Raw genomic sequence first — 72,089 nt, 5'->3', positions numbered from 1 at the left:
TTATATCATATTTCAAGGCTAATTTTTGGCTAATTTATTACCCTAGTGAAAAATTTTTTGCTCTCCAATTATTGGAGAAATTGGGGGTTTCGTTAACCCAACCCGTCGCAAGCCGGACAAAACCGTTAATACATTGTTTATCCAGAATCTGATTATATTATATTTCAAATCTAATTTTAGGCTAATTTATCACCCTAGTGAGAAATTTTTTGCTCTCCAATTATTGGAGAAATTGGGGGTTTCGTTAACCTAACCCGTCGCAAGCCGGACAAAACCGTTAATATATTGTTTATCCAGAATCTGATTATATCATATTTCAAGGCTAATTTTAGGCTAATTTATAACCCTAGAGAGAAATTTTTTGCTCTCCAATAATTGGAGAAATTGGGGGTTTCGTTAACCCAACCCGTCGCTAGCCGTACAAAACCGTTAATACATTGTTTATCCAGAATCTGATTATATCATATTTCAAGGCTAATTTTAGGCTAATTTATTACCTCAGTGAGAAATTTTTGCTCTCCAATTATTGGAGAAATTGGGAGTTCCGTCTACCCAACCCGTCGCTAGCCGTACAAAACCGTTAATACATTGTTTATCAAGAATCTGATTATATTATATTTCAAGGCTAATTTTAGGCTAATTTATTACCCTAGTGAGAAATTTTTTGCTCACCAATTATTGGAGAAATTGGGGGTTTCGTTATCCCAACCCGACACTAGCCGGACAAAAACGTTAATACATTGTTTATCCAGAATCTGATTATATCATATTTCAAGGCTAATTTTAGGCTAATTTATTACCCTAGTGAGAAATTTTTTGCTCTCCAATTATTGGAGAAATTGAGGGTTTCGTTAACCCAACCCGTCACTAGCCGGACAAAAACGTTAATACATTGTTTATCCAGAATCTGAGTATATCATATTTCAAGGCTATTTTTAGGCTAATTTATTACCCTAGTGAGAAATTTTTTGCTCTCCAATTATTGGAGAAATTGGGAGTTTCGTTATCCCAACCCGTCGCTAGCCGGACAAAACCGTTAATACATTGTTTATCCAGAATCTGAGTATATCATATTTCAAGGCTATTTTTTGGCTAATTTATTACCTTAGTGAAAAATTTTTTGCTCACCAATTATTGGAGAAATTGGGAGTTTCGTTATCCCAACCCGTCGCTAGCCAGACAAAACCGTTAATACATTGTTTATCCAGAATCTGATTATATCATATTTTAAGGCTAATTTATTACCCTAGTGAGAAATTTTTTGCTCTTCAATAATTGGAGAAATTGGGGGTTTCGTTAACCCAACGCGTCGCTAGCCGTACAAAACCGTTAATACATTGTTTATCCAGAATCTGATTATATCATATTTCAAGGCTAATTTATTACCCTAGTGAGAAATTTTTTGCTCTCCAATTATTGGAGGAATTGGGGGTTTCGTTAACCCAACCCGTCGCAAGCCGGACAAAACCGTTAATACATCGTTTATCCAGAATCTGATTATATTATATTTCAAGGCTAATTTAAGGCTAATTTATTACCCTAGTGAGAACTTTTTTGCTCTCCAATTATTGGAGAAATTGGGGGTTTCGTTAACCCAACCCGTCGCCGTACAAAACCGTTAATACATTGTTTATCCAGAATCTGATCATATCATATTTTAAGGCTAATTTATTACCCTAGTGAGAAATTTTTTGCTCTCCAATTATTGGAGAAATTGGGGGTTTCGTTAACCCAACCCGTCGCCGTACAAAACCGTTAATACATTGTTTATCCAGAATCTGATTATATCATATTTCAAGGCTAATTTTAGGCTAATTTATTACCTCAGTGAGAAATTTTTTGCTCTCTAATTATTGGAGAAATTGGGAGTTCCGTCTACCCAACCCGTCCCTAGCCGTACAAAACCGTTAATACATTGTTTATCCAGAATCTGATTATATCATATTTCAAGGCTAATTTTTGGCTAATTTATTACCCTAGTGAGAAATTTTTTGCTCTCCAATTATTGGAGAAATTGGGGGTTTCGTTAACCCAACCCGTCGCAAGCCGGACAAAACCGTTAATACATCGTTTATCCAGAATCTGATTATATTATATTTCAAATCTAATTTTAGGCTAATTTATCACCCTAGTGAGAAATTTTTTGCTCTCCAATTATTGGAGAAATTGGGGGTTTCGTTAACCTAACCCGTCGCAAGCCGGACAAAACCGTTAATATATTGTTTATCCAGAATCTGATTATATCATATTTCAAGGCTAATTTATAACCCTAGAGAGAAATTTTTTGCTCTCCAATAATTGGAGAAATTGGGGGTTTCGTTAACCCAACCCGTCGCTAGCCGTACAAAACCGTTAATACATCGTTTATCAAGAATCTGATTATATTATATTTCAAGGCTAATTTTAGGCTAATTTATTACCCTAGTGAGAAATTTTTTGCTCACCAATTATTGGAGAAATTGGGGGTTTCGTTAACCTAACCCGTCGCAAGCCGGACAAAACCGTTAATATATTGTTTATCCAGAATCTGATTATATCATATTTCAAGGCTAATTTTAGGCTAATTTATTACCTCAGTGAGAAATTTTTGCTCTCCAATTATTGGAGAAATTGGGAGTTCCGTCTACCCAACCCGTCGCTAGCCGTACAAAACCGTTAATACATTGTTTATCAAGAATCTGATTATCTTATATTTCAAGGCTAATTTTAGGCTAATTTATTACCCTAGTGAGAAATTTTTTGCTCACCAATTATTGGAGAAATTGGGGGTTTCGTTATCCCAACCCGACACTAGCCGGACAAAAACGTTAATACATTGTTTATCCAGAATCTGATTATATCATATTTCAAGGCTAATTTTAGGCTAATTTATTACCCTAGTGAGAAATTTTTTGCTCTCCAATTATTGGAGAAATTGAGGGTTTCGTTAACCCAACCCGTCACTAGCCGGACAAAAACGTAAATACATTGTTTATCCAGAATCTGAGTATATCATATTTCAAGGCTATTTTTAGGCTAATTTATTACCCTAGTGAGAAATTTTTTGCTCTCCAATTATTGGAGAAATTGGGAGTTTCGTTATCCCAACCCGTCGCTAGCCAGACAAAACCGTTAATACATTGTTTATCCAGAATCTGAGTATATCATATTTCAAGGCTATTTTTTGGCTAATTTATTACTTTAGTGAAAAATTTTTTGCTCACCAATCATTGGAGAAATTGGGAGTTTCGTTATCCCAACCCGTCGCTACCCAGACAAAACCGTTAATACATTGTTTATCCAGAATCTGATTATATCATATTTTAAGGCTAATTTATTACCCTAGTGAGAAATTTTTTGCTCTTCAATAATTGGAGAAATTGGGGGTTTCGTTAACCCAACGCGTCGCTAGCCGTACAAAACCGTTAATACATTGTTTATCCAGAATCTGATTATATCATATTTCAAGGCTAATTTATTACCCTAGTGAGAAATTTTTTGCTCTCCAATTATTGGAGAAATTGGGGGTTTCGTTAACCCAACCCGTCGCAAGCCGGACAAAACCGTTAATACATCGTTTATCCAGAATCTGATTATATTATATTTCAAGGCTAATTTAAAGCTAACTTATTACCCTAGTGAGAACTTTTTTGCTCTCCAATTATTGGAGAAATTGGGGGTTTCGTTAACCCAACCCGTCGCCGTACAAAACCGTTAATACATTGTTTATCCAGAATCTGATCATATCATATTTTAAGGCTAATTTATTACCCTAGTGAGAAATTTTTTGCTCTCCAATTATTGGAGAAATTGGGGGTTTCGTTAACCCAACCCGTCGCCGTACAAAACCGTTAATACATTGTTTATCCAGAATCTGATTATATCATATTTCAAGGCTAATTTTAGGCTAATTTATTACCTCAGTGAGAAATTTTTTGCTCTCTAATTATTGAAGAAATTGGGAGTTCCGTCTACCCAACCCGTCCCTAGCCGTACAAAACCGTTAATACATTGTTTATCCAGAATCTGATTATATCATATTTCAAGGCTAATTTTTGGCTAATTTATTACCCTAGTGAGAAATTTTTTGCTCTCCAATTATTGGAGAAATTGGGGGTTTCGTTAACCCAACCCGTCGCAAGCCGGACAAAACCGTTAATACATCGTTTATCCAGAATCTGATTATATTATATTTCAAATCTAATTTTAGGCTAATTTATCACCCTAGTGAGAAATTTTTTGCTCTCCAATTATTGGAGAAATTGGGGGTTTCGTTAACCTAACCCGTCGCAAGCCGGACAAAACCGTTAATATATTGTTTATCCAGAATCTGATTATATCATATTTCAAGGCTAATTTTAGGCTAATTTATAACCCTAGAGAGAAATTTTTTGCTCTCCAATAATTGGAGAAATTGGGGGTTTCGTTAACCCAACCCGTCGCTAGCCGTACAAAACCGTTAATACATTGTTTATCCAGAATCTGATTATATCATATTTCAAGGCTAATTTTAGGCTAATTTATTACCTCAGTGAGAAATTTTTGCTCTCCAATTATTGGAGAAATTGGGAGTTCCGTCTACCCAACCCGTCGCTAGCCGTACAAAACCGTTAATACATTGTTTATCAAGAATCTGATTATATTATATTTCAAGGCTAATTTTAGGCTAATTTATTACCCTAGTGAGAACTTTTTTGCTCACCAATTATTGGAGAAATTGGGGGTTTCGTTATCCCAACCCGACACTAGCCGGACAAAAACGTTAATACATTGTTTATCCAGAATCTGATTATATCATATTTCAAGGCTAATTTTAGGCTAATTTATTACCCTAGTGAGAAATTTTTTGCTCACCAATTATTGGAGAAATTGAGGGTTTCGTTAACCCAACCCGTCACTAGCCGGACAAAAACGTTAATACATTGTTTATCCAGAATCTGAGTATATCATATTTCAAGGCTAATTTTAGGCTAATTTATTACCCTAGTGAGAAATTTTTTGCTCACCAATTATTGGAGAAATTGGGGGTTTCGTTATCCCAACCCGTCGCTAGCCGGACAAAACCGTTAATACATTGTTTATCCAGAATCTGATCACACCATACTTTCAGGCTAATTAATTACCCTAGTGAGAAATTTTTTGCTCTCCAATTATCGGAGAAATTGGGGGTTTCGTTAACCTAACCCTACGCAAGCCGGACAAAACCGTTAATACATCGTTTATCCAGAATCTGATTATATCATATTTCAAGGCTAATTTAAGGCTAATTTATCACCCTAGTGAGAAATTTTTTGCTCTCCAATAATAGGAGAAATTGGGGGTTTCGTTAACCCAACCCGTCGCTAGCCGTACAAAACCGTTAATATATTGTTTATCCAGAATCTGATTATATCATATTTCAAGGCTAATTTTAGGCTTATTTATTTCCCTAGTGAGAAATTTTTGCTCTCCAATTATTGGAGAAATTGGGGGTTTCGTTAACCCAACCCGTCGCAAGCCGGACAAAACCGTTAATACATCGTTTATCCAGAATCTGATTATATTATATTTCAAGGCTAATTTTAGGCTAATTTATTACCCTAGTGAGAAATTTTTTGCTCACCAATTATTGGAGAAATTGGGGGTTTCGTTATCCCAACCCGTCACTAGCCGGACAAAAACGTTAATACATTGTTTATCCAGAATCTGATTATATCATATTTCAAGGCTAATTTTAGGCTAATTTATTACCCTAGTGAGAAATTTTTTGCTCACCAATTATTGGAGAAATTGGGGGTTTCGTTATCCCAACCCGTCGCTAGCCGGACAAAACCGTTAATACATTGTTGATCCAGAATCTGATCACACCATACTTTCAGGCTAATTTATTACCCTCGTGAGAAATTTTCTGCTCTCCAATTATCGGAGAAATTGGGGGTTTCGTTAACCCAACCCGTCGCAAGCCGGACAAAACCGTTAATACATTGTTTATCCAGAATCTGATTATATCATATTTCAAGGCTAATTTTAGGCTAATTTATTACCCTAGTGAGAAATTTTTTGCTCTCCAATTATTGGAGAAATTGAGGGTTTCGTTAACCCAACCCGTCACTAGCCGGACAAAAGCGTTAATACATTGTTTATCCAGAATCTGAGTATATCATATTTCAAGGCTATTTTTAGGCTAATTTATTACCCTAGTGAGAAATTTTTTGCTCACCAATTATTGGAGAAATTGGGAGTTTCGTTATCCCAACCCGTCGCTAGCCAGACAAAACCGTTCTGTTTATCCAGAATCTGATCATATCATATTTTAAGGCTTATTTATTACCCTAACACAAAAACAACAAAATATGAAGAACTTTTTCGTTTAAAAAAAAAATCAGATATATCTCGTATCCTATCGAACCTCGTCGTATGAAAAGGGGTGGGGTGGCTTGAGAAAACGATCGAGATGTCACTATAACCGGAGAAATTTTCTACAAATAATGTTGTTGTATCTGAAATCATGTCATTGTAAGCGACATGTCATTATAAGCGAAGTCATTAAATCCGAATCCTGTTGAAAGGAGTTTTGAATGAAACCAAACTTAACAGTGCAATTGCGTCATCATAAGCGATTGGTCAATATAGCCGGCGTCATAATAATCGGATTCTACTGTATATAGTCTCTTGTGAAATCAGATAGTCCATGTTTTCTGATTAAATTGCAATATTCTCTGGAAAATTGAAGGTCCACTGAAAATGACCGTTTTGTGTGACGAAGCCTGCTTTTATCCTGTCTTCAATTCGAAGGGGTATTGACCAAAATGCAGAGTTAATATCCAATTTTTTGAAAAATTTACAATTTCGAGATTTTACTAGGATATCTTCTATTCTCGGAAAAGGCTGTGGTTCACGTACTACAATTTTGTTGAGCTCTCTGAAATCTATGCATAAACTGCTTTTTCTCTCTTCATCCTTTTTGTAAGTTAATGTGACCGGTGCTGCAAACGGGCTATAGGATTCCTCAATAATTTCTTTTTTTAAGAGTTCTGCAATTTGTGATTCGATTTATGTTTTATCTTTTATAGTACACCTATACGGTCTTTTGTTACAATATTTATCTATTTGTAAATCAATTCTGGCCTCATAATCTTTAACAAAGTCATATATCAGGTAATTGGACTTTAATAAATAAACGACTTTCAACAACGCCGATGTTTCGGAGCTCAAGTTTCACCTTTCTCGAGGCTGAAATATGCATGAATTTACAGGTGTTAATTTTTTAATCATACAATGGTTTCCACATTTACCTAGTTAAAAATAATTCAGGTGGAACTATCCATATATAGCTTACTACAATAAGTCGATTCATTAATATCTGCTCAAACATGCACGGCGATCAATTCAAATTTGCAGTTTAAATCAAAGAATATTATTCTTCATGTTACATAGAAGCCACAAATTTGTTGTTGTTCCTAATCTTATGTTCAATAGAATTAAATAAAATATAATCTAATTACGATAAATAAACGTCACAGAACAAAATTACTATAAAGTTACAGATAACGACAATATATTATAACAATTGAAATCTCTCAATTAGCAAGTACAAAGAAACATATTATTCTAACCAACAACATCAAATCAATAAGCTATTGTACAATGAGCTGAGCTGAGACCTTGCACATCTTCCCTATGGTTTACTGTTTTATTTGTTTTTATATGTATCATTTCACTTATATTACGGCTGTATTGGCGACATTCATTAGCCAGAATTGAAACTCGCTCAAAGTTGAATTTATGACCTGTCTTAAAAGAATGATCAGCTAAAGCGGTTTTATTCCTATTATCAAAATTGTTAGTGTCACACTTATGTTGTCAAAACTTTCTTTCAAGTACTGCTTCGTTTGGTCAATACAGCGAGTCACAATTATGACAAGGAATTTTATATAATAATTCAGATATAAACTGGTCTGGTACTCTATCCTTCAAACGAATAAAGAAAATTTTCGTGGTCTGTACGTTATAAAATGCACAACTGCAGCCAAAATTCTTGAAAATGTGATTTATTTCATTACTTTATTTAGGGAGGTAAGGAAATCTAAAATATTTGACATCCCTTTTCGGGACTGTTAAAATAAAAATAGGTAACAAACAAAAGTATAATTTAAGTTAATAAGGGTTAGGATTATGTAATTATATACATATAAAACTCACCACATCAGAATACTTGTGAGAATGACATACAGATGTTATAAAAAATATTCCGTGAATCTAAAGCAACATTAAAATTCGGAACGATCGCACAGTTAAATCCATTAGTGTGGTCCAGGCGAGGCGTGCCGAATTTTGTTTTGGATTCACGGAATTTTTGCCGAAGATTTCAAGTGGAATCAATTTCTCAAAAATAGTGTTGAATAAATTCGAACCAAATCTTGAAACCGCAAAGTTTTCGAATTGAGACGCCTTTGTTGAATTTCAGATAATGTTAGACTGAAGGAAATCAACTTTACATAGAGCGGAGCAATTTGCCGATCAAATCTAAGGAAAATAGCAACAGACAAGTTACTAATTATTAGGAAGAACTAATTAGTGGTTCTGAAAAGAACCTATTGGGTTAGAACGTATGTGTTCCACTTCATTTGGAACTGGTGTACTTGGTGACTGCTTTGGTACCTTCGCTGACTGCATGCTTAGCCAGCTCGCCAGGTAAGAGAAGCCGTACCGCAGTCTGAATTTCCCTGCTAGTAATCGTAGAACGTTTATTGTAGTGAGCCAGTCTGCTCGCTTCAGCAGCGATACGTTCGAAGATATCATTCACAAAACTGTTCATAATACTCATGGCTTTGCTAGAAATACCGGTATCGGGATGCACTTGTTTCAATACCTTGTAAATGTAGATGGCGTAACTTTCTTTCCTCTTCCGTTTCTTCTTCTTGTCACTCTTGGAAATATTTTTCTGGGCCTTGCCCGCCTTTTTAGCTGCTTTTCCGCTAGTTTTCGGAGGCATGACTGTCGATAAATTAATAAAAAATAGTGTTCTCTTACCGATACAAATTATGAGATAGGAAAATCTCACATCTTTGGCTCCGCCCCTGAGTTATATACATGATATATATTTGATAATTTTTTACTCAGTACCTACCATTTGAAAAGTCAATTAAGCTAAAATGTTCGTAGATACTTAATTTTAAATGAATCTGTTTTCAAATGATATTCAATTATCAGATTTCTGCAGAATGCAGAGGATTTTCTGCGAATTCAGCAATAACAGTACCTAATATAAACTGGACCTGTACTTAATTACCCTCGTACCCTTTTTCACAAATGTTTCATTCTATAACACAGATGCCATAAAACTGAAATCTACAACTTTGTCGTCATCCTCTATAACAGTTACGGTTCTTTTTATGGGGCGGCTTCTTTCAAAGAGGTTAATCTTTGCTTCTTTGACGCCTCCTGCCGAATATCTGGAATATTGATGGGACTTATTCGATTCTCAACACATGATAATTGTTATTTTCATATTCAGTTTCTTTATAACTGAACTACAGTACAGAAATTATGAATAAAATGAAATTTCCAAAATGACCTTCATAAATATCAAAATGCAATTAAAATTAGCTTAACCCAAAATTTTTGGTCTGTTATCTGGAAACATGCTCCGGAAACCACCCCAGTTCAATATTCCAATACAACAATTTTGGCTTTTACAAACTAGTTGGTTTATAGTACCATGGTATCTAGAAATCTTATAAATGCAAAAATACGGAAACCACCCCAGTTCAATATTCCAACAATTTTGGTTTTTCAAACTAGTTGGTTTATAGTAAGGTGACCAGACGTCCGTCATTGTGTCGGACAGTCCGTCAATCGTTCAAGAAGTCTGTCACTGGAAAACGTCCGTCATAATCTTGAATTCAATTCAGCATTTTTCTCGAGAATATTCGAGATGGATAATGAAAAAAGTAAGTGATCTTTCAAAAGAATTTCCATTCCTTAAAAAAAAAACAAAACTTGATTCTGAAGTCCAATGTACGAATGTTTGGGTCAATTAAGCACTGCATTTGGAGAAAGAAGAGATATTGTACGGCATGTTTCAAGTTACTGATCAAATATTTCAGACATTCAAATTTTGTTGGTTGATAGTACCATGGTCTTTAGAAATCTTATAAAAGCAAAAAGTTTCATTTTTAAGTTGAGACTCAACGATTAGTGTATGTGTTACTTCACAGTGAAGGTGTTTGAAGTTTTTTCCCTTTTTTCATAACTTTGCTAGTTCTATAGTTCCAGTTGAGTTGAGTAGACACGTGAAATAGGTACCTTGTACCGTGAACTATACTTAGGGTTCCCACCTCTCCCGGAATCACGGGATTCTCCAGGAATTTAGCCCTAAAAATTCGAATCTCCCGGAAGGAATTTCAAATACACATGATTCTCCCGGAATATCAACTTTCTCGAATATAATCTTCAATTTTGTCTCTTTCGACATGTGGCTTCTTCTTCCTGTCAGAGGGTAGAGTCTATTCGGCGCTGCTTTCGTTTTGTCGATTGCTTGTTTGATATGACTTCCTTGATATTCTATCCGGTGCCATCGTACTACCCATCGTATTTTAGCCTCTAACCAAAGCTTAAAATCACACATAATTTTGTAAATGGCATGCGCAGGTTGAATTACAGTTCGATGCTTCCATATGAATGCAGATGTTCATTGTCAATTAGTCAAATAACGAGTTCAATTTCGAAAGAACTGTTCAATCTGAACCGAACCTCGGAATGAGGTTCGCAATTTTTCAATTGCGATGACTATGTTGAGTACTTCGGAACCGAGAGAACATTTATGAAGATATTTAATTTCTGCGGCGTATTGATTTTTTGATCAAAATCGCTATCATTCGATAGCTTGAGTGAAATCTTGAATATTCTGCATCTGAAATTATTCGGCAAAATTCCTGACCGTCAAGTGATTTTTAGAATTCGCGACTTATGTGATAGCATTTTCAAAAATATTTAATTTTCCGAAAAAAATTACCTACCGTGTTCGATGGAAACATCTTTTCCGACATCGTTTCTCTAGCGTGTGAAAATCTATAAAAGTAATATTTGATAAAAAATTCTAGAGGCCCTGAAAAGGACCGGTTTAAAATGTATTTCCTTCCAAAATTAGATTCGTTTTACTTTTTCTTTTTGGGAGACGTAACTTTCTTCGGAGCCGTTACTGATTTGACCGTTTTTGGTTTCGGTGCTTTGGGCTTCTTCGTCGGCGATTTGATTGCCTTCTTAGCTTTAGAGGGAGATTTCGTTAATTTTGGCTTCTTCTTTTCTGTAGCAATAGCCGCTCTCTTTTTCGACCTACTCGCTGTAGATGTAGACCTGGCAAGTGATTTGTTCTTCTTGTCGGCTGCCGTTGTAGGTGATGCATTCTTATTTGCTCCATCGGCCGACTTGACAGATTTTTTCGCAACTTTCTTCGACGCGTTTGTTGTAGATCCGCCAGCGGCCAATTTGAAAGAACCAGACGCTCCTTTTCCTTTGGTCTGAATCAAGGAACCGGACTGTACAGCGGACTTGAGATATTTTCTTATGAACGGTGCAAGTTTTTCAGAATCGACCTTGTAATTCGAACCGATGTATTTCTTGATAGCTTGCAACGAGGATCCGCTCCTTTCTTTCAATCCTTTGATGGCACTGTTAACCATATCGGAAGTTGGGGGATGGCTGGGTTTGACATGTTTCGACTTTGCCGAGGTTTTTTTCTCGGCTTTTTTTAGCGTCTTACCAACAGCACTAGCGGGCGTAGTTGCCTGTCGCACTTCAGACTCGGAGGTTGATGATGACATTGTGTGACCTTAACACTTTTGGTTTGGATTACTTCGGATAGTGGGATCTATATTAGCGAAGTTGACGGAAATTTGACGGGCGATTGGCTCGTAAATTATTGCTAAGGACTTGAAATTGCAAGTTTTCTGCGTAATCTCACGGAATTTGAAGTTTTTTATTTGTACCAATTATTGGGTTCATCATTGCATCGTATTTCGGACGAATGCGATATGGGAAATAGGCCGATATGTCATTTTTGACGGACCGAAACGATTCTTCCCAGACTTGCCGAAGTCGCTCTTGTCATGGTTCCTGGATATTCTCATCATAAGTTGTTATTTCGAAATTTGATTCTCCTTGATCGAACAGTTCATGATAAATAGAACATATTCTTTTATTCATTGACCATCAAAATCCGCATTTTTACTGGAAGTAGCGAAATGTTATTCGACAAAAAAATTTCTAATACTTTGTCGAATCGAGCACTGAATTTCTATCGAGAAAATTCGAAAACTATATGAGATTCTAGGATTGAACGCCCCCACTAAACGAAAAAGATCAAGAAATCGCCTAGATCAACTTAAACCACTTCGGAGCCAGCTCAAACCTCTCCGAAGCCAGCCCTAAACAAAACTTCAGGAAATTGCAACAAAAGATGCCAAAGAAATCAGGGTTGGAAAGAAAATATAAAAGGGTAAAACCATCAAGAGAATTTCATTAAAGGTGAATATTGGCACAAGGAACATGAAATTAAAACACTTATTCTCTCAGCGACGTTTCGGAAATTTATTATTTCCTTCATCAGGCTACTACAAAAGCTAATTGTTACCAAGCATTCAGGTGGAGTCAAAAAATAACGAAAAGGTTGTAAAAAAGTGGTCAAAATATGAAAACTAATGTATGAATAAAATGTGAATAACCGAATGACTGAAAAAAAAGAATCAAATTTTTTTTGTGATAAATTATGTAAAGGCGAAACATCGAATAAAAACTGACATACATTCGTATTATAAGTATCATCTCTTTAATAGATCTTCCTAGAAGATTTTGTTCTCTACATAGCACTTGAAGATTATCTATTATCCTATCTGAATTATCGAACTGAAATTCAACATGTGCATCTGAATTCGAAAACTGTGTACAGTTTCGAGATTTGGGTCGAATTGATCCAACATCCAACTAAAATTCAACATAAGCGTCACAGTTCGAAAACTATGTATAGTTTCAAGATTTGGCTTGGATTAATCTCACAATTCCTTGTGAATTGAAATCATACTTTGTCGAATCGACCACTGAAATCTCAATTCCTATCAGAACTATCAAACTGAAATTCAACACGTACATCTCAATTCGAAAACTGTGTACAGTTTCGAGATTTGGGTCGATTTGATCCAACAGTTTTTGGGAAATTGATTTCACACTTTGCCGAATTGATCACTGAAATCTCAATTCCGATACAAAAATGTTTCAATGACAAAAACGAATAAAGCAACCAACAAAGCTCTGTGATTTGCCCAAATCTTCAAGAACAGAATCAAAACAAATCCTCTTTCTGAGAGGCGTTGTTGCATCATTTCAGTGTCGAGTGGGAGCTTGACCAGAGCAGACGTATTTCATAGTGCTGTTAAAGTGAAAGTAAAAGTGAAAGTGCCCACTAGCAAAGCTACGGAATTTTTTATTCCGTCTGTGAAGTTTGGGTAGGTTCTATACGTGTATGTGTTATCGGAAGTTTAATTCGTTAAAATTTTCAAAGTTGGTGTTCATCTGCCAGAGTCCAGGTCTAGATCGGTGGTTCTGCAGAAAGCATCAGGTGAGCTTATTTTTCGTATCTGTTTCCTGATTTTTCTCGCGTGGAAAGATCTCTGGTGAGTCGTTTCGTTTTTATGCATGAGATATTTTTTTTTCTTGAAAAATTTTATTTCAAATTTCTTTGAGTAGTATAGTAATTATAAATTAGATTTTAAAATTTCTGACCATTCGGACTGCCATTCCGTAATGGAAGAAGACGCGTTAGAAAACGCTTATATCGTGTCAAAAGCAGAAGATTGAGGTGGTCAAAACCCCTAAAAACAAAATTTCCCCACCCTCCAAAAGAGTGAGAAAATTCAGCTCTTCGTCAAATGAAGAGCTCAATAAGAAGAGAGTCGTGACATCCCCAGCCACCAGTGGAGGAGAAAAGAGAGAAGGTCCCCCCAGTTACCCTTAGAGGAACGTCAGAATGGACGTCAATTTCTAACGCGTTAGTGCGAAACGGCATTAATTTTAGCAGAGCGACAGCAGTAAAGGACGGAATTATGATCGTCCCACAAACCCCCCAAGATCCCCGAAGGATGACTGAATTCCTCCAAAAAATCAATAGAGTTTTACACTCTCCAACGAGAAGAGGAGAAGGAAATTTACGCGGTAGTGAGATACCTACCGATATATGCAGATATTCCTACGATCCTTGAGAACCTCAAGGATCAAGGAATCGTTGATGCCGAGGTCATAAGGTTGACCTCGTACATTTCTTAAAAGCCAATGCCCTTACTACTGGTGAAAACTCAGAATAAGGGCATCTTCGGAATCAACAGGCTGTACAACATGAATTGTGTTGTCGAACCAAAGAGAAAGACAGCAGGGCCTGGATAGTGCTATCGCTGTCAACGGTATGGACATGCCCATAGCAAATGCGAATTCCCATGGAGTTAGGTGAAATGCTCCGGTAATCACAGCTCCAAGGAGTGTAAGCTTATCGGGAAGAATGACGAACGTAATGCTTCTTGCTTCTTGGTCACGAAAAAGACCTAGAGATCGCCAAGATCGCACCAAACCAGCTCGAGGCCAACCCAAAATACTCCGAAGCCAGTCCAAAACTCTTCGGAAGTTAAGAAACCCCAGGAAACTGCAACCAAAGCAGAGACTAGGAATCCAGACGAAATGACGGAGAAGGCAAAAACCGTCAAAAAAGCCGAAACCAGGAAAGGAATTTCTGGAATCACTGAGGAACTGGATGAGTTCGCGAAAAACCTCCTCAGCACGATGATGCAGAATCTGGAGGAAGAGATTGAGAAGAAGATGCAGCAAATTATTAAGAAATAGTAGAGTGGAAAATACCAACGGGAGAAGACTGAAGATTTATGCTGAAAAACTTAATGCAGTTGTGATAGGACCTGATATACCGACCTACATACCAAGAGTAAATGGACTACCTGATGTACTGGACATTGTCGTAATGAAAGACATCACTGAAGAAATCAGCATTGATACAATAGAAGACCACAATCCCATAGAAGAATTCATAGTGGGACATGGCCCAAGAAACGAAGAAGAGACACAAACCAATGATCGCACAGACTGGGAGAAATATAAGAATTAGATGAAGCAGTTGAAAAATTGGAAAATCAAATAAAAAAAGCCTATGAAGAAAGCACCAATCTCTTGGTAAAACCAATCAACATGGAAATACCCCAAGGGATATAAAGGAACTTTTGAAAAAGAACTCGGACTCAGAAAAATCTACAGAACAACAAAAAGATAAGAAGACGAGAAGAAACTGAATAAGCATAGTCAGATATGATGACAATGAAGTTCTAGAAGAAGAAGTGGAGGCAAACGAAAAACTGATGATGGAACCACCGGAAACCGAAATCATTCCGAAACCGACTTCACCAACAGATATCAAAGAGATCTTATAATGATATTGAAAAACAGGAAAGCGCCGGAAGAAGATAGGATAACGAATTATATGTTGAAGAAATTGCCTAGAAAAGGAATAGCAGCCTTGACGAATATAACAAACGGAGTGATGAGGACCGAATACTACCCGAAGAGATGGAAAACTGCAGAAATGATAGTTTTCAACAAGCCTGTAATGGAACGGAAATTTCCCCAAAATTATAGGCCAATCAGCACTAGGAAAAATCGTCGAGAGGGTTATCGCTAAAAGGCTGAATGAGGAAACAGAAATGTTGAAGTTAATTCCACCCGAACAATTTGGATTTCGACGAGAACATTCGACTGAACTCCAATTGCTACGGCTCATAGAATACCGCACCGAAGGAATGCAGGCCGAGCAGGCCACAGGATTAGTTCTGATGGATATCGAGAGAGATTTTGATAGAGTATGGAACGAAGGCATAATCTACAAGATGAAAAAAGCAGGATATTCGACCAAGTTATGCAAGATTATAAGGAAGTATCTGAGGAATAGAAACTTTAATGTGAAGATAGATGGAGCAACCTCTCAAACCAGACAATTGGAAGCGGGAGTGCCTCAAGGATCGGTACTTGGACATTACGTAAGTAATGTACGTTTATGATATCCCGAAGAATGCTTGAAATATGCTCACCTTGTAGGCAGATGACACAGGAATAGCGTTCAGACATCGACGCTCAGAGATCATACACCAGAGACTGCAGGAAGCCATAGATGAATTACTCAAATGGTGCATCAAATGGAAAATCCAAATCAATGGAAGGAAGACTCAAGCAATATTACTGCAAAAGAGAAGATTGAAGATGGAAGAAAACCTTGAAGTTGATGGAGAAGAGGTTGAATGGAAAAATGAAGTAACATACCTAGGAGTGAAGCTTGACAGAGGACTAACTTGGAAAAAAAAACCACATCAAATGTGCAGTTGATAAATCAAAAGGCGCAATGAGTAGACTTTATCCAATCATAGGCAGAAGAGGTCATGTGAATAAGAACATCAAGTTGAATTTTTGTCACGAAAATAACCTTAATTTGCTTCAGAGTAAGATTTTTTGTCTTGAATTGATTGTACAAAACACAGTGTTGAATATACGGGGTGTTGAACGATTCGATAGGTTCAATAATTTTAGGGGTATATTTCCTGAATAATTTTAGTGCAAAAACCTCATATAAAAATAGGTACGCAAAAGCTTAGTTACGGACGCTTTCCAAATTTTGAGCGGGTATCAAAAAACATTGAATTTCTCTTCAATAATTGTTCAGTTATGCGATTTCCAGTCAACTTTTTCCTTACCGAATATATCGAAGAACTAACAACAGAGAATCAATCATTGAATGGTCGAAAATAATTCATAATTCGATGAGTTGCTCATAACTGAATTATGGATTCAAAACGAATCGATATCGAATTTTCAATAAAGAAGTGTTTATTCCACGTTCAGCTTTGTGCTGAACCAGGCACAAAAATGTTTCATTCCAGCCCTGTCGGTCCCAAAAATTCTGATCACTTGGGCTGAAGAAAGCAGATTTCTTCTAGAATAAAATGCCCCAAAATTTCTCGACTGACTCAGCATCATATACTTCTCTTAATATCCAATATGCACCGCCACTTTACGGCGGTAAAGTTTCGGCTTCAATCTGATGAACTGGGTTATTCCTCTAAGGGGGTTAATACTCAAGGCTGGTACATATAGTCCGACACCCAAAACGTTATTTTCACGTAAATTTTAGGAGGATGTTATAAATCTTGTATGTATTGAATTTTCTGCAAGAGTCGAGTACCACCCGTCCTTTTGTTATTATAAAATTAACCCTCGTAAAAACTGGTCGCCTGTTTGGCCATAAATCACAATGCAGGAGCTAAGTGAATTGTAATTGGCTACTCAGAAATGGATGGGTGGAGTTTGATGAGAGGCGGGTGAATTAATCTCATTTCCTTCAAAAATCCAGGATAATTGAAAAAAATTCAAATTTTTTTTTTCGTTATCATGAAGGTCTTTTTAAGAAAATACTCATGTTGATTATTTCGAACCATCACTTTTGCATTCGAATTTATACTCGTATATAAATATGTACCACCATTTTCAAACTGAGTTTAACAGAAAAATATTAATTTTTTTTTCAAAAACGAAACGTGAGTCTCTTTGTTCATTCCTTCTGATTATACATGTTAAAAATGAGATGAATTCATCCCTCCGTTTTTGAATTAAGATGGAAATGAATTGTGAAGCATAGGGCAAATGAAAGTGTTGTACAACCTTAAACTGTCAGTAAGGACTCATACAACAGGTATGAGTTCCGCGTACACTTAGCCATGAATTGTTATGAATAGACCGATTTATAGGAACCTAAAATCTGAAACCATTTCAAGATTTGATTCGAATTGATTCAATAGTTGGTGGTTTTATATTTTGTCGAATCGAGAATCGGCAATGTTTCAATCTCGAAAGCTAGGAAAACTTCAATAAAGAATAACATAAAGAAAGACCCATTATTGACTTCTTTTCCCGATATTGAAATCTATTGAGAATCGGCAAACTACAATTCGGAAAATTTTCAAGAATTCGTCTGATGAAGGATTCTGATGTGACTCCGAAACATTACGAAATCTTATCAAAAATTCCCTTTTCCGTTCAGTGTCAGTCAGGCAATAATTTCTAGCATTTGAATTGCTCGCGACACATGAGTGCGTGAGCAAATCGATTACATATTTCAACAGAGGCTCCGAGAAAAATTCAGAAAAAGATTTAAAGAAATTGCTTTCACACTTTGTCGAATCGACCACTGAAATTTCCATCCGTATCGGAAGTATCGAACTGTATGAGCCTGGCGATCGAAGTATCGTACGAGTAAAAAAAATCATCTTGAGTTTTGTGGTTCTGAAAAGAACCGATATGTAAGATTCCCGAATCGAAATTTAGGCACGTTCACCCCTGATACGTCTAGCAAGTTGAATGTCCTTCGGCATGATAGTTACTCTTTTGGCGTGGATCGCACACAAGTTGGTATCCTCGAAAAGTCCAACCAAATAAGCTTCGCTAGCTTCTTGAAGTGCCATTACGGCGGAACTTTGAAATCTGAGATCAGTTTTGAAATCCTGAGCGATCTCACGTACCAACCTCTGGAAGGGCAATTTACGGATCAGCAACTCGGTACTTTTCTGATAACGTCGTATCTCACGTAAAGCAACGGTTCCCGGACGGTAACGGTGAGGTTTCTTCACACCGCCAGTGGCTGGAGCACTTTTACGTGCAGCTTTGGTGGCTAATTGTTTTCGCGGAGCCTTACCCCCGGTCGACTTTCTAGCAGTCTGCTTAGTACGAGCCATAATGTAAGATAGCGAACACTCTACCTATTTCTCTACACGATCTGTTCCGTGGCACGGATAAATAATTCTATCCGTCCCCACCACCGTCTGCCCATATATATAGACTACGTCGCCGTTCCAATGCGTATCTGAACATCTATTGGATGCTACGAAATTTCTGTGGTGGGGCGGCTGTAGTTTATAAATACTGGTCGGAGAGTAGTTTTCTGTTATTCGGTTTTCATTAACGTATTGATTCTGTACTTCGACTTTTCCAAACGTTCATCAGACATGACTGGTCGAGGTAAAGGTGGTAAGGGTTTGGGCAAAGGTGGAGCCAAGCGTCATAGGAAAGTACTCCGAGACAACATCCAAGGTATCACCAAACCAGCTATCAGGAGATTGGCTAGGCGTGGAGGTGTCAAGCGTATTTCTGGTCTCATTTACGAAGAAACTCGTGGAGTGTTGAAGGTGTTTCTGGAAAATGTTATCAGGGACGCTGTCACATATACCGAACATGCAAAAAGAAAAACTGTTACCGCCATGGACGTTGTATATGCCCTCAAACGTCAAGGACGTACATTGTACGGTTTCGGCGGTTGAATGAGTTATTATTCAGGTCGTAGTATAACGGTCCTTCTCAGGACCACAACGATAAAATGGTTCGTTTTATCCAATATCAATGTCTATTGCTGCCAAATTGTCTATTCGTATCATTTACTATGAAGGAGCAGGTACTTTTGTTTCGGATTTTGTATTCGAAGTCTCTCCTGGAAAACTTACAATTGAAGAATTTATCGATGTCCATTAAGAGTTCATCATAATAGAAATGTGTCTTTCAGTTTTAATTTTGTCACGATTTTTTATGAGCGAAAATTGAGAAGAGACATTTAATGTATGTTTCTCACCTGTTGATATTCATAATCAAACCCGTACAAATAAAAGGGCAACAGTAAGCCTCATATTTAGTTAGATACTTCCGATAGAAATTTAGTTTTCAGTGGTCGATTCGACAAAGTATCAAACCAATTTCTCAATTTTTTTTGGGTTTTCACTCGGTCTGAAACAAAATAAATTAAAAAATTGAAATAATCGATTTGCTCCTGCCTAAATTCTTGCACTAATGTGTCAGGAACCAATCAGATGGAAGATTTTGTTGACCTACTGACAATGAACGAAAAATTGAACTTTTTGGTAAAATTTCGTTTTTTTGGAATCTATATCAGAATCCTTCATCTGACGAATTCTTGAAAATCTTCAGAAGTTTAGTGTATCTCTTGACATTTGTCGCTTAGACAAATGTATGAAACCAATTTCCCAAAAACCCATTCGAACCAAATCTTGAAATCGGACATAGTTTTCGAATTGGAATGCGCTTGTTGAATTTCTGTTCGATACCGTCATTTGGAATGTACTTTCTCGTGGTCGAGTATCAGATCAATTTCTGAAATATTGTATGATCAATTCGAGGTGGACCGAAAGTTTTTGGGCAATTGATAACCTACTGTGTAGAATGGACCGTTGAAGTATGCATTTGTACTGAAAGTAGAAATTCAGCGCGTTGAACCGGAAGATTTGTACTTGAAGTAGCGAACTGTAATAATACAACAAGGCATCTCAATACAAAAACTACGTGTCATTACGACATTCAGTTCTTCTCGAAATCTGCTGGAGGGGACTGAGATCGAGTTACCTCATCGTCGTTCAAATATCATAGCGAACTTCTTTAGCGATACTGTGTTGCGGCCCTGAAAAGGGCCTTTCGACAGAGAGTTGATCGTGCTGCGAATTATTTACGATTTCTTTTCGGTCTTTTTCGGCAAAAGTACCGCTTGGATATTTGGTAAAACTCCGCCCTGGGCAATAGTGACTCCAGAGAGTAATTTGTTCAATTCTTCGTCGTTTCTAATGGCCAACTGAAGATGGCGTGGAATGATCCTAGTCTTCTTGTTGTCTCTAGCGGCGTTACCGGCCAATTCCAATACTTCAGCAGCGAGATATTCCATCACGGCTGCCAGGTAAACGGGTGCTCCCGCTCCTACTCGTTCGGCGTAATTTCCCTTTCGCAACAATCGATGGATACGTCCAACGGGAAACTGCAATCCCGCTCTATTTGAACGAGACTTCGCTTTACCCTTAACTTTACCACCTTTGCCACGACCCGACATGATCAACGAATATATCAACAGTTACTAAGCGTAGTTAGATAAATTTTCGTGATGAATTTTATTGCATTTTTTTTTTTTTTTTTTTTTTTTTTATGTAGCAGGGGGAAAATCTGCAAGACAGACGAACCACCCTCATCTCCTGAGGGGGAACAGTGTGGGGTTTCTCACTCTCCTGAGCTCGAGACCCACTAAAAACCCTACTGCTTCTTGAATTTTGGTTCCGGGCATTTGCCTATAAACCGTTCATCTCTTGATCGGTTTTCTTCTCGCACACTATCGTGCTGGGATTTATGTGTTTATCCTCTATTGGATTAACACTTTATTGAATTTTTCAATAAGTTTCTGTTGTTATTTTAATCTCTTTTTAATTGATCTCTTGGTCTCCTTCGGTAAATTCGCATTCTCCTTTTGTCTTCCTCTGGGTCGTAGTCCACTAGTCTCCTGAGTTCTTGATTCGGATGGTTTTTCGCTGTTTCGAATAATTTCTCTGCTTTTCTGTTCATGAATTCCGTTATGGTTTCCCATTTCAGGTCCTTATAAATCTGTCTATTCCTGACAAACCAAGGTGCATCTATTGCACATCGTAGCAGCTTGTTTTCAGTGGCCTGAATTCTTTTGATATGGCTCTTTGCCGCGAAACCCCAGGCAACTGATCCATAAGTCAGTTGAGGCCTAGCAACGGCTTTGATTATCTTCAATTTTGTCTCTTTCGACATGTGGCTTCTTCTTCCTATCAGAGGATAGAGTCTATTCATCGCTGCTTTCGTTTTGTCGATTGCTTGTTTGATATGACTTTTCCAAGTAAGTCCTTTGTCAAGCGTTATTCCTAAATATTTGGCTTCATTTTTCCAGTCGATTTCTTCGCCGTCAACATCCAGTTTCGTTGTGGGTCGCAGTCTTCTCTTCTGTAGTAATATTGCTTGGCTCTTTTGTCCATTGAGCTTGATTTTCCACTTTATGCACCAGTCATTTGTTTCGTCAATCGACTCTTGTAGAACTCGTTCTATTATTTCAGGGTTTCGGTGTCGAGTTGCTATGCCTGTGTCGTCAGCATATAACGTTAGCATGGTTCTTGGATTTTTCGGAATATCGTGGATGTATATGTTGTACAGAAGTGGCCCAAGTACTGATCCTTGGGGTACTCCAGCCTCTATATCTCTTGTTGAGGAGCATTCTCCTCCCACTTTCACGTAAAATCTTCTATTTTTGAGATAATTCCGTATCAACTTGCATATTTTGATCGAATATCCAGCACATCTCATCTTATATATTAATCCTTCATGCCATACTCTGTCGAATGCTCTGGCGACGTCTAGTAAAACAAGACCTGTAGCTTGTTTATTTTGGAATCCCTCTGTTATGTACTCTGTGAGCCTCAATAATTGTTGTTCTGTTGAATGCTCTCTTCTGAATCCGAACTGTTCTGGTGGAATTAGTTCCAGATTTTCGGTTTCCTCATTTAGCCTCGTGGCGATAATTCTTTCTACTACTTTTCCTAAAGCCGACAGTAGACTTATCGGTCTGTAGTTTTGTGGAAACTTCTTCTCTTTGAATGGTTTATTGAATACTATGACTTCTGCTGTTTTCCATTTTTCTGGGTAGTGTTCTGTCTTCATAATTCCATTCGCGATATTTGTTAGAGCGGCTATACCTTTTCTAGGTAATTTCTTTAACATAACATTCGTTATTTTATCGCTTCCGGGAGCTTTCCTCTTCTTCAAACTTCTTATTATTTCCCTGATTTCATTTGGCGATGTTGGCTTGTCTATTTCAGCAGTCGCTGGTAATTCATCCATTTCTTCATCATTTTCTTCAACCAGTTCTTCCAAATCTTCATTATCGTCGTCTATCCTGTAATTTATTCTCGATTCTCGTTCGATCGAGTCCGCCAATGCATCTGCCTTATCAGTATTGGTATAAGCCATTCCCCTTTCTCCGTGTAGGGGTGGAATTTTAGTCTTTTCTCCTCGTAGGCTTTTTTGCATTCTCCATGCAGAATGATCGATTGTATTCAGTTCTTGCACCCTTTTGTTCCATCTGCTTGTTCTTAGATCTTTCAGGGCATTTTTCAGAACTTGGCTATGTCGGTTGAGGTTCCTTCTATTCAGATCATTTTTGTTCATCCTATATATTCTTCTTAGTCTTCGATTTTCTTGTATAAGATCTTTTACTTCTTTAGGCGTATCGCCATGCGGATGACTTGGAGCTGGTCTCTTCACTCTTCTCGTGCTTTTTTCGTAAGCTTTCAATATAATCTCTTCCAGTTTATCAACCGCACATTCCAGATCGTCTGGAGTGTTTATTGTTGGAATTTTATTGCATTACAATCGTGCTTGATATTCATGCTATTTTCATTCCGCCAATTAGCGGACGCCATCAGATAGACGCTCTAGAAGGGGCGGGTCCGTGTTCCGTCAATCTAGAGATTGACGCTAGAAATTTTATGATACTTAGTCGAATCGACCGCTGAAATCTTCATTTAACAAGAGATATAGATGCTGGAGTACCCCAAGGATCAGTACTTGGGCCACTTCCGTTCAACATATACATTCTCGATTTTCCCAAGAATCCAAGAACCATGCTTATATGATGTGACGACACAGGCTCAGCAACTCGACACCGCAACCCAGAAGTGATAGAACGAGTTCTACAAGAAACGATTGACGAAGCAAATGACTGGTGCATAAGGTGGAAAATCAAGCTCAATTGACAGAAGCCAAGCAATATTACTACAGAAGAGAAGACTGCGACCTACAGCGAATCTAGAAATTGACGGCGAAGAAATCGATTGGAAAAATGAAGCCAAATATTTATTAAATATTCATATCAAACTAGCAATCGACAAAACGAAAGCAGCGATGAATAGACTCTACCCTCTGATAGGAAGAAGAAGAAGCCACATGCCGAAAGAGACAAAATTGAAAATTATTAAAGCCGTTGCTAGGCCTCAACTGACTTATGGATCAGTTGCCTGGAGTTTCGCGGCAAAGAGCCATATCAAAAAAATTCAGGCCACTGAAAACAAGCTGCTACGATGTGCACCTTGGTTTGTCAGGAATAGACAGAATTTTAGGGACCTAAAATGGAAAACCATAACGGAATTCATGAACAGAAAAGCAGATGAATTATTCGAAACAGCGAAAAACCACCCCAATCAAGAATCGAAGGTTCGAATATGGCGGACGGAGAAGACGCGATGTCGGATGTGTCCGATGAAAATGACCCGAGACTCAGAGTTTTATAAATGTTGTGCAACCAAAAGCTGCAAGTTCAAAGTCTGCATACAATGCTTTCCGATTTTTCATCAAGTATGTGCGAAAATAAATACAAATTTGAAATTTTTGGGTGGAAACAAAGTTTTATGTTGCGCCGTGACAGGTGAACAAGAAGAAATGGAGGGAACAGAAACATAACAAAACGCAATGGAAATAAGGTACCTCAAACACTCACTGTAAAAAACAAGAGACAAAAATGAAATTCTGAAACTTAACAACAACCTGCTGATGGAAAAAATCAAAATGCTGGAAAATGAAGAACCCAAAATAGGGGTAAACATCACTGAAAACAACGCACCTACCACAAACAGACCGTTCGAAGAGCCAAGGACAGATACATCAAACAATAAAACAACAGAAGCCTACACATACGCTAAAGCGACTATGTCCGCAACTAGACAACAGAGGGGGTAATAGTTCCGAAAATACAGATCAGAACAACACTCCGAACACAGAGGCGAGTAGTTCCTAAGAACCTTAGAATATAGAATAACAGGAAGGAGCATATTGCTCATCTCAATTTGACCGGAATGGAGGAGAAATATGGCCGACATATATTTCCGTTTCAACAGTGACGTAGGACAATGAAGTTTCCAAAAAACTAACTTCAATAGTCAGTTGATTCTGATTAATCAAAAAAATTAGGAAAGCACTGACGTAAAGTCAGAAGCTTTTTCAAGCTCGTTCAAATTGATAATCAAAGCGGAAATTCACCCCGCCTAACACTGCTTGGCTAGATACTTAATGGTATTAAGGTCTATGACTTAACATCACCTACGCCCATGGAGTGTTATTGTCATGAGATAACCTTGTTATATGTCATGAAATTCAGGAACTCATAATTAATACCTGATATTCAGCTTAAAAAAATCACCTACCTATGAATTATTCACGCTACAATATCCAAAATTCTTATTTTCAGTAAATTTCAAGAATCCGAATTACCAAAATTAAGTTGAAACATCACTTTGTTCATTTGGCCACAGATAACAGAATCATTTGACTTCCAAGTCTGCCACTTTCAAAATTAAAATTTGGAAGACCAATATGGCCGTTTCCGTCGCACAATTCCCGTCACATTTATTCGAAAAAGCTCCTTCCTGATATTCTATGTTCTAAGCTAAGAACTAAGATGTCTAAAACACTGGTGTGTGCACTTGTCACTTTTTGCAAGTATTCAGTTTCGTGGCTGCGCCACCATGTCATTTGCTTGGTTCTATCCTTGTTCCACCAAAGGAAGTCCAATGATACTCTCTCGTTTTATTTTGTTTTGCGTTGATATAGAATGTCGATCAACGTCCAACGAGTTCAAAATATGAACTTGAACTGGTGCATTTTGTCAGCTGTTAAGGAATATTTGTGCCTTATAATTCAATTTTCGTTGTAAAAACAAATCTGTCAATATTTCAACACTATCGAATAAGGGTTCGAATGAGGATTTACTGTTCTTCTTCAAGATAATTTCTGTTTGACAACTTGAATTCGTGAGGGGGGTAATTCAATATGATTTTAATAAAACACAGTTAATTGGTCAAATATCCAATATATTCAGTTGACGGAAAGGAAATTTTCACTATATCTACTCAGGAAGAATATTTGAAGTAACATACTCGAATAGATTTATGTTTTTCTGATTCTCAATACATGCTCACAATTCACATTACATATTTCCAATACAGTTTCTTTGAAATATTGCTGAAGTTTCCATAAAACTTAGCTATATCAGTCCCGAATGTTCGTTCATCTGATTTGGTTCTGCTTCAAATTCCAACAACACCGAATTCTTAGCTGTAACTCTTGATTGTCCATATGGAAAACTGAACTTACTGAACGACATGTTGAATAAATGAATGTTCTACACCCCTTTCTCGAAACTAATACATTTTCACACACCAACAATCGCTTATAAATACAACATATTCGTACGTCGTAGGAAATTATTTTCAAATATCAAATGACAATGCTCTGTCAAATTCTAAACAGCGCTACCTACAGTGAAAAAAACGAAACTGATCCCATATCCCCACGAAATTAAAAACAAAATCGAATCAGTGAATACACCAGAGTTTTAGACATCTTACTAAGAACGTATAGCCCCAAGGAAGAAATACTAAACATAAACTGGAACAACACAAAGCAGACAAATCGAAGGTGACGAATACACAGGAGTAAATCGTCGAAGGAATACAAGAACTTACCACGGAAAAAATATCGGCACAGGACAAAATTCGAAAGGATTCTCGGGAGAAGAGAAAAAGTTTTGGCTTTATATGAACAGAGTTAAGAGAAACACAACAGAGATAATGATAAAAGAATACCTTTCCAATAAACAAGGATTTGAACAGGCGGAAATTACAGTGAGAGAGAGATATCGTAGAGCGAAGAAAGGGCGAAAAGATTTTTAATAACAGCACCATTTGAAAAGAAAGAGGAAATGTACGAATCCGACTTTTGGTCAGCAGGAGTAGGCATCAAAAGATTTGATATCTCCAAGCATAAAGACATGATGAGGCTGGAATAGTCCGAGAGCTGGCGACGAAAATCGGCAAGAGTTTTGTAATGGCTCATATTTAACCCTACATTACTCGCGTGGTCTACGATTGTAGACCATAACTATTCGAACGAAAAAATGTTGAAATCTGAGACATTGAAGTTTTCTCGATTTCCTCTCAAAGAGAAGCATTATTTTATCACAAAGTTTCAATTATATGAATAACAAGTGGTCAAATAAACGATATCATCATAGATAATCTTTGAAATATATCAACGTAGGTAATATTCAAAGTTAAAATAAATATGGTCTACACTTGTAGACCACGCGAGTGAATACGATCTAAAAGAGGGCGCGACTAACGCAGGGTTAAATATTAGGTAGTTAGTTTTGGTGGTGTACATGAGTCAGCGCCCACTCTCAAGGTCAGGTAGTGGAACATCTGGCGGCGACGCTCTTTGATTTATGTAAAATTACAATATCCGTACTTTGAGTGACTGCTGACCGCCTCTGTTCTATTGATATGTGGTCTGACTATTTCATTCTCAAATAATGCATGATATTTGAACAATAAATGCATTTTCACCCATTACAAATCTCTTGAAACGACATCGTTACGTGCTACGGTATTTTCTGTCTTAAATTCAGTTTCTGTGATAATACAACGAAATCAATAATTTTGTAATTTACAATATCGAATTTATTATGAGACACTCAATCAGGGTTGGGTTTGACGCCTTAATAATAATAAAACTCAGGTTTCATAACTGCATACTAACCAATCTATTGACTACAGGATTAACCTTTACATGCAAAAAAATCCTTAATACTATAGGGTAAAATTTTATGAACAATTTTGAAAATTTTTGTACAAATGGCTATTGAAAACTAAGTAAGTGAAATAGCGGCACTTAGAACAATGTTCACTATTTGTTATCAATACTGAAGTGACAACTGATAATTAAAGAAATGAATGCTACTATAACCAGGTATGATAAGGAACTTATCTTAAATCAGGATGACCTCCCCTCGCAAGTGAAACGCACCAAACCAAGTATGGAATGAATCTTTCCTAGACAAGCTATGATCCATAAAACCAATATGACCCAGGAGGTATGCACCATTCACCCCAAAATTTCCTTTCCAAAACTCGAACGGGTTTAAATAAGTCCAAAGGTGAAAATTACAGTACGAAAAAAAATCTGAGGATGAAATTAGAAAAAAAAGATTTACTAGTTTTGAATTTAATTTGCATGTAACTTACCCTCGTAGTCGAGGATTTTTTCACTCAATTGCAGTTGAATAAAATTCGACTTGGCTATCCAAATTTAATTGCTAACGCCTTAATCAGCAGAATTAATTCAGCTATAAAAATACTCAAAAATGCTGTTCAATAAACTCTATTGTTTTTCGAAATTTTTAAATTCACTGCGCAACGGCTACGATGGAAAAAGAACGAAATTCGAAATGAATCTAATGTAGAACTCGACTCAAGAGATAAGCGATATAAAAAAATTGAAGAAAAAAATTTAGTTGTTTACACATATTAATTCTAATGCAAAATTGAATTTAACGGATCTTATAACATGACATCTACTGGGAATGCAACATACCTCCTGCGTTACAGAAATCTTTAACAAACAAGATAAAACTGTAAAGAATAAAAATCGAACTGTATCATACCTCCCCTTCCCATGATATAAAAATCGAAGATTTTTTTTCAAAAAAAGCAAACAAATAGTCGGTGTCATCAACATGAGAGAGGAAAATTCATCCCAACTATTGACCATCATCAAGAGTTCTATCAGGCTTAAGTTGAGACACATGCCAAAATCCCTTAGAAACTCCCGAATCATCTCTCAGTTCATAAGCATTAACCCCAAGCTTTTCTGATACTCTATACGGACCACAAAATTTATCACCTAACTTCGCTGAAAAATCTTTCACACTGGATGACAAAGAATGTGACTTCACCCAAACATAATCATTAACATTATATCGTTGAGGTCTATGTCTTAAATTATAATCGTGTTTGGTTTTCTCATGAGCTTTCACCAATTTATCCTTCACAAATAGTCTTAACTTCTCCATCCTCAACATTTTTTCCGAACCATCCTCTACAGACTTGTTTTCCACCGTATCGAAAAAGGTGTATTATCAACAACTTCATGTTTTGCTGTTCGATATGCACAAGCTAATTGGGGTAAATATTTGTCCCATTTTTTGTGGTTTTCTTCAATTTAACTAGCTATCATCGTTTTTATGACTCTATTAGATCTTTCTGAAAAATTTGGTTCCGGGTGGTAAAGAGGATTATAAAATACTTTGACATGATATTCATCCAACAACTTCTTAAATTCTCTACTTTTAAATTGATTTGGCAACAGCGCCTACTCACAGCCTTGAGCCTTCTAAAGGAATAGCCCGGAACAACGCCACAGCGGCAACGTCGCCTGTAGGCACAGAAATTCGAAGCGTAAGCCATAGGCAAACTCTCTCTGCGTAAGCCATTGAACTCTAAGAGAACTGGAAGGGCCTCTTAGGTACTGAAATACGACGAAAAGTGTGTCCAACTGAGACGGAAGATAAACCAATTGACAGAGCGCAGAGAGAGATAGATTTCTCTACATCTTCCCTTTCAGTCTTCCTCAGTTTGCCTGCATGCCCTTCCAGTTCTTTTAGTGTTCAATGGCGTAAGCGTACGTCGAGAATGTCGAGATATCATTCAGTACAGCAGTTAGTTCGAAAGGTTTCACTCGTGGTGTTGTTTATGTTCGATAAATCGTTGAATTTTCGTGAAAAACCGGCGTGAAATAAGTGCGATATAGTTTGAAGTGAAGCGGATCTAGTCTAGTTCTGGGCGAATCTTCTTCCGAAATTTGGGTGAGATAATTTGATATCGAGATCAACTACTGTGGAAAATGGTGTGAAAATGTTGTTTTCCCTCCTGCAGGAGCAATCATTTTTTTCCAAAAACAGAAATGATGCGAGTTGTTTCAAGTTTCCAAAAGATGAAAACCTTAAGCTTATGCGTAAAAGCCTCGGTAAAAGCTATCCCACGAAAAAATTTCACTCCAAGCACTTATAGCGTCGCTCGAGCCTCGCTTATAGCTCGGTTCGCGAGAAACATTTTGAGGAAAGTGATATTACTAGGGATGAGAAATATTTACTTCCGGATGGAACCACTAAAATGTTATTATTGAAAAATCCAAAACTACAACCAGACGCTTTCCCAAAAATTCTTCTAAATTTGCCAAAATCTCTTTCGAAATCAACCCCAAAAGTTGGGACCGGTCCCCAGCTTAGAAGGAATGAGATTATTAGTTTAGTAGACAGGATAATGAAATAGAAACCTTCATGAGTTCAGATATTAGTAAAGATTTTGATGACCTTGATAACAACTAGGTATCTATTCCACTAAAACTCAAGTATCTGGATTGTAGGTTAAGAAATTAGAGAATTAGATTTATTTTTATATACTTAATTTTGAGAAATCATTATCTGTAGATGTTTTAGTTCAAATCGATAGGAGCCTTTTGAACCATTTGAAATTTTAAAATTGTTCATAAAAAATTTCCATGTCATGATTTAAAATGGATTCGTTCTTTTGATCATATCCTCAGTAGGTGGTCTCAACTTACAAATTTACTTGCTAGATATAAAAATCTAACTATGAGATTTCAGCAACTGTAACATCAAGATTTATTGAAAAATTCTTTATTTTCTTCAGAGGCATTTTCAGTGGATAGTTTTAATTAAAATTTTAATAATCTCAGACAAGTAGAAATCATTACAGATCAATTGAGAAAATCATTAGGAATAAAATTAAGTACTCATCAAGTACAATAATAATGTCATTTATGTTATATTCTCAGTCAGCATCTTGTTTCGAATCAATGAGAAAATTTTTGATTTGTCCTACTAAGAGGTATTTGAGATTAATTTCAACTTCTTCGCTAATTCTCACAGTGGTAATAAAAACTACCTCTCGAATGTATCCTGTAATTTGCCATTATTAGATCGTGTCGTCGGTCTTTTAGTTGAAAATAATCAACACTAGGTACTATGAGTCAAAAATTTCATTGATTTATTTAATTGTATATTTGTTGTGCTCAAGAATTTATATTTTGTATGGCGAGAGATGACCCTACACCTTCTCGTGGTTCTTGCTGAACAATAAATTGAATAATGTATTTGAGAAATATCTTTCAATTTCAAATTTATTATGAGATTCAAGTGCCGAAGTAACTCAGATATTCGATTTATTGACCAACTAGGGTCTGATGTTGTTTATTAATGTTAATTCTTTCAACAAATCATCAACTCAATTACTACGCTATCGTTTAAAATTCGAAATAATACAGTATATTAATAAAAATCCCATAAAAGTTTACGACCTTCCTCGTTCGTCGCAGACTGCATAGACATCCATCTTTGTCTATCTCATCGAGATAATGTATTTGTTGTCCTTTATTATCAACGCACATTTCAGTCGATGTTGCCAACTTGTGCAATTGAATCCAAACGCTTTAAATTTAAAATACCCATTTTTATTTTTCATTTTTAAGTTCTTAAAACAGTTTTTTTTTGGAAAGGTTGAAATAGTTATTTCAAAATGTGACGTTTAAAGATATTTCATAAAAAAAACATAATTTTCGTCAGAAGGAGTATTCCCTATTCAGGCCACTGAAAACAAGCTGCTACCATGTGCAATAGATGCACCTTGGTTTAGGGATGGCTGATCCAAACAATTTCATGGATCAGTTCCGACCTGATCCGGTCCAGAGAAATTACTAGTCCAAAGATCAGTTCCAGTCCAGTTTCTAGTCCGGACATATTCGATAAATCGATAACACCAACAATACTCGGTGTCACGATGGAATAATTTTTTTTTTAGTATCGTGACTCTGTGTTGTTGAGATCTTCTTCCACAGCTACAGCTTTTTGTGGATACTTGGATTACGGGGTACTGGCAGCGTTGCCATTTGTACGAAAATGATCGTTTTGTACGATATTTGTTTACTCAGTAGCTACCATTTGAAAATACAATTAAACTAAAATGTTCGTAGATACTAAAATTTTAATGAATCCGTTTTTAAATGATATTCAATTAACAGATTGCTGCAGAATGCAGAGGATTTTCTGCGAATTCAGTAATAACAGTACCTACCTAATATAAACTGGACCTGTACATAATTACCCTCGTGCTTGTAGGCAAACTATTTCACAAATGTTTCATTCTGTGACGCAGATGCCATAAAACTAAAATCTACAACTTTGTCGGCATTCTCTATAACAGTTACGGTTCCTTTTATGGGGCGGCTTCTTTGAAAGAGGCTAATCTTTGCTTTGACGCTTCCTGCCGAATATCTGGAATATTGTTGGGGCTTCTTTGATTCTCAACACATGATAATTGTTCTTTTCATATTGAGTTTCTTTATAACTAAACTTACAGAAATTATGAATAAGTTGAAATTTCCAAAATGACCTTCATAAATATCGAAATGCAATTAAATTTTGGCCTGTTATCCGGAAACATGCTCCGGGAACCACCCCAGGTCAATATTCCAATCCAACAATTTTGGCTTTTCCAAACTAGTTGGTTTATACTACCATGGTCTCTAGAAATCTTATAAATGCAAAAATCCGGAAACCACACCAGTTCAATATTCCAACAATTTTGGCTTTTCCAAACTGGTTGATTTATAGAGTATAGTTGAGTAGTATAGTAATTATAAATTAGATTTTAAAATTTCTGACCATTCGGACTGCCATTCCGTAATGGAAGAAGACGCGTTAGAAAACGCTTATATCGTGTCAAAAGCAGAAGATTGAGGTGGTCAAAACCCCTAAAAACAAAATTTCCCCACCCTCCAAAAGAGTGAGAAAATTCAGCTCTTCGTCAAATGAAGAGCTCAATAAGAAGAGAGTCGTGACATCCCCAGCCACCAGTGGAGGAGAAAAGAGAGAAGGTCCCCCCAGTTACCCTTAGAGGAACGTCAGAATGGACGTCAATTTCTAACGCGTTAGTGCGAAACGGCATTAATTTTAGCAGAGCGACAGCAGTAAAGGACGGAATTATGATCGTCCCACAAACCCCCCAAGATCCCCGAAGGATGACTGAATTCCTCCAAAAAATCAATAGAGTTTTACACTCTCCAACGAGAAGAGGAGAAGGAAATTTACGCGGTAGTGAGATACCTACCGATATATGCAGATATTCCTACGATCCTTGAGAACCTCAAGGATCAAGGAATCGTTGATGCCGAGGTCATAAGGTTGACCTCGTACATTTCTTAAAAGCCAATGCCCTTACTACTGGTGAAAACTCAGAATAAGGGCATCTTCGGAATCAACAGGCTGTACAACATGAATTGTGTTGTCGAACCAAAGAGAAAGACAGCAGGGCCTGGATAGTGCTATCGCTGTCAACGGTATGGACATGCCCATAGCAAATGCGAATTCCCATGGAGTTAGGTGAAATGCTCCGGTAATCACAGCTCCAAGGAGTGTAAGCTTATCGGGAAGAATGACGAACGTAATGCTTCTTGCTTCTTGGTCACGAAAAAGACCTAGAGATCGCCAAGATCGCACCAAACCAGCTCGAGGCCAACCCAAAATACTCCGAAGCCAGTCCAAAACTCTTCGGAAGTTAAGAAACCCCAGGAAACTGCAACCAAAGCAGAGACTAGGAATCCAGAGGAAATGACGGAGAAGGCAAAAACCGTCAAAAAAGCCGAAACCAGGAAAGGAATTTCTGGAATCACTGAGGAACTGGATGAGTTCGCGAAAAACCTCCTCAGCACGATGATGCAGAATCTGGAGGAAGAGATTGAGAAGAAGATGCAGCAAATTATTAAGAAATAGTAGAGTGGAAAATACCAACGGGAGAAGACTGAAGATTTATGCTGAAAAACTTAATGCAGTTGTGATAGGACCTGATATACCGACCTACATACCAAGAGTAAATGGACTACCTGATGTACTGGACATTGTCGTAATGAAAGACATCACTGAAGAAATCAGCATTGATACAATAGAAGACCACAATCCCATAGAAGAATTCATAGTGGGACATGGCCCAAGAAACGAAGAAGAGACACAAACCAATGATCGCACAGACTGGGAGAAATATAAGAATTAGATGAAGCAGTTGAAAAATTGGAAAATCAAATAAAAAAAGCCTATGAAGAAAGCACCAATCTCTTGGTAAAACCAATCAACATGGAAATACCCCAAGGGATATAAAGGAACTTTTGAAAAAGAACTCGGACTCAGAAAAATCTACAGAACAACAAAAAGATAAGAAGACGAGAAGAAACTGAATAAGCATAGTCAGATATGATGACAATGAAGTTCTAGAAGAAGAAGTGGAGGCAAACGAAAAACTGATGATGGAACCACCGGAAACCGAAATCATTCCGAAACCGACTTCACCAACAGATATCAAAGAGATCTTATAATGATATTGAAAAACAGGAAAGCGCCGGAAGAAGATAGGATAACGAATTATATGTTGAAGAAATTGCCTAGAAAAGGAATAGCAGCCTTGACGAATATAACAAACGGAGTGATGAGGACCGAATACTACCCGAAGAGATGGAAAACTGCAGAAATGATAGTTTTCAACAAGCCTGTAATGGAACGGAAATTTCCCCAAAATTATAGGCCAATCAGCACTAGGAAAAATCGTCGAGAGGGTTATCGCTAAAAGGCTGAATGAGGAAACAGAAATGTTGAAGTTAATTCCACCCGAACAATTTGGATTTCGACGAGAACATTCGACTGAACTCCAATTGCTACGGCTCATAGAATACCGCACCGAAGGAATGCAGGCCGAGCAGGCCACAGGATTAGTTCTGATGGATATCGAGAGAGATTTTGATAGAGTATGGAACGAAGGCATAATCTACAAGATGAAAAAAGCAGGATATTCGACCAAGTTATGCAAGATTATAAGGAAGTATCTGAGGAATAGAAACATTAATGTGAAGATAGATGGAGCAACCTCTCAAACCAGACAATTGGAAGCGGGAGTGCCTCAAGGATCGGTACTTGGACATTACGTAAGTAATGTACGTTTATGATATCCCGAAGAATGCTTGAAATATGCTCACCTTGTAGGCAGATGACACAGGAATAGCGTTCAGACATCGACGCTCAGAGATCATACACCAGAGACTGCAGGAAGCCATAGATGAATTACTCAAATGGTGCATCAAATGGAAAATCCAAATCAATGGAAGGAAGACTCAAGCAATATTACTGCAAAAGAGAAGATTGAAGATGGAAGAAAACCTTGAAGTTGATGGAGAAGAGGTTGAATGGAAAAATGAAGTAACATACCTAGGAGTGAAGCTTGACAGAGGACTAACTTGGAAAAAAAAACCACATCAAATGTGCAGTTGATAAATCAAAAGGCGCAATGAGTAGACTTTATCCAATCATAGGCAGAAGAGGTCATGTGAATAAGAACATCAAGTTGAATTTTTGTCACGAAAATAACCTTAATTTGCTTCAGAGTAAGATTTTTTGTCTTGAATTGATTGTACAAAACACAGTGTTGAATATACGGGGTGTTGAACGATTCGATAGGTTCAATAATTTTAGGGGTATATTTCCTGAATAATTTTAGTGCAAAAACCTCATATAAAAATAGGTACGCAAAAGCTTAGTTACGGACGCTTTCCAAATTTTGAGCGGGTATCAAAAAACATTGAATTTCTCTTCAATAATTGTTCAGTTATGCGATTTCCAGTCAACTTTTTCCTTACCGAATATATCGAAGAACTAACAACAGAGAATCAATCATTGAATGGTCGAAAATAATTCATAATTCGATGAGTTGCTCATAACTGAATTATGGATTCAAAACGAATCGATATCGAATTTTCAATAAAGAAGTGTTTATTCCACGTTCAGCTTTGTGCTGAACCAGGCACAAAAATGTTTCATTCCAGCCCTGTCGGTCCCAAAAATTCTGATCACTTGGGCTGAAGAAAGCAGATTTCTTCTAGAATAAAATGCCCCAAAATTTCTCGACTGACTCAGCATCATATACTTCTCTTAATATCCAATAGGCACCGCCACTTTACGGCGGTAAAGTTTCGGCTTCAATCTGATGAACTGGGTTGTTCCTCTAAGGGGGTTAATACTCAAGGCTGGTACATATAGTCCGACACCCAAAACGTTATTTTCACGTAAATTTTAGGAGGATGTTATAAATCTTGTATGTATTGAATTTTCTGCAAGAGTCGAGTACCACCCGTCCTTTTGTTATTATAAAATTAACCCTCGTAAAAACTGGTCGCCTGTTTGGCCATAAATCACAATGCAGGAGCTAAGTGAATTGTAATTGGCTACTCAGAAATGGATGGGTGGAGTTTGATGAGAGGCGGGTGAATTAATCTCATTTCCTTCAAAAATCCAGGATAATTGAAAAAAATTCAAATTTTTTTTTTCGTTATCATGAAGGTCTTTTTAAGAAAATACTCATGTTGATTATTTCGAACCATCACTTTTGCATTCGAATTTATACTCGTATATAAATATGTACCACCATTTTCAAACTGAGTTTAACAGAAAAATATTAATTTTTTTTTCAAAAACGAAACGTGAGTCTCTTTGTTCATTCCTTCTGATTATACATGTTAAAAATGAGATGAATTCATCCTTCCGTTTTTGAATTAAGATGGAAATGGATTGTGAAGCATAGGGCAAATGAAAGTGTTGTACAACCTTAAACTGTCAGTAAGGACTCATACAACAGGTATGAGTTCCGCGTACACTTAGCCATGAATTGTTATGAATAGACCGATTTATAGGAACCTAAAATCTGAAACCATTTCAAGATTTGATTCGAATTGATTCAATAGTTGGTGGTTTTATATTTTGTCGAATCGAGAATCGGCAATGTTTCAATCTCGAAAGCTAGGAAAACTTCAATAAAGAATAACATAAAGAAAGACCCATTATTGACTTCTTTTCCCGATATTGAAATCTATTGAGAATCGGCAAACTACAATTCGGAAAATTTTCAAGAATTCGTCTGATGAAGGATTCTGATGTGACTCCGAAACATTACGAAATCTTATCAAAAATTCCCTTTTCCGTTCAGTGTCAGTCAGGCAATAATTTCTAGCATTTGAATTGCTCGCGACACATGAGTGCGTGAGCAAATCGATTACATATTTCAACAGAGGCTCCGAGAAAAATTCAGAAAAAGATTTAAAGAAATTGCTTTCACACTTTGTCGAATCGACCACTGAAATTTCCATCCGTATCGGAAGTATCGAACTGTATGAGCCTGGCGATCGAAGTATCGTACGAGTAAAAAAAATCATCTTGAGTTTTGTGGTTCTGAAAAGAACCGATATGTAAGATTCCCGAATCGAAATTTAGGCACGTTCACCCCTGATACGTCTAGCAAGTTGAATGTCCTTCGGCATGATAGTTACTCTTTTGGCGTGGATCGCACACAAGTTGGTATCCTCGAAAAGTCCAACCAAATAAGCTTCGCTAGCTTCTTGAAGTGCCATTACGGCGGAACTTTGAAATCTGAGATCAGTTTTGAAATCCTGAGCGATCTCACGTACCAACCTCTGGAAGGGCAATTTACGGATCAGCAACTCGGTACTTTTCTGATAACGTCGTATCTCACGTAAAGCAACGGTTCCCGGACGGTAACGGTGAGGTTTCTTCACACCGCCAGTGGCTGGAGCACTTTTACGTGCAGCTTTGGTGGCTAATTGTTTTCGCGGAGCCTTACCCCCGGTCGACTTTCTAGCAGTCTGCTTAGTACGAGCCATAATGTAAGATAGCGAACACTCTACCTATTTCTCTACACGATCTGTTCCGTGGCACGGATAAATAATTCTATCCGTCCCCACCACCGTCTGCCCATATATATAGACTACGTCGCCGTTCCAATGCGTATCTGAACATCTATTGGATGCTACGAAATTTCTGTGGTGGGGCGGCTGTAGTTTATAAATACTGGTCGGAGAGTAGTTTTCTGTTATTCGGTTTTCATTAACGTATTGATTCTGTACTTCGACTTTTCCAAACGTTCATCAGACATGACTGGTCGAGGTAAAGGTGGTAAGGGTTTGGGCAAAGGTGGAGCCAAGCGTCATAGGAAAGTACTCCGAGACAACATCCAAGGTATCACCAAACCAGCTATCAGGAGATTGGCTAGGCGTGGAGGTGTCAAGCGTATTTCTGGTCTCATTTACGAAGAAACTCGTGGAGTGTTGAAGGTGTTTCTGGAAAATGTTATCAGGGACGCTGTCACATATACCGAACATGCAAAAAGAAAAACTGTTACCGCCATGGACGTTGTATATGCCCTCAAACGTCAAGGACGTACATTGTACGGTTTCGGCGGTTGAATGAGTTATTATTCAGGTCGTAGTATAACGGTCCTTCTCAGGACCACAACGATAAAATGGTTCGTTTTATCCAATATCAATGTCGATTGCTGCCAAATTGTCTATTCGTATCATTTACTATGAAGGATCAGGTACCTTTGTTTCGGATTTTGTATTCGAAGTCTCTCCTGGAAAACTTACAATTGAAGAATTTGTCGATGTCCATTAAGAGTTCATCATAATAGAAATGGGTCTTTCAGTTTTAATTTTGCCACGATTTTTTATGAGCGAGACATTTAATGTATATTCCTCACCTGTTGATATTCATAATTAAACCCGTACAAATGAAAGGGCAACAGTAAGCCTCATATTCAGTTAGATACTTCCGATAGAAATTTAGTTTTCAGTGGTGGATTCGACAAAGTATCAAGCCAATTTCTCAATTTTTTTTGGGTTTTCACTCGGTCTGAAACAAAATAAATAAATGAATTGAAATAATCGATTTGCTCCTGCCTAAATTCTTGCACTAATGTGTCAGGAGCCAATCAGATGGAAGATTTTGTTGACCTACTGACAATGAACGAAAAATTGAACTTTTTGGTAAAATTTCGTTTTTTTTGGAATCTATATCAGAATCCTTCATCTGACGAATTCTTGAAAATCTTCAGAAGTTTAGTGTATCTCTTGACATTTGTCGCTTAGGCAAAGTATGAAACCAATTTCCCAAAAACCCATTCGAACCAAATCTTGAAATCGGACATAGTTTTCGAATTGGAATGCGCTTGTTGAATTTCTGTTCGATACCGTCATTTGGAATGTACTTTCTCGTGGTCGAGTATCAGATCAATTTCTGAAATATTGTATGATCAATTCGAACCAAATCTCATAATCCCACAGAAGTCTTCGAGGTGAACCGAAAGTTTTTGGGCAATTGATAACCTACTGTGTAGTATGAACCGTTGAAGTATGCATTTGTACTGGAAGTAGAAATTCAGCGCGTTGAACCGGAAGATTTGTACTTGAAGTAGCGAACTGTAATAATACAATAAGGCATCTCAATTCAAAAACTACGTGTCATTACGACATTCAGTTCTTCTCGAAATCTGCTGGAGGGGACTGAGATCGAGTTACCTCATCGTCGTTCAAATATCATAGCGAACTTCTTTAGCGATACTGTGTTGCGGCCCTGAAAAGGGCCTTTCGACAGAGAGTTGATCGTGCTGCGAATTATTTACGATTTCTTTTCGGTCTTTTTCGGCAAAAGTACCGCTTGGATATTTGGTAAAACTCCGCCCTGGGCGATAGTGACTCCAGAGAGTAACTTGTTCAATTCTTCGTCGTTTCTAATGGCCAACTGAAGATGGCGTGGAATGATCCTAGTCTTCTTGTTGTCTCTAGCGGCGTTACCGGCCAATTCCAATACTTCAGCGGCGAGATATTCCATCACGGCTGCCAGGTAAACGGGTGCTCCCGCTCCTACTCGTTCGGCGTAATTTCCCTTTCGCAACAATCGATGGATACGTCCAACGGGAAACTGTAATCCCGCTCTATTTGAACGAGACTTCGCTTTACCCTTAACTTTACCACCTTTGCCACGACCCGACATGATCAATGAATTTATCAACAGTTGCTAAACGTAGTTCGATAAATTTTCATGATGAATTTTATTACATTACAATCGTGCTTGATATTCATGCTATTTTCATTCCGCCAATTAGCGGACGCCATCAGATAGACGCTCTAGAAGGGGCGGATCCGTGTTCCGTCAATCTAGAGATTGACGCTAGAAATTTTATGATACTTAGTCGAATCGACCGCTGAAATCTTCATTTAACAAGAGATATAGATGCTGGAGTACCCCAAGGATCAGTACTTGGGCCACTTCCGTTCAACATATACATTCTCGATTTTCCCAAGAATCCAAGAACCATGCTTATATGATGTGACGACACAGGCTTAGCAACTCGACACCGCAACCCAGAAGTGATAGAACGAGTTCTACAAGAAACGATTGACGAAGCAAATGACTGGTGCATAAGGTGGAAAATCAAGCTCAATTGACAGAAGCCAAGCAATATTACTACAGAGGAGAAGACTGCGACCTACAGCGAATCTAGAAATTGACGGCGAAGAAATCGATTGGAAAAATGAAGCCAAATATTTAGGAATAACGCTTGACAAAGTACTTACTTGGAAAAGTCATATCAAACTAGCAATCGACAAAACGAAAGCAGCGATGAATAGACTCTATCCTCTGATAGGAAGAAGAAGCCACATGCCGAAAGAGACAAAATTGAAAATTATTAAAGCCGTTGCTAGGCCTCAACTGACTTATGGATCAGTTGCCTGGAGTTTCGCGGCAAAGAGCCATATCAAAAAAATTCAGGCCACTGAAAACAAGCTGCTACGATGTGCACCTTGGTTTGTCAGGAATAGACAGAATTTTAGGGACCTAAAATGGAAAACCATAACGGAATTCATGAACAGAAAAGCAGATAAATTATTCGAAACAGCGAAAAACCACCCCAATCAAGAATCGAAGGTTCGAATATGGCGGACGGAAAAGACGCGATGTCGGATGTGTCCGATGAAAATGACCCGAGACTCAGAGTTTTATAAATGTTGTGCAACCAAAAGCTGCAAGTTCAAAGTCTGCATACAATGCTTTCCGATTTTTCATCAAGTATGTGCGAAAATAAATACAAATTTGAAATTTTTGGGTGGAAACAAAGTTTTATGTTGCGCCGTGACAGGTGAACAAGAAGAAACGGAGGAAACAGAAACATAACAAAACGCAATGGAAATAAGGTACCTCAAACACTCACTGTAAAAAACAAGAGACAAAAATGAAATTCTGAAACTTAACAACAACCTGCTGATGGTAAAAATCAAAATGCTGGAAAATGAAGAACCCAAAATAGGGGTAAACATCACTGAAAACAACGCACCTACCACAAACAGACCGTTCGAAGAGCCAAGGACAGATACATCAAACAATAAATCAACAGAAGCCTACACATACGCTAAAGCGACTATGTCCGCAACTAGACAACAGAGGGGGTAATAGTTCCGAAAATACAGATCAGAACAACACTCCGAACACAGAGGCGAGTAGTTCCTAAGAACGTATAGCCCCAAGGAAGAAATACTAAACATAAACTGGAACAACACAAAGCAGACAAATCGAAGGTGACGAATACACAGGAGTAAATCATCGAAGGAATACAAGAACTTACCACGGAAAAAATATCGGCACAGGACAAAATTCGAAAGGATTCTCGGGAGAAGAGAAAAAGTTTTGGCTTTATATGGACAGAGTTAAGAGAAACACAACAGAGATAATGATAAAAGAATACCCTTCCAATAAACAAGGATTTGAACAGGCGGAAATTACAGTGAGAGAGAGATATCGTCGAGCGAAGAAAGGGCGAAAAGATTTTTAATAACAGCACCATTTGAAAAGAAAGAGGAAATGTACGAATCCGACTTTTGATCAGCAGGAGTAGGCATCAAAAGATTTGATATCTCCAAGCATAAAGACATGATGAGGCTGGAATAGTCCGAGAGCTGGCGACGAAAATCGGCAAGAGTTTTGTAATGGCTCATATTTAAATATTAGTTAGTTTTGGTGGTGTACATGAGTCAGCGCCCACTCTCAAGGTCAGGTAGTGGAACATCTGGCGGCGACGCTCTTTGATTTATGTAAAATTACAATATCCGTACTTTGAGTGACTGCTGACCGCCACTGTTCTATTGATATGTGGTCTGACTATTTCATTCTCAAATAATGCATGATATTTGAACAATAAATGCATTTTCACCCATTACAAATCTCTTGAAACGACGTCGTTACGTGCTACGGTATTTTCTGTCTTAAATTCAGTTTCTGTGATAATACAACGAAATCAATAATTTTGTAATTTACAATATCAAATTTATTATGAGACACTCAATCAGGGTTGGGTTTGACGCCTTAATAATAATAAAACTCAGGTTTCATAACTGCATACTAACCAATCTATTGACTACAGGATTAACCTTTACATGCAAAAAAATCCTTAATACTATAGGGTAAAATTTTATGAACAATTTTGAAAATTTTTGTACAAATGGCTATTGAAAACTAGGTAAGTGAAATAGCGGCACTTAGAACAATGTTCACTATTTGTTATCAATACTGAAGTGACAACTGATAATTAAAGAAATGAATGCTACTATAACCAGGTATGATAAGGAACTTATCTTAAATCAGGATGACCTCCCCTCGCAAGTGAAACGCACCAAACCAAGTATGGAATGAATCTTTCTTAGACAAGCTATGATCCATAAAACCAATATGACCCAGGAGGTATGCACCATTCACCCCAAAATTTCCTTTCCAAAACTCGAACGGGTTTAAATAAGTCCAAAGGTGAAAATTACAGTACGAAAAAAAATCTGAGGATGAAATTAGAAAAAAAAAGATTTACTAGTTTTGAATTTAATTTGCATGTAACTTACCCTCGTAGTCGAGGATTTTTTCACTCAATTGCAGTTGAATAAAATTCGACTTGGCTATCCAAATTTAATTGCTAACGCCTTAATCAGCAGAATTAATTCAGCTATAAAAATACTCAAAAATGCTGTTCAATAAACTCTATTGTTTTTCGAAATTTTTAAATTCACTGCTCAACGGCTACGATGGAAAAAGAACGAAATTCGAAATGAATCTAATGTAGAACTCGACTCAAGAGATAAGCGATATAAAAAAATTGAAGAAAAAAATTTAGTTGTTTACACATATTAATTCTAATGCAAAATTGAATTTAACGGATCTTATAACATGACATCTACTGGGAATGCAACATACCTCCTGCGTTACAGAAATCTTTAACAAACATGATAAAACTGTAAAGAATAAAAATCGAACTGTATTATACCTCCCCTTCCCATGATAAAAAAATCGAAGATTTTTTTTCAAAAAAAGCAAACAAATAGTCGGTGTCATCAACATGAGAGAGGAAAATTCATCCCAACTATTGACCATCATCAAGAGTTCTATCAGGCTTAAGTTGAGACACATGCCAAAATCCCTTAGAAACTCCCGAATCATCTCTCAGTTCATAAGCATTAACCCCAAGCTTTTCTGATACTCTATACGGACCACAAAATTTATCACCTAACTTCGCTGAAAAATCTTTCACACTGGATGACAAAGAATGTGACTTCACCCAAACATAATCATTAACATTATATCGTTGAGGTCTATGTCTTAAATTATAATCGTGTTTGGTTTTCTCATGAGCTTTCACCAATTTATCCTTCACAAATAGTCTTAACTTCTCCATCCTCAACATTTTTTCCGAACCATCCTCTACAGACTTGTTTTCCACCGTATCAATTATACTTTTTCTCTCTCTTCTGAATTTATAATCCCTACCATCGATGATCATTTCGCATCCGAAATTAATAGAAAAAGGTGTATTATCAAAAACTTCATGTTTTGCTGTTCGATATGCACAAGCTAATTGGGGTAAATATTTGTCCCATTTTTTGTGGTTTTCTTCAATGTAACTAGCTATCATCGTTTTTATGACTCTATTAGATCTTTCTGAAAAATTTGGTTCCGGGTGGTAAAGAGGATTATAAAATACTTTGACATGATATTCATCCAACAACTTCTTAAATTCTCTACTTTTAAATTGATTTGGCAACAGCGCCTACTCACAGCCTTGAGCCTTCTAAAGGAATAGCCCGGAACAACGCCACAGCGGCAACGTCGCCTGTAGGCACAGAAATTCGAAGCGTAAGCCATAGGCAAACTCTCTCTGCGTAAGCCATTGAACTCTAAGAGAACTGGAAGGGCCTCTTAGGTACTGAAATACGACGAAAAGTGTGTCCAACTGAGACGGAAGATAAACCAATTGACAGAGCGCAGAGAGAGATAGATTTCTCTACATCTTCCCTTTCAGTCTTCCTCAGTTTGCCTGCATGCCCTTCCAGTTCTTTTAGTGTTCAATGGCGTAAGCGTACGTCGAGAATGTCGAGATATCATTCAGTACAGCAGTTAGTTCGAAAGGTTTCACTCGTGGTGTTGTTTATGTTCGATAAATCGTTGAATTTTCGTGAAAAACCGGCGTGAAATAAGTGCGATATAGTTTGAAGTGAAGCGGATCTAGTCTAGTTCTGGGCGAATCTTCTTCCGAAATTTGGGTGAGATAATTTGATATCGAGATCAACTACTGTGGAAAATGGTGTGAAAATGTTGTTTTCCCTCCTGCAGGAGCAATCATTTTTTTCCAAAAACAGAAATGATGTGAGTTGTTTCAAGTTTCCAAAAGATGAAAACCTTAAGCTTATGCGTAAAAGCCTCGGTAAAAGCTATCCCACGAAAAAATTTCACTCCAAGCACTTATAGCGTCGCTCGAGCCTCGCTTATAGCTCGGTTCGCGAGAAACATTTTGAGGAAAGTGATATTACTAGGGATGAGAAATATTTACTTCCGGATGGAACCACTAAAATGTTATTATTGAAAAATCCAAAACTACAACCAGACGCTTTCCCAAAAATTCTTCTAAATTTGCCAAAATCTCTTTCGAAATCAACCCCAAAAGTTGGGACCGGTCCCCAGCTTAGAAGGAATGAGATTATTAGTTTAGTAGACAGGATAATGAAATAGAAACCTTCATGAGTTCAGATATTAGTAAAGATTTTGATGACCTTGATAACAACTAGGTATCTATTCCACTAAAACTCAAGTATCTGGATTGTAGGTTAAGAAATTAGAGAATTAGATTTATTTTTATATACTTAATTTTGAGAAATCATTATCTGTAGATACTTTAGTTCAAATCGATAGGAGCCTTTTGAACCATTTGAAATTTCAAAATTGTTCATAAAAAATTTTCATGTCATGATTTAAAATGGATTCGTTCTTTTGATCATATCCTCAGTAGGTGGTCTCAACTTACAAATTTACTTGCTAGATATAAAAATCTAACTATGAGATTTCAGCAACTGTAACATCAAGATTTATTGAAAAATTCTTTATTTTCTTCAGAGGCATTTTCAGTGGATAGTTTTAATTAAAATTTTAATAATCTCAGACAAGTAGAAATCATTACAGATCAATTGAGAAAATCATTAGGAATAAAATTAAGTACTCATCAAGTACAATAATAATGTCATTTATGTTATATTCTCAGTCAGCATCTTGTTTCGAATCAATGAGAAAATTTTTGATTTGTCCTACTAAGAGGTATTTGAGATTAATTTCAACTTCTTCGCTAATTCTCACAGTGGTAATAAAAACTACCTCTCGAATGTATCCTGTAATTTGCCATTATTAGATCGTGTCGTCGGTCTTTTAGTTGAAAATAATCAACACTAGGTACTATGAGTCAAAAATTTCATTGATTTATTTAATTGTATATTTGTTGTGCTCAAGAATTTATATTTTGTATGGCGAGAGATGACCCTACACCTTCTCGTGGTTCTTGCTGAACAATAAATTGAATAATGTATTTGAGAAATATCTTTCAATTTCAAATTTATTATGAGATTCAAGTGCCGAAGTAACTCAGATATTCGATTCATTGACCAACTAGGGTCTGATGTTGTTTATTAATGTTAATTCTTTCAACAAATCATCAACTCAATTACTACGCTATCGTTTAAAATTCGAAATAATACAGTATATTAATAAAAATCCCATAAAAGTTTACGACCTTCCTCGTTCGTCGCAGACTGCATAGACATCCATCTTTGTCTATCTCATCGAGATAATGTATTTGTTGTCCTTTATTATCAACGCACATTTCAGTCGATGTTGCCAACTTGTGCAATTGAATCCAAACGCTTTAAATTTAAAATACCCATTTTTATTTTTCATTTTTAAGTTCTTAAAACAGTTTTTTTTTGGAAAGGTTGAAATAGTTATTTCAAAATGTGACGTTTAAAGATATTTCATAAAAAAAACTTAATTTTGGTCAGAAGGAGTATTCCCTATTCAGGCCACTGAAAACAAGCTGCTACCATGTGCAATAGATGCACCTTGGCCAAGGTAGGGATGGCTGATCCAAACAATTTCATGGATCAGTTCCGACCTGATCCGGTCCAGAGAAATTACTAGTCCAAAGATCAGTTCCAGTCCAGTTTCTAGTCCGGACATATTCGATAAATCGATAACACCAACAATACTCGGTGTCACGATGGAATAATTTTTTTTTTAGTATCGTGACTCTGTGTTGTTGAGATCTTCTTCCACAGCTACAGCTTTTTGTGGATATTTGGATTACGGGGTACTGGCAGCGTTGCCATTTGTACGAAAATGATCGTTTTGTACGATATTTGTTTACTCAGTAGCTACCATTTGAAAATACAATTAAACTAAAATGTTCGTAGATACTAAAATTTTAATGAATCCGTTTTTAAATGATATTCAATTAACAGATTGCTGCAGAATGCAGAGGATTTTCTGCGAATTCAGTAATAACAGTACCTAATATAAACTGGACCTGTACATAATTACCCTCGTGCTTGTAGGCAAACTATTTCACAAATGTTTCATTCTGTGACGCAGATGCCATAAAACTAAAATCTACAACTTTGTCGGCATTCTCTATAACAGTTACGGTTCCTTTTATGGGGCGGCTTCTTTGAAAGAGGCTAATCTTTGCTTTGACGCTTCCTGCCGAATATCTGGAATATTGTTGGGGCTTCTTTGATTCTCAACACATGATAATTGTTCTTTTCATATTGAGTTTCTTTATAACTAAACTTACAGAAATTATGAATAAGTTGAAATTTCCAAAATGACCTTCATAAATATCGAAATGCAATTAAATTTTGGCCTGTTATCCGGAAACATGCTCCGGGAACCACCCCAGGTCAATATTCCAATCCAACAATTTTGGCTTTTCCAAACTAGTTGGTTTATACTACCATGGTCTCTAGAAATCTTATAAATGCAAAAATCCGGAAACCACACCAGTTCAATATTCCAACAATTTTGGCTTTTCCAAACTGGTTGATTTATAGTAAGGTTACCAGACGTCCGTCATTGTGACCGACAGTCCGTCAACTTTGAAGTTATAATCCTTTCTACGTGCGTCAAATAATTTTTTGTTATATTGGTGGTATTTTATACTATTTTCCAATGCAGTCTTTCTATCTCCCTTCAAATTATACTTCACTCCTTCTTCCAATTCCTGGATATTGATCGGTTGAAATTTTTTTATGTTTCCCTCTTTCAAAACTGTTTGATAATTTTATGATATCTGAGCTCATTTGTGTTTTAGAAGTCAGAATAAATGCATATCTTGAAAAGTGATCCACTAATAAATGCAGATATTTTTTGGTTGATCTACTTCCGCCAAATCCAACAATTTCTATAAATATTAGAAATTGTATCTATAGATACTATTTCGAATGGCTCTTTTGATGGACCTAGTTGTGAAAGCAAGCCATAATTATTCTTAATTCTTGTTTTATTCTTTATGCGGGACTCGCATCAGGTTGAACATAGGTTTTTTATATTATTCAAGAAATTTAGTTATGTATAATGAGGTGAAAGCATGGATATCATTTGATTAATCCCAATATGACCCATGTTGGAGTGAATTTTTTTTATTAGATCCCTACTGAATTCTTCCGTCAGAATTATTTTTTTCTGTTTTGTTTTTCTTCTTGAAAAAAAAAACACCTTTTCTTTCTATTAAACTTTTATCTTTTATCCTGAAATTCACTCATGTGAAGTTGGTGCCGACTTTTTCGAAAAATACTTTTTTTTTGGAGTTCTGGGTAGATTTGAAAGAGTTCTGGAGTTCCTGATGAAAATTTTGAATAGTTCCGGCAAATCGTGGATTCTAATGAAAAATACAAATTGGTGGCGCTAACTTCACGCGGCGCCGTCTTTTTCGAAAAAATGATTTCTGATGTTGTTTTTCGTTGAAGAAGGAAGAGCTTAGAATTCTTGACGAGTTCTGCGAAAATCAAAAAAAAAATTAGAACACAGGTTTTTGACTCTAGAAAAAAATCATTTTGAGAGAAAAAAATTGGAGATATTTCAGTTCTGATCAGAGTTCTGAATAGCCCTCAAAAATATGTCAAGTGACTTTTATCGAAAAAACAAAACTTTTCAATTTATCAGCAAAAATAAGGTCAGGAATTTGTAAATTTATCTCGTACTACTAATTTCGTAAGCACCGAGTGGGAGGGGTAAGAGGGGAAATCGGCTCATTTGGAGGTTCCGGAATTCTCTGTTTCTCCGAAAAGAGCCGCCCGTCCGTGTCCGCGGAAAATGTCAAACGAAAGACGAATAGCCGGACCATAGGCGCGTAATACTCTCGACTAGGAAAACAGATAGGAAATACGAGAAAAAAGCTTCAGAAATTCGAGATTTTTCAACACGAATGTAAACGCATCCAGCTTCACCCGGGGCCTGTTGCCGTTTCTTATCACACAGTAGATAAGGTCAATTTTCGCACAACAGCCAAGGGAGCAGCACATCAGCTGACATTAACGTAACCTATGTACCTAACTTCAGTCATCAGCTGATCCTTTTATATTTCAGTTAGACCTAAAACTGCAATAATATCAACTTCGAGTCTTATTTTCACTGCCTAACAATTTTTCCCCATTCCAGTTATGTAAAGTAAGTTCAAAATGAGGATCTTTCAAAATTACTACATTGAGAGATTATGTTCAGTTTAGTAAACAATTGCATTGACTTAGTTTATGAAGGAAGATATAGAAACATCTTGAGTAAGTAAAGGGTTCATGCACTCTCTGGTGGAAGTTTTCAGGTTTCTTTCTAATAAAAGTCTGTTCAAGGAGAATCATTACATAACATTATCTATCCAAGGAAAATTATTCAACGTTATGATATATTCTGTATCCTAAAATCTAAATTGCATTGATGTTGAAAATCACAGGTCATGGAATATTTGACTGTAATGTTCTAACATTCCAAATTGATTCATGATCAAGAGTATTGTCCTGATGGAACCAGCCGGCCGATCTCTCATATCAATGCTGCAGTCGTTTAACTTATTTTCCCTCATTCATTATAGTATGGCGAACCGAAAAATTACCTATGTTTAAGGGAGGAAAAGACTCATTTCATACCAAGGATTATAGATCAAGTTTTTATAATCCCTGATTTCATTATTGATTTTCATATTACTGTGACGCTCACATTCCTCCTGTTTTTCAAGTTCAGAATGGCCGGCCAAGAAAATTGGTGGATAAAGGAATATATCAGAATGTACTCAGAAAAAAATTTTGTTTCATTCTGACAGCCGCTCTTTTTCTATTCAGAATTATTTAAGGATTCCTTCTCCAGAGGATAAATAAGTCCAAAATATCCGGACTAGTACATCCGCTTAAGTACATAGAGGGATAATTTTATGTTCATACTACAGCTCCGAGGATCAAAATGAACTATTCAGTCTACGATGAAGCGCCTATTCCTCATTTTTCAGGTTCAGAATATCAGGCCAAGAAAATTGGTGGATAGAGGAATGTATCAGAATGTACTCAGAAAAAAATTTCATTCTGACAGCCCTAGAACGCCACCTCCAACGATCAAATGAACCGATTTCTTTTCTATTCAGAATATTTTAAGGATTCCTTATCCAGAAGAAGAATCAATTCAAAACATCCGGTCAAGGAAATTGATCGCTAGAGTACATAGAAGGATGACTAAAATATCCTAACATAATTTTTTGTTCATACTACAGCTCCGAGGATCAAAATGAACTATTCAGTCTACGATGAAGCGCCTATTCCTCATTTTTCAGGTTCAAAATGGCCGGCCAAGAAAATTGGTGGATAAAGGAATGTATCACAATATACTTAGAAAAACCACCTCCAACGATGAAAATGAACCGATATATTCTTTACGATGGAGCGCATGTTCCTCTTTTTTTCCAAAATTTGAAATGGCCATCCAAGAAAATTTATGGAATGGGTCCATGGGGAAATAAATTTTCAAAACTACAAAGAGGAACATACTCTCGATCTTAGAATGTCAGAAAGAAATATGAATTCTGATACATTTCTCATCAATTTTATTGGCCAGCGGTTTTACACATTCGAAAAAATATGAGGAAGATATTCTCCATCGTCTACACTCTACAGCAAAGTGTTGGTTCATTTTAATCTTTGGCGCTAGGACAGGATTATGTTATCTTGTAAGGCTTCAATCGTGTTCGGTTTATCCACATACACTAGAGACTTTACATAACCCCACAAGAAATTATCCAGAGGTGTCAAATCGCATGATCTTTGGGCCTATTCACATGGCCATTTCGATCTGTTTTTTGCCCCAATTGGCCGAGTTGAACTTGAATCGATTTCAAGCGAATAACCCGTAATAACCGTGGTTATTGCTGGTTTTGCCCTTGGTTATGTCCCTTCACGACTTCTAACCTCACTTCAATAACCAGAAGTTTAACCCAGCTCTCGAGTATGGTTATCTCCGGTTATCTGCGGTCCAAAATGATGACGTTGAAGGGCTAGTTTATGACGTCACGATGTTATAACCAATAATGACCAAAAGCGCTTGAATGCAATTGATCATTGTTGGTTAGTGTTAGTAATTACCAATGATGACCAGGTTATTTGCTTGAAATCGATTTTGGTTGATATGTGGTTTCATCAAGACGGTGCCACATGCCACACAGCTCGTGAAACAATGAACATGAGCAGCTTATCTCTCGAAATGGCCCTGTGAATTGGCCGCCAAGATCATGCGATTTGACGCCTCTGGATTATTTCTTGAGGGGTTATGTAATGTCGTTAGTAGTATGTGGACAAACCGAACACGATTGAAGCCTTGCAGGATAACATAACACCTGTAATTCTCGGAATACAGGCAGAAATGCTCGAAAAATTTGACCTTCCGAATAAACCTTTTGAAACAGAGCAGCGGACAACATTTACAAGAAGTTATCTTTAAAATGTAAATGGTAAAGGCCAAGTTATTAATTCCAATAAAAATTTTGAATATATGTTGCAAATTTAGTGTTTAATTCGATTTTTAATAAAACTACGCTTAAAAAATCACCTTTTATTTTAGCAATGCACCGTGAAAACTTAATGGAAATTAATAATTCAAAATTTACGTGAATGTTCTATTCAAAAAATTTAATTTCAAAATATCCTAGAATCTTTGAGTATTCAACCCAAGGCTAGAATAACATTCTTAAATCTTCAGATAACCCGTATTCTTCATAGTTCAGGTATTTTTCTATCGATACCCTAGGATTCCAATACTAGAAATGGGATGCAATAAAACTTCATTCTGTTGTCGGCAAGTGTCTTTGAAGCAATAATATCTGAACTGCTATATGGCTTCTTTCGAAAATGGGAGAATACAAAACAGATGATGAAGTTTTAACACCATATTGCGGATTTTCTTGCACCAAAATATTCCTTAAAAAGCTTCATTTGAGACTGAACTTCTGTTCTGCCTTGAAGTTGTAGATTGTAGAAGAAGACGAGCAAATTCAAATCTATCTTGAGTTGATATTTGGTTCAATACTAGGTATATACCTACTCACTTGAAGCTTGTGAAAATTTCGAAAGTTGGATTCGAGGATATCAGTGAAATAACGGAATAACCGTCTCAATTTTTTGTTGGTGTATATTTTCTGTTACGAGGCCTTTTCAACGGACTCAAAAGTAAGTATATTTTTTCATCATGCATGTAGGATCCACAATTGTGTGATATAAATATTGTAAATAAATGTTGTCGTTCATGGAAGACTTTAGAAATTCGAACTTTCTGTTGTTGTCTTTCGTCTTTCGTTGTTGAAAATATGGGCCAGCTTTGCGCCTTGAAAAAAAACAGATTTCTAAAGAAATCTGTTTCCTATAGAAACAATAGAAAACTAGATTTATCGCCAAGAGAAAGGTCTAAACTTTATGGCAACAGCATGTGTAGCATTAAAGTCATTGACGCTGGTGTGAACAAAGCTTCTTTTAACATTGAGATACGCTTTTTTTTTTTTTTTTTGGTGTAGCAGGGGGAAAATCTGCAAATCAGACGAACCACCCTCTCCTGAGGGTGAACAAGTGTGGAGTTTCTCACTCTTTTGAGCTCGAGAATCACTAAAAACCCTTAACTGCTTCTTGAATTTTGGTTCCGGGCATTTGCCTATAAACCGTTCATCTCTTGGTCGGTTTTCTTCTCGCACATTATCGTGCTGGGATTTATGTGTTTATCCTTTATTGGATTAACACTTTATGGAATTTTTCAACAAGTTTCTGTTGTTATTTTAATCTCTTTTTAATTGATCTCTTGGTCTCTCTTGGTGGTAAATTCGCATTCTCCTCTTGTCTTCCTCTGGGTCGTAGTCCACTAGTCTCCTGAGTTCTTGATTCGGATGGTTTTTCGCTGTTTCGAATAATTTCTCTGCTTTTCTGTTCATGAATTCCGTTATGGTTTTCCATTTCAGGTCCTTATAAATCTGTCTATTCCTGACAAACCAAGGTGCATCTATTGCACATCGTAGCAGCTTGTTTTCAGTGGCCTGAATTCTTTTGATATGGCTCTTTGCCGCGAAACCCCAGGCAACTGATCCATAAGTCAGTTGAGGCCTAGCAACGGCTTTGATTATCTTCAATTCTGTCTCTTTCGACATGTGGCTTCTTCTTCCTATCAGAGGATAGAGTCTATTCATCGCTGCTTTCGTTTTGTCGATTGCTTGTTTGATATGAATTTTCCAGGTAAGTCCTTTGTCAAGCGTTATTCCTAAATATTTGGCTTCATTTTTCCAGTCGATTTCTTCGCCGTCAACATCCAGTTTCGTTGTGGGTCGCAGTCTTCTCTTCTGTAGTAATATTGCTTGGCTCTTTTGTCCATTGAGCTTGATTTTCCACTTTATGCACCAGTCATTTGTTTTGTCAATCGTCTCTTGTAGAACTCGTTCTATTACTTCTGGGTTGCGGTGTCGAGTTGCTATGCCTGTGTCGTCAGCATATAACGTTAGCATGGTTCTTGAATTTTTCGGAATATCGTGGATGTATATGTTATACAGAAGTGGCCCAAGTACTGATCCTTGGGGTACTCCAGCCTCTAAATCTCTTGTTGAGGAGCATTCTCCTCCCACTTTCACGTAAAATCTTCTATTTTTGAGATAATTCCTGATCAACTTGCATATTTTGATCGAATATCCAGCACATCTCATCTTATATATTAATCCTTCATGCCATACTCTGTCAAATGCTCTGGCGACGTCTAGTAAAACAAGACCTGTAGCTTGTTTATTTTGGAATCCCTCTGTTATGTACTCTGTGAGCCTTAATAATTGTTGTTCTGTTGAATGCTCTCTTCTGAATCCGAACTGCTCTGGTGGTATTAGTTTCAGATTTTCGGTTTCCTCATTTAGCCTCGTGGCGATAATTCTTTCTACTACTTTTCCTAACGCCGACAGTAGACTTATCGGTCTGTAGTTTTGTGGACTTCTCTTTGAATGGTTTATTGAATACTATGACTTCTGCTGTTTTCCATTTTTCTGGGTAGTGTTCTGTCCTCATAATTCCATTCGCGATATTTGTTAGAGCGGCTATACCTTTTCTAGGTAATTTCTTTAACATAACATTCGTTATTTTATCGCTTCCGGGAGCTTTCCTTTTCTTCAAACTTCTAATTATTTCCCTGATTTCGTTTGGCGATGTTGGCTTGTCTATTTCAGCAGTCGCTGGTAATTCATCCATTTCTTCATCATTTTCTTCAACCAGTTCTTCCAAATCTTCATTATCGTCGTCTATCCTGTAATTTATTCTCGATTCTCGTTCGATCGAGTCCGCCAATGCATCTGCCTTATCAGTATTGGTATAGCCATTCCCCTTTCTCCGTGTAGGGGTGGAATTTTAGTCTTTTCTCCTCGTAGGCTTTTTTGCATTCTCCATGCAGAATGATCGATTGTATTCAGTTCTTGAACCCTTTTGTTCCATCTGCTTGTTCTTAGATCTTTCGGGGCATTTTTCAGAACTTGGCTATGTCGGTTGAGGTCCTTCTATTTAGATCATTTTTGTTCATCCTATATATTTCTCTGAAACTTCGATTTTCTTGTATAAGATCTTTTACTTCTTTGGGCGTATCGCCATGCGGATGAATTGGTGCTGGTCTCTTCACTCTTCTCGTGCTTTTTTCCTAAGCTTTCAATATAATCTCTTCCAGTTTATCAACCGCACATTCCAGATCGTCTGGAGTGTTTATTGTTGGAATTTCTGTTATTTCCGATTGTATTAAATCTCTGTATTTAGTCCAATTGGTATATTCTCTTATTTCCAGCAGTTTTTCTCTTGGTTCTTCTCCAATTGTCAATTCCACGGTATTGTGGTTTGAGGTTCCATCTCCAAAGTTTCAATCGAGAATTCTTGAGTTATATTTTTCAATATCGCGATATCTATTACATCTGGTATTCCTCTTCCAAAAGCAAGATATGTCGGTAGCTCTGGTCCAATAACTATGGCATTTTGTTTTTCGGCGAAATCCTCGAGTTTTTTGCCATTTCCATTCTCTGTTTTGCTATTCCATAATGGGGATTTACAGTTGAAATCTCCGATGGAGATTTTCGGGTTTGATCCTTCCAACATGTTGTTTATCTCTTTTTCCAATAGATTGTTTTGTGGTGGCTTATACGCCGAGGTTATTTCCACTCTTTGCCGATTTAATTCGGCAACAATCGTCACTTTTTCTGTTTTTCCTTGTGTTTCGTCGGATCTACTTTTAAAGTAGTGTTTCAGATCTGTTCTCACCAATATTGCTACTCCTCCTCCGGTGTTTGTAATTCTGTCACATCTATATGTTTCATAATTCATGACATTCAGTCTTCTGTTCCGGTTTATTCTTGTTTCCTGTAGGGCTATAATATCAGGTTGTCTTTCTGATATTATTTGTTCTATCTCGGCTTTCCGAGTGTTGATCCCGTTTATGTTCCACGAGATTATCTTGAGGGATTTCTTCCTAATATCCGTAAGGTCCATTAATTCAGTTTACTGAATAATGCTTGGAGTTTTTTCTCCATTTCCCTCTCAATTTTCAACATTATCTTGTTGAAAATTTTTTCCGTGAAGATATCTAAATCATCGGCTGATTCAGATATCTTTTTCTTATCTTGTTGACTGTTCACAGCTTGTTTCATTGTAATCTTTTTCTGGACGGATTTTGGAGTCTTCCTCTTCTTTTCCTGCTCTGTAGGTTGGGTCTTCGCTACTTCCTGAATTTTTTGTTCAGAAGTTGTTGTTTTTGTTACCTTCTTTTTCTGTTCAACTGATTTTCGGGAATTTTTCTTTCTGGTCACCAACTTGAACTCGCTACATCCTTTGTAGCTAGCTGGATGGCCCTCTTCTCCACATAAGACGCATGTGGCATTTCTCTCTTCACCTTTTCTGGTGAGTGTGCAGTCATTGCTGCTGTGGCTTCCTGAGCACTTCACGCATCTCCACGGGAAGGAGCATTTGTTTTGTGCATGCCCGTACCGTACCTTTGGCACCTAAAGCACTGGCTTGGACTTTCAGGCCTCTTTTAATGTTCAACCACAATACAGAGGTTGTAGAGTCGCTTCACTTCGAATATTTCCTTTTTCTGGGTTTTAACCAGGTAGAGAGGTATTGGTTTCTTTGTCTTGTTCGATGTCATTCTGGACACCTCAGCGTCTGTTATTCCCTGGAATATCAGGTCGTCCTTAATCAACGCAAGATCAGCGTCGATTGGTAAATGCCTAATAACGGCATATATCTTCTTCTCCTCCTCCATTTGGTAGGTAAAAAATTCTTTACCATGCTGCTCGAACAATGTAGTGATTTTTCTAAAATCATCTACGGTTGACGCGATGATTTTTATACCGTCTTTAACTGTAGTTGCACGGTTGTAATTTATCCTTTTTGTGTAGAGAGCTTTAGATATCTCTACCCAATCTGAGGTGCCCATCATCGTGATGGGTGGAATTTTATCTCTTTTAGGCACTTCCGTTGCTTTCTTGACAGTCTCCTTATCAGAAGAGGAGCTTTCTTTTCGCGCGCGTTTAGTTGTTGGCGCGTTTGGGGCCTTCGCGACCTGCGTTGAATCATTTTTCCTTGTTTCGGGTTGTGAAACAATTCCTATAAGGGAATTATTCTTGGAACCCGCTACCGGCTTTGTGATTGCGGCGTAAGTGGGAGATTTCGTCATATTATTGCGGGTCATTTCCTCCCTCAAGAGGCGCATCTCACCGACAAACTGTGACACAGTTTCAGTCAGTTTGACTATTTGAGCTTTCAACTGCCCATTTTCTTCTCTGAGCTTTACAAGCTCCTCGTGTTCGCCTTCGCTGAACTCTTCAGCATCGGTCGCTTCCATGTAGGAACCCTCATTATCTGAGGTTTCCGACATGGTTTTATAATAAAAAATCTCAAAATGTCAAACAATTTGAAAATAATAAAATATTCAGAAATCTTCACTAAAATAGTCTAATATAAAACTATGGTATAAAGCCGAATGTTATATACGCTATGATAAAAATCAGAAAAGAGATACGAAAAATAAGCTCACCTGATGTTTTCTGCAGTACCAACGAGAAAAAAAAAATTCTCTGGACACTTAGGATGAACACCAACTTTGAAAATTTTAACGAATTAAAATTCCGATAACAAATATAGAACCTACACAAACTTCACAGACGGAATCAAATATTCCGCAGCTTGGTTAGTGGGCACTTTCACCTCCGCTTTCTCTTTTACGGCACTGTGACACTTCGACTTTCTCGTCCGCTTTCTCTTTTATAGCACTAGGAGCACTGTAGCACGTCTTCTCTTGTCAAGCGAATGACTCGGAATGATCGACCGCTGAAATCTTCATTTAACAAGAGATATAGATGATGTGACGACACAGGCTTAGCAACTCGACACCGCAACCCAGAAGTGATAGAACGAGTTCTACAAGAAACGATTGACGAAGCAAATGACTGGTGCATGAAGTGGAAAATCAAGCTCAATTGACAGAAGCCAAGCAATATTTCTACAGAAGAGAAGACTGCGACCTACAACGAATCTAGAAATTGACGGCGAAGAAATCGATTGGAAAAATGAAGCCAAATATTTAGGAATAACGCTTGACAAAGTACTTACTTGAAAAAGTCATATCAAACAAGCAATCGACAAAACGAAAGCAGCGATGAATAGACTCTATCCTCTGATAGGAATAAGAAGCCTCATGCCGAAAGAGACAAAATTGAAAATTATTAAAGCCGTTGCTAGGCCTCAACTGACTTATGGATCAGTTGCCTGGAGTTTCGCGGCAAAGAGCCATATCAAAAAAATTCAGGCCACTGAAAACAAGCTGCTACGATGTGCACCTTGGTTTGTCAGGAATAGACAGAATTTTAGGGACCTAATATGGAAAACCATAACGGAATTCATGAACAGAAAAGCAGAGAAATTATTCGAAACAGCGAAAAACCACCCCAATCAAGAATCGAAGGTTCGAATATGGCGGACGAAGAAGACGCGATGTCGGATGTGTCCGATGAAAATGACCCGAGACTCAGAGTTTTATAAATGGTGTGCAACCAAAAGCTGCAAGTTCAAAGTCTGCATACAATGCTTTCCGATTTCTCATCAAGTATGTGCGAAAATAAATACAAATTTGAAATTTTTGGGTGGAAACAAAGTTTTATGTTGCGCCGTGACAGGTGAACAAGAAGAAACGGAGGAAACAGAAACATAACAAAACGCAATGGAAATAAGGTACCTCAAACAGTTACTGTAAAAAACAAGAGACAAAAATGAAATTCTGAAACTTAACAACAACCTACTGATGGAAAAAATCAAAATGCTGGAAAATGAAGAACCCAAAATAGGGGTAAACATCACTGAAAACAACGCACCTACCACAAACAGACCGTTTAAAGAACCAAGGACAGATACATCAAACAATAAAACAACAGAAGCCTACACATACGCTAAAGCGACTATGTCCGCAACTAGACAACAGAGGGGGTAATAGTTCCGAAAATACAGATCAGAACAACACTCCGAACACAGAGGCGAGTAGTTCCTAAGAACGTATAGCCCCAATAGGAAGAAATAATAAACATAAACAATACCACTGGAACAACACAAAGCAGACAAATCGAAGGTGACGAATACACAGGAGTAAATCGTCGAAGGAATACAAGAACTTACCACGGAAAAAATATCGGCACAGGACAAAATTCGAAAGGATTCTCGGGAGAAGAGAAAAAGTTTTGGCTTTATATGAACAGAGTTAAGAGAAACACAACAGAGATAATGATAAAAGAATACCTTTTCAATAAACAAGGATTTGAACAGGCGGAAATTACAGTGAGAGAGATATCGTCGAGCGAAGAAAGGTCGAAAAGATTTTTAATAACAGCACCATTTGAAAAGAAAGAGGAAATGTACGAATCCGACTTTTGGTCAGCAGGAGTAGGCATCAAAAGATTTGATATCTCCAAGCATAAAGACATGATGAGGCTGGAATAGTCCGAGAGCTGGCGACGAAAATCGGCAAGAGTTTTGTAATGGCTCATATTTAAATATTAGTTAGTTTTGGTGGTGTACATATAGTCCGAGAGCTGGCAGCAAAAACAACTACCTCATAAGTTACCAAAGGTTTGGTTTGGCACTTTGATTCAACTTTATTACGAAAACTTGAAACCGCCCGTCTGCCGGGCGTCAGTGGTCGCCTTATGGAAAAAAAAAATGAAAAGATGAGAAAAAATCGATTGGAACTTCCTAATAGTTACCAAGATGAATGTTGTGTCAAAATGGTCTAGGATCTTAACTGAATTGAATCCGTAAGCGTCTGCCAACAGGGGTGGTCGCTATTTTGAAACAGACGCTGTCAAATACAGGGTGGTCCAGATCGTAACCAAGAAATTTTAACCACGTATTTTACATCAAAAATAAGCCCTAGTTTGTCATATAAACATATTATATGTCGAGAAATGTTTCCTCTCCGAGATACGGGCTGTTGAAATTATAGAAAAAATAATGTTTTTTATTAATAACTTTAACACTGATTGAAATATTTTTATGAAATTTGAGACATAGGTTTTGAGCGTAAAAGAGCACTTTTTGCATAATATCATTTCTTTTCCATTCTACCAGTGACCTCCGTACCGCAGCGAGACTGAATGTTTTCAGATAAAAAAATGATACGCCACTGGTTTTTCCCACAATAAAAATTATTTTTTGAATCCTTATAGAATTTGGAGCAAATTTGTTCTCTTGACTTTTTGCTTTACGAGGCACCGTTTCCGGTTAAATAAATAAAACACATTCTCATGCATGAAGAAATCGCCAAACTTAAAGAAGATGTTCGAAGTATGACCCATTTTGCTGAACACATAATTCACATCGACGTCTAATAGATCCGACAGCAGCAGCTAAATTTCGATTTCTTAATTCGTCGCAAGCATTTTAAATACGGCCAATAAGTTTTTCCCTTGAGTTCACAGAAGTCATATATACGATTTCTTTCAAATACCCATACTAAGTAGTCCAAAGGGGTAATATCGGGGCTCCGTGGAGACCAACTGACTGGCCCATTACGTCCGATCCATCTTTCTGGAAAAATATTTTTCAACCAGTTCCTTACATTTCTATGAAAGTGGGCTGTACAACCGTCAAGTTGAAACCAAGCCGCTAACCTTGATTCTACTGGAATATTTTCCCACATATTTGCTAGCTCTGCCATAAGAAATTGTAAACAATTTTCACCACTAACTCGTTCTGGTAAGAAATAGTGTCCAAATAGATGATTATTATAAACTCCAAGCCAAACATTAACACTAAATTCTACTTGGAAATTTCTTGATCGAATGGGATGTGGATTTTCGTGGGCCCATACATGCTTGTTATGAAAGTTTATCACGCCCCGACGACTGAAACACGATTCATCAGTCCATAATATGGTATTTAAAAAGTCTCTATTCTGCTCAATTGAACAAAGAATCCATTGGCAAAAAAATAACCTTCGCTGTTCATCACCTTCTCGTAAACCTTGGAGTGGTTGCAAGAATTTTTGACATAGAAAATCGAAGTGTGCGAGCTGCTATTCGACCGCTTGTTGTTGGATTCTTATCCAATTCACGAAGTATCCTCCACGGCACACTTTGCTTTCCACAATAAAGAAATCACAGTCTTTTATGGTTATGCTTGTATTGAAACGAGTAATTGGAAACAAAAACTGCCATTTAAGTTTTTTAATCAAATTAATCTACCCTAAAAATAGGAGTTGGGTGTGTGTTGAATTTATCTAATCTTAAAAAATTGCTACAAAACCGTAGTAACCTTTTTATTGTTATATCAAATTTTTGCGATTTCTTCATGCATGAGAATGTGTTTTATTTTTTTGACCGGAAATGGTGCCTCGCTCAGCAAAAACTCAAGAAACCGAATTTGCTCCAAATTAAATGAGGATTTGAAAAGTAATTTTTATTGTCGGAAAAACCAGTGGCGTATCATTTTTTTATCTGAAAATATTCAGTCTCGCTACAGTACGGAGGTAACTGGTAGAAAAGAAAAGAAATGATATTATGCAAAAAGTGCTGCTTGACGCTCAAAACCTATGTCTCAAATTTCATGAAAATATTTCAAGCAGTGTGAAAGTTATTAATAAAAAACTTTTTTTTTCTATAATTTTAACACCCCGTATCTCGGAGAGGAAACATTTCTCGACATATGTTTATATGACAAACTAGGGCTTATTTTTGATGTAGAATACGTGGTTAAAATTTCTTGGTTATGATCTGAACCACCCTGTATTTGACAGCGTCTGTTTCGAAATAGCGACCACCCCTGTTGGCAGACGCTTACGATTTCAATTCAGTTAAGATCCTAGACCATTTTGACACAACATTCATCTTGGTAACTATTAGGAAGTTCCAATCGATTTTTTCTCATCTTTTCAATTTTTTTTTCCCATAAGGCGACCACTGACGCCCGGTAGACGGGCGGTTTCAAGTTTCCGTAATAAAGTTGAACCAAAGTGCCAAACCAAACCTTTGGTAACTTATGAGATAGTTGTTTTTGCTGCCAGCTCTCGGACTAATAAGTCAGCGCCCACTCTCAAGGTCAGGTAGTGGAACATCTGGCGGCGACGCTCTTTGATTTATGTAAAATTACAATATCCGTACTTTGAGTGACTGCTGACCGCCACTGTTCTATTGATATGTGGTCTGACTATTTCATTCTCAAATAATGCATGATATTTGAACAATAAATGCATTTTCAGCCATTACAAATCTCTTGAAACGACATCGTTACGGCAGCAACTTTTGTGGGGTACTGACCCACCGCGTTTCACTAAAATGAGGTCTGAACACTTCCTCAAGTTTTCTGTTCTTTAAACTAGCTGAGTGAGTATTTTCAATCATTACAGAATACTTGTTTTTTTTTTTTGGTGTAGCAGGGGGAAAATCTGCAAACAGACGAACACACCCTCTGCTGAGGGGGAACAGTGTGGGGATTCTCACTCTCTGAGCTCGAGACCCACTAAAAACCCTTAACTGCTTCTTCATAGGTTCCGGGCATTTTGCCTATTAACCAGTTGACTCTTATGGTTTCTGGACTCTCACGCGATCATAGCCGTGTTGATAGTTGTATGCTGCCTATAGCTTTTATAGGTTAAGCTCTTCTTTGGTTACATTTAAATCCTCAACCATAGCCTACTAGAGTTAGAGGCCGGAATGTTGCTCGAAAGTGCGACGTTGCCGTAATGACATCGGAGGGTCCAAAGACAAACAGGGAGTGTTGTAAACATTACGACATTTGGAAACGCTACCGGTATCCCGGTAGTTCACATTAGAATTTCGACGGGAAACGCGGTAAAAAGTTTTTGTTTTTTAGTTTTTCGGTTTGTTCGGTGGTGTTATCAGTGTTTTGAGTGAATAGCAGTGATAAAATTACGAGAACAGTGTTTGTGTAGTGTGTTATCCGTAGATAGTGTTAGGTTAGGTTAGGTTAGCAAAGAATATAATTTAGAGTTTCACAATCTGGAGTAATCAACAGGTAGGTTTAGGTTTAGTAGGCATTTGGAAATCTTCTATTTGATATAATATGCCCCGTACTTGTGCAGTACCTGGTTGCAAAAGCAATTATCGTCTAATGAGAAGGTTTCGGTATTCAGATTTCCTCAAGACCTCGCGAGGCTTAACGCAATTCATAGGGAAAGCAGTTTTAAAGTAAACGAAGATAACGTAGTATGCATCAAACATTTTGCAGATTCACATGTTTTGAAAGAGTACTCTTTTCCAAGCGCTGAAGGTTCAGTCATCAATATACCGCGAAAAGTTCCTAAATTCCATTCATGCATTTCCCTCAATTTTTCCGAATCAACCTAGTTATATGTCGTCCAAAAAGAACTGATCCAGAGGAACGAAGACAAAAATTAGTTTTTCATTATGATAACGTTTATAGAGACTGGGACAAACAAGATAAAATTAGTTCCTGTTTCACATTTTTGTGATCATTTCAAAGACAAGGCAATTTCCAACTTCTTTTTCAATGTCAAAGAAAATGATTCCGTCCAATTTCATAAAATAAATTTCGAAGGTTCATTCCCGAAAATATCTTTAGTATTAAAATTATTGTGATTTGAGAATCGAAGTATTTAGAGACGAAATTAATGTACCCATTTCTGATTTCAAGTGGTTACTAGGTGACAGGTATATTTGTGATAGGAGGTCGAAATTTGAAAACTTAATTGCGCAGTTAAATAGGACCGATGAAGAATCAGATATCTCTGCCAGCAATACTTCAGATCAATGTCTTTCCGATGAAGTTAAAGAAGACATCAAGAAAATTTATAGCGCCCTCAAAGGTTGTATCAAAAAATTAGAAAAAATTTGCTCTGACGACATTGACACTGCTAAAATAATCAGAAAAATATCATTCTTAAGTCGACAACTAAAATTAGTCGTTTCACCGAAACCAATTTATTCAACAGAATTGTTTTTGTGGGCATCTCTAATTCATTTCCAATTTCCAGATTCCTATCGGTTGATTAGAGACTCTTATTCATTAACACTTCCTCATCCGGCAAATCATTTTCATTTTATTCTATTTTAAGAAATGATTTTATTTCAATCGCATGCTTGATTCAGTTTTAATGTCCCAGAAAATCGAATAATACTTATATGTATTCTGATTGTAATCTTGTGGAACTCAATACTACAGCTACCTCCTCGTGGTGAGTTCTGGATTATTTGCGATAAAACATTATGAAACTGATCGCAAATAAACTAAATGCTGTATTGTTTTCCTCCCTACAGTTCTTAATTTTAAAGTGAATTGAAAGCAAATCGGAATTGAATCGAAAACTGTTGAAGTTGCCTATCAAATCCGTGCACTCTCTCTCTATATGCCGTGCTTCGTGACCCTCCGATGGTAACAACGGCAACGTCTAACATTACGGCCTCGAACTTCTAGTAGGCTATGCCTCAACTGATCTCTCGGTCTTCGGTGGTAGGTTCTTGACCTTCTAGCTTCTTCCGTTGGATCGTAGTCGACTAATCTTCGTAGTTCCTCATTTGGATGTTGTTTGGCTGTGTCGAATATCCTTTCCGCCTTTCTCTTCATAAATTCTGTAACTGGTTCCCATTTCAAGTCCTTGTAGATTTGTTTGTTCCTAACAAACCAGGGTACCTCCATCGCCGTTCTAAGGAGTTTATTCTCAGTGGCCTGTATTCTCTTGATGTGGGTTTTGGCTGCGAAGCCTCATGCTGCCGATCCATATGTGAGTTGTGGTCGCGCAATAGTTTTAATCATCGTCAACTTGATGTTCTTATTCATATGACTTCTTCTGCCTATGAGTGGATAAAGTTTACTCATTGCGGCTTTTGTTTTATCAACAGCACATTTGATGTGGTTTTTCCATGTAAGTCCTCTGTCAAGCGTCACTCCTAGGTATGTTGCTTCATTTTTCCATTCAACCTCTACTCCATCAACTTTAAGGTTTTCTTCCATCCTCAATCTTCTCTTTTGCAGTAATATTGCTTGAGTCTTTCTTCCATTGATTTGGATTTTCCATTTGATGCACCATTTGAGTAATTCATCTATGGCTTCCTGCAGTCTCCGGTGTATGATCTCTGGGCGTCGATGTCTGAACGCTATTCCTGTGTCATCTGCGTACAAGGTGAGCATATTTCTAGCATTCTTCGGGATATCATAAACGTATATTACGTAAAGCAGAGGTCCAAGTACCGATCCTTGAGGCACTCCCGCTTCCAATTGTCTGGTTTGAGAGGTTGCTCCATCTATCTTCACATAAAAGTTTCTATTCCTCAGATAGTTCCTTATAATCTTGCATAGCTTGGTCGAATATCCTGCTTTTTTCATCTTGTAGATTAGGCCTTCGTGCCATACTCTATCAAAAGTTCTCTCGATATCCATCAGAACTAATCCTGTGGCCTGTTTGGTCTGCATTCCTTCGGTGACGTATTCTATGAGCCGTAGTAATTGGAGTTCGGTCGAGTGTTCTCGTCGAAATCCAAATTGTTCGGGTGGAATTATCTTCAACATTTCTGTTTCCTCATTCAGCCTTTTGGCGATAACCCTCTCGACGACTTTTCCTAGTGATGATAGTAGGCTGATTGGTCTATAATTTTGAGGAAATTTCCGTTCCTTTCCAGGCTTGTTGAAAACTATCATTTCTGCAGTTTTCCATCTCTTTGGGTAGTATTCGGTCCTCATCACTCCGTTTGTTATATTCGTCAAGGCTGCTATTCCTTTTCTAGGCAATTTCTTCAACATATAATTCGTTATCCTATCTTCTCCCGGTGCTTTCCGGTTTTTCAGTTTCATTATTATCTCTTTGATTTCTGTTGGTGAAGCCGGTTTTGGAATGATTTCGGTTTCCGGTGGTTCCATCATCAGTTCTTCGTTTGCTTCCACTTCTTCTTCTAGATCTTCATTGTCATCATCATTTCTGTAATTTATTCTGGCTTCTCTCCCAATCGAGTCGGCAAGTGCTTCGGCTTTTTCAAGTCTCGTATATACCATTCCGTTTGCTCCATGCAGGGGAGGTATAACTGTCTGTTCTCGTCGTAAGCGTTTTTGCATTTTCCAAGCCGAGTGATCTATTGTATTCAGTTCCCTTAATCTCTGGTGCCATCTGTTATTACGCAGTTCTGTTAAAGCATTTTTCAATATCTGACTATGCTTATTCAGTTTCTTCTTGTCTTCTTCTCGTTTTGTTGTTCTGTAGATTTTCCTGAGTCTTCTGTTCTTTTTTATAAGTTCCTTTATATCCCTTGGCGTATCTCCATGTGAATGTTTCGGAATTGGTTTCCTTATTCTCTTGGTGCTTTCTTCATAGGCTTCTTTTATTTGATTTTCCAATTTTTCAACTGCTTCATCTAATTCATCCCGGGTGTTTATTTGGGGAATTTCCGTGATTTTCTCCTGAAGTAAATTCTTATATTTCTCCCAGTCTGTGCGATCCTTGGTTTGTGTCTCTTCTTCGTTTCTTGGGTCATGTCCCACTATGAATTCTATGGGATTGTGGTCTGAAGTTCCGTCTTCTATTGTATCAATGCTGATTTCTTCAGTGATGTCTTTCATTACGACAATGTCCAGTACATCGGGTAGTCCATTTACTCTTGGTATGTAGGTCGGTATATCAGGTCCTATCACAACTGCATTAAGTTTTTCAGCATAAATCTTCAGTCTTCTCCCGTTGGTATTTTCCACCCTACTGTTCCATTCCTGCGATTTGCAGTTAAGATCACCAATTATGATTTTCGGGTGTCTTCCTTCTAGTAGCATTTTCAGATCCTCTTCCAGCATGTCCTTATCCGGTGATTTATAAGTCGAAATAATCTTCACTTGTCCTCGATTGGTATTCACAATAATCGATATTGCTTCTACTTCTTGACCATTGAATATTTGTTCGAAATGGAGAATACTTGTAGAGTATGTTGTAATTTTATATACCTACATCAAAGAGCGTTGCCGCTTGGTGTTCCAGTACCTGACCTTAAGAGTGGGTGCTGACTAATGTACACCCTCAATACTAAATCATATTTAATTATGAGCCATTACGAAACTCTTGCCGATTTTCGTCGCCAGCTCTCGGACTAGAAGGTTTACGCAATTAATGCGGAAACAAAAAGCAACAAATCTGGAATTTCTATTAGTATTATTCACCGAAACGTTCAATCAAACGCAATAGACAGAATAGAAGAAGGTATCAAACAAATCCCAAATTGCAAAATAATATGTATTTCTGAACACTGGCAGACAAAGGAGAGATTGGGCCATTTTACAATAAACAATTACAACCTGGCATCTAAATATTGCAGACAAAATGGATATGGAGGATTAGCCACCTATGAGGATAAAGCATGGAAAACATCAGAAAGGACAAGTATAAACAATCTCTCACTTGAAAGAGATTTCGAATGTGCAGCTGCAGATTGCCAAATAGGACCAACGAAAATTCTGGTAATTTCAATATACAGAACTCTGGATGGAAACGTGGATATTTTTCTAGATAGAATGGAAGAACTACTAATACAGGCTAATGGATGTCAGCAGGAAATGATCATAACAGACGAATTCCATATTGATATGATGACAGAAAATTCATCAAAATCCAGATTTACCAATCTAATGAACTGTTTCAATTTAGTCCAAACTATAAATGAATACACACGAACAACAGGAAAATCCAAGTCATGCTTTCCAATGGAAAATTGGAGACAAAAAACAGGGAAACAAACACCATCAAACGATGAAATCGACAAACACAAAAACCATCTCGATATTTTAATGCTGCTGACTAGAAAGAATCCCATTTATAAAGATCCATAAAATAAGACCAAAAAGAAATACGACCAAGTGATTATGAAGCATAAGGCACAAATTTTCGAGGAAAGAATCAGAAATTAAACAACAAGAGCAAGACAATGTGTACAATCTGCAAGGAAATCAGAGGGCAGAATAATTCAGAGGAATGTGTGGTAGAGGGAACTCCACGTGAGATAGCACAAAAATTCAACCACTACATTAACAACATCATCCCACAGTCGCTGACACAGCCAAAATGTAACTTTGAACATAATATATATAATGACCGATCTATCTTCCTAAAACCAACCAATTCCACAGAAATTTTATAGGAAAACTTCTCAAAAACAACCATACTAGCGGAGTAGATGAATAACCCACCAGCTTTATCAAACTGGCCCTGCCTGAAATAGATGAGATCCTGGCACACCTGATCAATCTATCATTGAAAGAAGGAGAATTCCCAGAACAACTGAAATCAGCAATTATCAAACCAATATGGAAAAAAGGAAATCCTATGGGTAACTACAGGCCTATCAGTATTCTCCCAAGCTTCTCCAAAATTTTTGAATTGATATTGTGCTCAAGAACAACAGAATTTCTGAATAGTTATTGTATCCATTCAATAAGATGAACACATAAATATTTGTGTTGCTGGTTTTTATTAGGGAACGAAGAATTGAACAATACTGTAGGTCGGTCCTGGTCACTCAACGAATATTCTTTTTAGAATTGATTATTTTTGGATAGAAAATTGAAAAGCTTCTGATGAATTGACTGATGTATTTTCGACTGTCTTTTTATATTAACGAATCACCCTAGTAACTAATATGACATGAACACGCACGCTATTTTAATGAAAATTAAACATACTCCCCGGGCTGAACCGTTGAGGTTAAGAATTGAAAATAAAGAGTTCTAAAATTACGATATATTTTAACACTTCATATTAAGATTCAATATTGTTATCGCAATATGGAAGAGGGCATATTTTAGTGATTGATCTAGTGAATGTTCCTCCTTGAGTTTTAACTTTGACAATACGAACGCGTGAGTCTTTGCCCTTAATCAATTCAATAACACGTGCTAGTGGCCATTTGAGTGGAGGTGTTGCTTCATCCTTCAATAATACAATATCATTTACATGAATATTATTATAAGGAATGAACCATTTAGGTCTATTTTGTAATCTATTCAAGTAGTCGGTTTTCCAACATGCCCAGAAATGCTGTTGAATTTGGCCGCATTTCTGCCAAATCGATAATCTATTCATTGGAGAACAAGTGATATCTTTTTCTGGATAAGTTGTCAAACTAGTCCCTATCAAAAAATGTCCTGGTGTTAAAACGTTAAAATCTGAAGGGTCATTGGAAATGCCACAGATGGGGCGTGAATTAAGTACTGCCTCAATTTGGGCTAGTACAGTACTAAATTCCTCGAAAGTGAAAATATAATTTTTCATAATTCTTATGAGATGATATTTTGCGCTCTTAATGGCTGCCTCCCACAGGCCACCATGATGAGGTGAACGAGGGGGAATAAATTTCCACTGAATATTGTTTTGAACAGCATACCTTTGCAATATTTCAGAAGTTAAAGGTTTTTTGAAGAATTCATTTAATTCCTTCAACTGGTTTTTTGCGCCCAGGAAATTAGTGGCATTGTCAGAGAATATTATAGAAGGATTTCCACGTCTAGCTATGAATCTTTTTAGAGTGAGTAGAAATGACTCTGTACTTAACCCTGAAACCAATTCATGTGAACTGCACGAGTTGTCATACAAACAAACACTGCCCTATAGCATTTCATAAGTGGAGACCTTCTCAGCGGAGAAGATTTTATTAAATACGGACCACCAAAGTCAACAGAGGTGTTTGTGAAAGGGCGTGATACTTGAAGCCTTTCCTTCGGAAGATCTCCCATTAATTGTGAACACAATTGTGGTTTGAATTTATAACAAGTATGACATTTATTAATGATACGCTTTATTTCTCTCAGTCCATCTAGTGGCCAATATTTAAGTCTGATACTCGAAAGCGTGTTTTGAGGGCCTGCATGCAATAGTCTCAAATGTTCTGATTTCAACAAAAGTGTTGAAATATGATTTTTAGAAGGAAGTAATATGGGAAATCTTTGATTGAAGGGAAGAATAGCATTTGAGAGTCTACCTCCAACTCTCAGAATACCTATGGAATCGATAAATGGATTGAGTTTTTGAATAACTTTGTTTTTCAATATCTTTTCGTTCTTTATATTTCCTATTTCACAGGAAAAATACCGTCGTTGAGTAATTTCAACAATTTTGATCTCTGCTGAGTTGAGTTCAGTAACAGATAACGAATCAATCAATTTTTTGAATGGTCTTCTGCAATTTTGAATGAATCTGAGGCAATAGGCCATTACCCTTTTTAAGTGAAATAAATCAGAATACTGTGTGAAAACATCATAAATATCCAAAGTGTTTTGAACGAAATGAACAGTTTTCTTTTGCTCTGGAAGATTACCAAAGAATTCCTTGACATTGAATAGGGTTAAATCAAGGTCTGGTTGAAAAAAGAAACTGGGACCGTGCCACCACAAATCTGAGACTATCAATTGTGCTGGCAATGTACCTCTGGAGAGTAAATCAGCAGGATTTAGTTTGGAACTTATATGTCTCCATGTGGCACCTTTTGAATTTTCTTGGATTTGAGCTACCCTATTAGAAACAAACACAGACCAACGGGATGGATGAGATCGGATCCATGCTAACACTATTTCTGAATCAGACCATAGATTAATGGAATCAATATTTTGTAAGTGGGATGACAATGAATTAGAGATTTTTGAAATTAGTTTTGATAAGAGTACAACTCCCATCAATTCTAGTTTAGGTATAGATAAGATTTTCAATGGTGCAACACGACTTTTAGCTGTTATCAGCTTTGAAGAGACAGATTTATTCAAATAGACTGTCCTTAAATAAATACAGGCTCCATATGCCTGAGAGCTGGCATCGGCAAATCCGTGAATTTCATGTCGTAAAATTTTTGATTCAAATTGAAGAATAGTTCTTGGAATTTTTAATTGGGAAAGCATTGAAAGACCTTTTAAGGCAGTCTTCCAATCAAAAAGAAGTTCTGAACTTATGTTTTCATCCCATCCAATTTTTGAAATCCAAATTTTTTGCAAGAGAATTTTCAAACTAACAACAAAAGGATTTATGATTCCTAGAGGATCATAAATGGATGCTATGGTGGAGAGAACTTCTCGTTTACTATAAGATTCTTTCATTGAAAATTTTGGCAATGCAATTCTAAAATTATCAGACCGCGAATCCCATAGCATACCTAAAATTTTGTTTGAAGATTTTCCTGAATCTAAAGTATAATTTTCCTTGTGAGAATTTTTTGAAATAGAATTTAAGAATTCCTGAGAATTTGAACCCCACTTGTGGAGTGATATGCAAGCTGATTGTAAGCAATTAGTGAGTTGATGGTGAGCCTCAATCAAAGTTGATACATCATGACAGCCAAAAAGAAAATCATCCACATAACAGGAGTTCAGAATTGCTTCGCTTGCGAGAGGAAATTTCTCCCTATTTTGCATTGCTAGTTCTTTTAAGCATCTTCTACTTAAGAAGGGGGCTGAATTTGTGCCATAAGTAACTGTTTTCAATTCTATACACTTCAGTTTATCTTGAGGATTGTCACGCCACAAGATGTTCAATAAATATGTGTGATTAGGATTTATTTGAATTTGCCTAAACATTTTTTCAATGTCAGCAATAAGAACGTACCTGAATGTACGAAAACGTATTAATATATCGAATAAGTCTGGTTGTACAGTATAACCTTTAAGCATAATATCATTAAGAGAAAAACCAGTTGAGGTTTTCATAGAACCATCAAATACTACACGAAGCTTAGTTGTGATACTTTGATCACGAATGACACAATGATGAGGTACGAAATATTTGTTAAGGGACAATTCATTGGTTAGAGTTAAAGGTACAATTGCTGCATGTCCTAAGGATAAATATTCATTGATGAATTCTGAATATTGGGCCTTTCGTTCAGGGAAACTTTCAAGTCTCCTTTCTAAATTTAAAAATCTCTTTTTTGCTTGAGAGAATGAATCACCTAGTTTGGAAGGTTCATTTGGACCTTTGAATGGTAGGTCAACCTGAAATCTACCAGACGGCAACCGAATGGTTGTGTCTTTGAATATTTGTTCAGCTTGTTGCTCTGCTTGAGTCAATATAGATTCAGATTGAATTTGTACTTCTTCAATTTCCCAAAATTTGGTTAAAGTATCATTCAACATATCATCTGGATTGGCAGTAGGTTCTGTACATTCGAATAAATATTGTGATGCAGTTAAATGAGTTGCACGAGACATGCATCCTGACTGAGGAATATTTCCAGCAATTAAATATCCTAGATGTGAATTTTGAAGAACAGGCAATCCAGGACCTAATTTAATTATACCATCAGTAATGATGTCAAAGTATATGTCTGCACCCAAAAGTATATCAACATTAGATGGAGTGTTGAAATGGATATCTGCTAATTGAATGTTCATTGGAATAGGAATAGAACTCAAACTAATTGGTAACTGTGGTTGTTTACAAGTTATAGTTTTAAGAACAGCACAAGAAACACTAAATTTTCGGTCGGTGTGTACTAATGAGTGAATTTTTAGATCAATCATTCTATTTGACATAGAACAACTTTGAGAGATACCGGAAATTTGAATTTTCTGGTCATAAGTTTTGAGATTGAGTTTTCTAACTAAATCTTCAGTTACAAATGATGTTTGACTTGCTGAGTCTGTCAAACAACGAGCTATAATTGTCTGGTTGTGAGAATTATACAATTTGACACATGCCGTAGCTAGAAGCACTTCATTATTAGAGGACTGTACTGAAAGAGAAGACAAATTTTGAGCAGAAGAATCAACCTCTTCTCGCACTGGAATGTATGGTTGAGCACTAGTGGATAAATGGGAAGATGCTTGAGTCGAACTAGTTGATCTGGATGGTTCATCATGAGATCTGGAATGGGAAAATGAATTTCGAGATGAATTCTTATTGAAATGCAATAAACTATGATGAGACCTTTGACAATTGGAACATTTGCGTTGACTAGAACATGACTGAACAGTATGGCCTAATGAAAGACAATTCAAACAGGCATTTTTTGCTTTAGCAGCAGCATGACGATCGTTTGGAGATAAATTCAGGAACCTTTTACAGG

The 72,089-nt window shown here is 37.1% G+C and overlaps 7 protein-coding genes and 1 long non-coding RNA gene across 8 annotated transcripts; 2 read left to right on the top strand and 6 right to left on the bottom strand.

The window, feature by feature from the left end:
• Window positions 1–8,532: 8,532 nt before the first annotated feature.
• On the bottom strand, window positions 8,533–8,980 carry LOC123309038 (histone H2B-like). The gene has a single exon (XM_044891886.1). It carries the CDS (start codon window positions 8,951–8,953, stop codon window positions 8,582–8,584), a length of 372 nt encoding a protein of 123 aa, XP_044747821.1. The 5' UTR covers window positions 8,954–8,980; the 3' UTR covers window positions 8,533–8,581.
• A 2,113-nt stretch (window positions 8,981–11,093) lies between these two features.
• Window positions 11,094–11,783, bottom strand: LOC123309037 (histone H1B-like). Its single transcript, XM_044891885.1, has one exon. It carries the CDS (start codon window positions 11,781–11,783, stop codon window positions 11,118–11,120), a length of 666 nt encoding a protein of 221 aa, XP_044747820.1. The 3' UTR covers window positions 11,094–11,117.
• A 6,543-nt stretch (window positions 11,784–18,326) lies between these two features.
• LOC123309601 lies at window positions 18,327–37,529 on the bottom strand. The gene is made up of 3 exons (XM_044892790.1): window positions 37,104–37,529; window positions 20,594–20,913; window positions 18,327–18,809 (listed from the first exon to the last, which is right to left on the bottom strand). The coding sequence occupies exons 1-3, from the start codon at window positions 37,504–37,506 to the stop codon at window positions 18,375–18,377; spliced, it is 1,158 nt and encodes a 385-aa protein (XP_044748725.1). The 5' UTR covers window positions 37,507–37,529; the 3' UTR covers window positions 18,327–18,374.
• On the top strand, window positions 19,028–19,425 carry LOC123309035 (histone H4). The gene has a single exon (XM_044891883.1). The coding sequence runs from the start codon at window positions 19,056–19,058 to the stop codon at window positions 19,365–19,367; it is 312 nt and encodes a 103-aa protein (XP_044747818.1). The 5' UTR covers window positions 19,028–19,055; the 3' UTR covers window positions 19,368–19,425.
• LOC123309034 (histone H2A) lies at window positions 20,505–20,932 on the bottom strand. Its single transcript, XM_044891881.1, has one exon. The coding sequence runs from the start codon at window positions 20,930–20,932 to the stop codon at window positions 20,558–20,560; it is 375 nt and encodes a 124-aa protein (XP_044747816.1). The 3' UTR covers window positions 20,505–20,557.
• LOC123309040 lies at window positions 27,458–28,130 on the bottom strand. Its single transcript, XR_006537213.1, has 2 exons — window positions 27,963–28,130; window positions 27,458–27,900 (listed from the first exon to the last, which is right to left on the bottom strand). It is a non-coding gene; the product is annotated as an uncharacterized LOC123309040 (long non-coding RNA).
• Window positions 37,530–37,748: 219 nt separating the features above from the next.
• LOC123309036 (histone H4) lies at window positions 37,749–38,146 on the top strand. Its single transcript, XM_044891884.1, has one exon. It carries the CDS (start codon window positions 37,777–37,779, stop codon window positions 38,086–38,088), a length of 312 nt encoding a protein of 103 aa, XP_044747819.1. The 5' UTR covers window positions 37,749–37,776; the 3' UTR covers window positions 38,089–38,146.
• A 1,099-nt stretch (window positions 38,147–39,245) lies between these two features.
• LOC123309033 (histone H2A) lies at window positions 39,246–39,715 on the bottom strand. The gene has a single exon (XM_044891880.1). The coding sequence runs from the start codon at window positions 39,671–39,673 to the stop codon at window positions 39,299–39,301; it is 375 nt and encodes a 124-aa protein (XP_044747815.1). The 5' UTR covers window positions 39,674–39,715; the 3' UTR covers window positions 39,246–39,298.
• Between the last annotated feature and the right edge of the window lie 32,374 nt (window positions 39,716–72,089).

The sequence above is a fragment of the Coccinella septempunctata genome, chromosome 3, assembly GCF_907165205.1.
Source record: "Coccinella septempunctata chromosome 3, icCocSept1.1, whole genome shotgun sequence".
NCBI lineage: Eukaryota > Metazoa > Arthropoda > Insecta > Coleoptera > Coccinellidae > Coccinella > Coccinella septempunctata.
Note: the sequence above shows the minus strand (reverse complement) of the source record. Positions and strands in the feature narration are given on the sequence as shown.

Coding starts and splice junctions, on each gene's coding strand:
- LOC123309038 (XM_044891886.1), bottom strand. CDS start 8,953: ATGCCTCCGAAAACTAGCGGAAAAGCAGCTAAAAAGGCGGGCAAGGCC.
- LOC123309037 (XM_044891885.1), bottom strand. CDS start 11,783: ATGTCATCATCAACCTCCGAGTCTGAAGTGCGACAGGCAACTACGCCC.
- LOC123309035 (XM_044891883.1), top strand. CDS start 19,056: ATGACTGGTCGAGGTAAAGGTGGTAAGGGTTTGGGCAAAGGTGGAGCC.
- LOC123309034 (XM_044891881.1), bottom strand. CDS start 20,932: ATGTCGGGTCGTGGCAAAGGTGGTAAAGTTAAGGGTAAAGCGAAGTCT.
- LOC123309601 (XM_044892790.1), bottom strand. CDS start 37,506: ATGGCTCGTACTAAGCAGACTGCTAGAAAGTCGACCGGGGGTAAGGCT. Junction 20,914..37,103: donor TAGACGTATCAGGGGTGAAC/GTGCCTAAATTT, acceptor GTCGTGGCAAAG/GTGGTAAAGTTAAGGGTAAA. Junction 18,810..20,593: donor TTTTACCAAATATCCAAGCG/GTACTTTTGCCG, acceptor GTAGAGAAATAG/GTAGAGTGTTCGCTATCTTA.
- LOC123309036 (XM_044891884.1), top strand. CDS start 37,777: ATGACTGGTCGAGGTAAAGGTGGTAAGGGTTTGGGCAAAGGTGGAGCC.
- LOC123309033 (XM_044891880.1), bottom strand. CDS start 39,673: ATGTCGGGTCGTGGCAAAGGTGGTAAAGTTAAGGGTAAAGCGAAGTCT.